At 42.4% G+C, this 60,948-nt stretch overlaps 2 protein-coding genes across 8 annotated transcripts; both read right to left on the bottom strand.

Moving 5' to 3' along the window:
• Positions 1-2,614: 2,614 nt before the first annotated feature.
• On the bottom strand, positions 2,615-27,755 carry LOC310704921 (coiled-coil domain-containing protein 169-like). 3 transcript variants are annotated; one of them, XR_014525078.1, is made up of 9 exons: positions 27,526-27,754; positions 25,906-25,988; positions 24,619-24,729; positions 24,469-24,509; positions 12,579-12,677; positions 12,334-12,387; positions 7,833-7,909; positions 5,888-5,977; positions 2,765-2,855 (listed from the first exon to the last, which is right to left on the bottom strand). XR_014525078.1 is itself a non-coding variant. In XM_083499019.1 (9 exons), exons 1-8 carry the CDS (start codon positions 27,594-27,596, stop codon positions 5,927-5,929), a joined length of 582 nt encoding a protein of 193 aa, XP_083355145.1. In that variant the 5' UTR covers positions 27,597-27,755; the 3' UTR covers positions 2,765-2,855; positions 5,888-5,926. The 3 variants fall into 3 exon arrangements, 2 of the variants coding, with proteins under 2 accessions (XP_083355144.1, XP_083355145.1); XM_083499019.1 differs by having other exon boundaries at positions 5,888-5,972; positions 27,526-27,755; XM_083499018.1 differs by lacking the exon at positions 5,888-5,977 and having other exon boundaries at positions 2,615-2,855; positions 27,526-27,753.
• Positions 27,756-29,376: 1,621 nt separating this feature from the next.
• SPART (spartin) lies at positions 29,377-46,091 on the bottom strand. Of its 5 annotated transcripts, XM_083498911.1 has the most exons (10): positions 45,935-46,091; positions 41,564-42,402; positions 41,214-41,411; positions 39,930-40,034; positions 37,359-37,482; positions 35,477-35,671; positions 34,485-34,643; positions 34,294-34,384; positions 32,764-32,824; positions 29,377-30,611 (listed from the first exon to the last, which is right to left on the bottom strand). In XM_083498911.1, exons 2-9 carry the CDS (start codon positions 42,371-42,373, stop codon positions 32,764-32,766), a joined length of 1,743 nt encoding a protein of 580 aa, XP_083355037.1. In that variant the 5' UTR covers positions 42,374-42,402; positions 45,935-46,091; the 3' UTR covers positions 29,377-30,611. The 5 variants fall into 5 exon arrangements, with proteins under 5 accessions (XP_083355037.1, XP_083355035.1, XP_083355038.1 ...); XM_083498909.1 differs by lacking the exon at positions 32,764-32,824 and having other exon boundaries at positions 45,935-46,090; XM_083498912.1 differs by lacking the exon at positions 39,930-40,034 and having other exon boundaries at positions 45,935-46,088.
• Positions 46,092-60,948: the final 14,857 nt, after the last annotated feature.

Here is a 60,948-nt window from a genome sequence, read left to right as displayed (position 1 = left end):
AGTTGAGGAGGTTTAAATGCCTGGTCTTCAATCTTTCAGAGGCTGCTAAAGTTTAACATTAAATAATATTAGTGTTGGTAAAGAAAAATACATGCCTGAGAATACACAAGCCAAAACAAATCCTTCATAGATCTGCTTTGCAAAGGTGATTCATGAGCCTCTTGCTAGGACTTGCTGACATGCACAATGGACAGCCATACCTGTGTTCAAAGTAACAGGGGTGCGGGTGGTGCTGTGGTCTAAACCACTGAGCCTCTTGTCGGCGGTTCGAATCCGCACAACAGGGTTGCTCTGTCCCAAGCTCTGCTCCAGCTTCTAGCAACCTAGCAGTCCGAAAGCATACCAATGCAAGTAGATAAATAGGTACCGCCAGGGCTTTTTTTCTAGAAAAAGAAGTGCTGGAACTTGTTGAACTGCCACATTGCGCCACCATCCGCCTCTGCCACACTGCCCCAATAGCTAGGTTGCCCCCCCCCACCTCTGCCACGCAGGCGTACCACCCTCAGCCTTTGTCGTGCAGCCCTGAGCACTGTGCCCGGGAAGAGTGCATTTTTTGTGGGGGTATCGTGCTACATCCATCTATAGGGCACAACATACTATTTTCCTGCAGTACTTCAAGTGTGTTACTGAGAGCAGAACTGCTGCAACTTTAGTAAGCAGTGAACTTGGAATTCCATCCATAACATCACTGAACATGATTATTCAAGGAGATAGGGACCATGGTTTAACACAGCCTTCACCAATGTAGGGGCTCCAGGTGTTGCTGGACTAAAACCGCCATCATCCCTTGGCCGTGTTGGCTAAGGATGTTGAGGAATGTATTCTTGAGGTGGCTGGTTTGCCATGTACTGGTGCCATCATCTTGGCAATGGGGCCACTGCCACAAACTCCTCCCATTGCACTCCAGCCTGCTTGAATCCACAGTAGCTGTTGCACTGCTCATCAGCTGTGTATTGGGCTGGAAAAAAGGCTGCTGTACATTCTGGGTCTTCAAGGTGCTTGCACTTCCTAGGACAGTGCTGTGCAGGGTTGAAACTCTGGACAATACTGCGGACATCAAAGTTATCTCTCTCAGCAGTTTCATACATTTATTAAGCATCATCAGTGAAAACACTGAGCTTTGCAGAACATCAAAGCCCAATACTAACAAGGAAGGCCTCACTTCCCCGGGGGCTACTCTTCAAGTGAGAATGGAGAAAAGGAAAAAGAACTACAAGAAAGTAAGTCTTACCTGATGTTCTAAATAGTTCGGGGAAAAGATGTGTCCCATAGTATCAAAAATCACTAAGTTATCCAACAAGGTAAGCAGGGAAGACTGTACTCTGTCCATCCCCTGAATCAGATTATTCATCATGGCTGCATTTCTTTCTAAAACATGTCCCCAAAAGCAAATTTAAAAGTGTGAAACATGCTTCCTCCAAGAACCTCTGGGGTTGCTCTACTACCCAGTCCACCAACTTTCTCAAAAAAGGAAAGTTGTGCTACTGCCTACAACAGGTTAGTTCCTCCTCGTTCAAATATGCCTTCTTTCATTTTTTTAAGAAGGGGACAAGTTCATTTCTTTTTAAACAGGCAGGTTTCATCTTTTTCCAATGAGGCATTATAAGAAGCTCCTCTTGATTGGGCTTCACAGCCACGGTGGACAAGGATCTAAAGCACATGAATTTATCTTCACACCATCTATCAGCTGTATGCAGAAAGTTGCAGGTTCAATTCCTGGTATCTTGAGTTAAGGCTGGAAAACAGCCTTGCCTGAAATTCTGGTGAGAGTCACTGCTAGAATAGAAAATGCCGAGCTAGATGGACCAATGGGTCTGACGAGGCTGAGGAAAGAATAGAGCAAAATTGTCACTGCACAGAACAGATGAGTCACCATTCTTATTAGTCTCTGAACCAGCTGGGAAACCTCAGCAGGATGCTATTCAGAAGAAAGATGATCTTCACTGCCGTCATCCGTTACACTTGAGCAGTGGCAGCAAAACAATGCTAGAGGCCATTCTGTAATGCTTGTTCCAAATTGCGGGAAAGTTATCAGTATTTTAATCATAGGCTATATTTTAGGTGCATGCTGTTGTGAGCAAATCATCCTTCTCCTCTGTTTTCCTGGTTAAAGCTTTGTCCTGTTCTGATCCCAAGGAGGAACCCATGTGAGAAAGAAAGGTTGGTTGTTGCAGCACCAAGGAGAATTTGTTGGGAGCAGTTTGCTCCTGTGAGGGCTGGAGGTAAACTGAGGCCTTTAAACTTCTGCCTGCAGTCAACCTGTTCTGTGCTTTGCCCCTTCACTGCACATGCTATAGAATCATAGACTTGTACTAGAGCAGGGGTGGGACCTTCTGGCCTGCCAAGCCTCCCCATTTGGCCACTGAGGTCATTTTGTGGAAACCATGCTCACCCACCTGATATGATACATTGCTTATTCACCTTGAAGTGGAAGAGCAACAATTAAGTGCTGCTAAATTACACATATCTGGAACCACCCCTGGAAGTGAAGGACAATGAGGAAGAGATCCCACAACAAGCTGCAGACTTCACCAGGTTTTTCATTAATATGGCATGCACCAAACAGGTGGTGCAGACATTTCCTTATATGCAAATCTACTAGAGTCAATCAGGCTTGCTTGCTCCTAAACGTGATTAGGAAGAGGAGGGTTACTTTTAATATAATCTGTATCAAAATAATACTTTGCACTTCACTACAATTCCTATTGGGGGAAAGAAAGAACAAGTGACTAAAAGACCCAGGAATAAGAAATCAGAGTTTCAGTTTTGGAAGATGCTTGACTCCTGCAGTCTTTTTAATTGGTCCTTTCTTTGGGTCCAATATTCGTTGATTTCTTGGAATATTGCACTTTCCTCTGAAACATAAAGAAGGACAAATAGAATTCAGAAAGCACAATTAAACTTGCTCAGGTAGCTGCAGAAACTGAAATTGTTTGGCAATCCTTACTACTAGTAGTAGACACTGCTGTCACTGCTATTATAAAAAATATGGTTGCCTAGATTTTGAAGAGTAAGTAGGCTGCCAAGCTTAAAAAATAGGGTTAATAAATACGTATACCAAATCGGATGTTCTTGGAGACTAATAAGAACACTTTAACAATAATTATTCCCAGTCCATGGTTTCGGAATGATACAATTTATATGATAATCAATAGGATGTTGAACATTTGAACAAAACCCAGAAATGATTCAAGCTGGGAATAACTGGTATCAATTATTTCTTTGTAAGAGACGGAAATTGTTTTCTGTGTGTCCAATTAAAAGTTCTCTGCAGGAACCATCCTCCCTAGAATCAGTGTTCAGTTCTGTGCCCTTACATATACAATCAAGGAAGCTGGCTAGACATATTCTATTATCTTCCCAGGGAATATGCAGCCAACATAAACATAAAGATGGACCCATCAGCATTCTGCATTACTTTCCATTGAAAAGCACTACTCTGAAGTTGTGAGTTCAGTTTACATTGTAGAGAAAGGCACCCACCTGACAGAATCTGGGTCAGATTTGTAGGGAGAAAGAGAAATGATTGACCTTACATTTAATTCTGTCATTCAGCACAGCACAAGAGACCCAGAGTTCTTCATACATTTCAGATAACTTGGGAAGGGTCGCCATTCCAAAAGCAAAAGACTGACCCCACCCCATGCCCTCTGTCATACAACAGAGAAGTCACAGTCTTCTCAGTCTAGCTTTGCTTCACAAAAAAACCCATAAGGTAAGATGAGGGGTCATGTATGCTACTCTAAGCTCCTTGGGGAAAGACACAAGTTAATAATAAAATTAATTCAGACAGTAGTGGGGATCTCATTCTTACCTCCATGCCATACTTTGGAGGAAAACAGAAGGAGCAAGAGAAAGAAAGACTCTTGCTGTCTGTCTTTCTCTAAAGTTGGTAGAAAGTTGGTAGAAAGGCAATGAATACATGTTATCTCAGGGGTCCTCAACTTTTCAGGGTCAGTGGGCGCTGGTGACAAACTAGTTGCTGTGGGGGTGTGGTGTAACACAAAATGGCTGCTGCAAGAAAGAGGCTGAGTCAGTGCAAACAAAGTGAAGCAGGAAGAGCAAAGTCTCTCATGCACTGTAGATTTTTGAGCAGATATTTAACTGACACATTTCGTGGGTGCCACAGGAAATACAGGCAGACTGCAGTGGTAACTCCTAGGTTCTCATGATAAAAAATGGCCGCAAGAGTTATGCCCTTGACATTTTGACTAATAGTTTTCAGTGTAATGAGTGAAAATCACTTGTGGATTTTCCATCACATGGTATGCTTTTTAAATCGATGAACTAGTACAGTTTGATTCCTGTTTTAGTTGATATATCAGATTAAACTAAAAGCCATCTTACATGGGAATTTTAAACTCTTTTCCTAAAGCTGACTCACTTTTGGCTGACACTGGCACAATAGAAAAATGTGGTTTTAGTAGATTGGAGATAAAAGTTTGGTGTCGGGGTAGTTAAAGAACAATGTAAAGATGGATTCCCCCCCCCCCCATCCCCTTTTCATTATTGGGATTCTAATCTGTGTTAGCGACCGCAAATAGAAAAGCAAGAGGTGGCATTTATTCCGAATGAACTGTGTGGGAGACAGATTGTATAAGCTCCTCTTTAAAAGTGAATCATTCAGGAAATCTTCCTCCTACAGTCAGGAAGCTGACGCTGATTGGCCTGTGCATGGTGCTCATAAGCACCATCAAGGTCTATATGTTATATGGAACTTTCCTTCACTTAAAATACCCCTTACTGTTCTAACAGCAGATACAGAAGTTTGTCTGAAGAGCGCTATCACTTCCTAAAACACTTCAAATAACTGTCTTCCACATCCTGAAGAAGTTTTCAGGTCAGTCCCTGGGGTGCAGATATTAAAATATATGTATATATGTTCACATGTACTATACGACACATGCCTGGTGCCCCACCACCATGTGTTGTCTCAAAAAAGAGAGATTCTACATGGATCTAATTATGTGAATTTGTCCATGAAAGCAAAGGACTGGAAAACTAATAGAATTATGGCAGCTGCCATTAAATTCACAGAAAGAGAAATTAAACATGCTTATGTGAGATTGTTACCCAGTTATTTAATTATTGCAGAGCTAAAAACAAACAAAAAACCATTGATAAACGTGAATGATTAATAGAGTTGTAAGGTGGGTCAGAATTTAAAGAACCATGCAATGAGTCCAGCTAGCCTAAATGAGCTTTTGACTAAATGAGCTTGTGACTTGTTTTTTGAACAGTGGGACTATGGCCACTTCCTCTAGAACAGGCATGTCCAACTGGCTGATCGTGATCTACCGGTCAATCACTCAACATCTTTGGGTCTTCCTCCCCCCAAAAAGCTCAACAACTTTGGTCAATTCAATGGGTAGATCACTGCCCAGATTTTTTTTAGTGGGGGTATGGGAGTAGATTGCAGTCTCTTGGGAGTTGTATATGCCTGTTCTAGAACCAATAAAAATTTCACAAGGAATATATGGTCTGGACTGCTGATTTCCTGTTTCAAGAAAAAAGCCCCAATTCTGTATTAAGTATTATTAATTTCATTTCTACACTGCTTTATATTTTTCTAGAAAAAATCTGTTTACATTATATTAAAACATCAAACAAAACTATCCAGAATAAAAAATTACCGAAGAAAGGCAAATATAAATTATACATTCAAAGCAACATAATTACCAGAAAACTAAAATATTATCTTAAAGATTTCAAAATAAAACATTAAAAAGGAGGCAAACTACAGAACATTTAACACAGCAAAGTTAAACGAAACAAAATTGCCTTCAACGTGTCAAAAGAAAATGTTACTAAAGGCAGTCAAATATAAAACATACCTTTACAACAACACAATTAACAAGAAAATAAAATATTATCATAAGCACAGAACCTAGCTGCTGCTGTTGGTGCCAATCCTACCACTGGTGGTTCATGGCAGGCGGCAGCTATGGAAGCTCAGGCTCAATGACCTGGGTCTGCACTAAGAGACAGCACTAAGTAACTCTTGGGACACTGGCAACAGATATAACTCAGAGCATTTCCTTGTATGAAGGTGCCCAGCATTGAGATTATTGTTAGTTGTACTCAGCAGTGCCATATATAGGAGGGGAGTGGCAACAGCACCAGTGAAGCTGCTGCTACCAAGCCAAAGCTCTCTTGACTTTGCCCGCCTTGCCCCACACCATCCCTGTCTTGGTGAGTGGCAGTACAGTTGTGGGGAGTGCACGATGGCTGCCCCACCCTGCTCACACACCGCTGCTGCTTGTACTCCTAGGATCAGAGACCATATTCAAGATGGTTTTCCAGACAATGAATTGTTCATCAAAGCCCGGGGGTGGCCATGTAGGGTCTGGCTGATGTTTTGGACTCCCATCAGCCCCAGTGTGCATGGCCAATGGCCAGGGATGCTGGAAGCAGTAGTCTACAAGATCTGAAAGCCACCATGTTGGCCACCACTGATCTAAGTTATTAAGGGATGAAATATTGATTTTCACTGAATAATCAGAAGATGTCACCTGCACTAATCCCTTCATATTATTGTTTTATTAAACTGATATATTTAATTAAAAAGACAAAGCAGTTAATAAGCCCTTAATCTGTGGACTGCCAAACTACAAAGATTATAAAAATGAGACAGCAGGATCTGGTTTTCATAATGGGATACTTTATTCTAGGTTCTATAGTCAATTGTTACTGCAACAATTATTTGTTCTAAATTCAGACTTGGCACACAAGCCCCACACAGCAGAACAGTTTTATATCCTCAGTCCCCTCAAAATGGCTTGGCTCTCTCTGTTCATTATGAACATTTAATAACATGGAAAGCTTTTTGCAGCACCTGTATAATTAAAAGACTGAGTTTGACTTTTACAAATCTACCTGAAGCAATTAGGCTATGGCATAATGCCATGTTAAAATTATCACTGTTATTATATAAACGAGAACTGCACCATCTATAAAATATTAAAGATCAAGTAGAAATTGTTGCTCAGATTTTTCAGTTGGGTGAAACTGGACAGGAAGAGGTTGGGATAAGTAGGATAACTGACCGTTTCCCTTAATATTTAAAATAAAAATATGTGCTAGAATCCAAAGAGTTGTACAACAAGCCCAAGAGACTTCTGGCTTTTGTTTTCACTTACATTTCATAAACAAGGTGTGTTGAACACTCAACCCTACAGGTATTGCTGAACATCATCCATCATCCCTGGTCATGCTAGCTAGAGGTGATGAGAGTTGTAGTTCAGCACTCAAGTCATAAACATTAAGGGCTCATCCACACTTCTGCTTGTTCCATGCCTAGAAAACAGGCATCCAAGCGGATTTCCCGTTGCCCTGCTCCTTTCCCAGGAAAAAACTGCACTTCAGTGCTAAATCAGGGCAAACGTCAGTCCAGAGAAAACCCAAAATACCATTTGCTCCGACTGAGCACTAAAGAGCAGTTTTTCCCAGGGAAAAGCAGTGGAAGAAGATGAAGTGTGGATAAGCCCTAAGCGATGTGTTACATTTTTTACATTGGAATAAGCCAGCCATCACCAACCTGGCTTTACCACAAAGAAGAGCTTTACCACAAGCCCTGGTTCAGAGGACATACTAAACCTTGGCTTAGTTCAGTGTGGCATATGAATAAATAAAAAAGACTGAGGAAGAGCAAAGTGGCTGCAAGCTCGACTCCAGGAGCCAGCACGTTCACACAGTTTTGGTAAACTACAATTTGACTTACCACATGAAACAAACCAGGACAATGTTGTGTTAATAAAATGGTAAATCACAACATAGGCTGTCCCAAGTTCCTGAAAACCACAGGCGGGGTTAAATATATATATATTATTTACCGCATAAGCTGGTCTTCCCTCTTCATTTCTACTGCATCCATTTTCTGCCTCTCTGAGGGTTTCAGTGATCCTGAAATCTGCAGAAGTAAATATGTGTTCATTCCTGCTTTTACATGCAAGCTGGAAATGTTACAGACATATTTGGCAGAGATCTGTTAACACAAAGTTACATGCATGTTGCATGTTATGTTGTTTTTATGACCCCTGGTTAAGACAAAATGCCATCATTATTTGGTACTGTAAAAATGAGTACTTAAGGACATAACCACATCTCCCTAGAAACCATAATTTCAATCCTGGTTTGCAGGGCAAGCACAAGCCTTTTTTGTCAGTTCTGGTAACACAGTAAACTACTGCTTGCTTCAAACCAGAAAAGGAGTGAGGGAATTGCCAGTATGGTGTAGTGGTTAGAGTGTCAGACTGTGGTCTGGAGACAAGACTTTTGTAGAATGGTTGAGGGAGTTGGGAATGTTTAGCCTGGAAAAGAGGAGATTGAGAGGAGATAGGATAGTCATCTTCAAATATCTAAAGGCCTGTGACATGGAAGATGGAGTAAGCTTGTCTTCTCCTGCTCTGCAGACATCTTTGTAACACAGAGTTGGTTTGCCAATGACCTAATGCTGGAAGCCAGCTCTCCATATAGCAAGTCCATGCGATCCTGCCATCTTCCATTCTGTGGCCATGACCAACCAAGTCCACAGAATGGAAGATGGCAAGATCCTATGGACGTCATTGAGAAAGGAGTGCAAACATGCCTGGAATATGGGCTTGGGAGAGCACATCTGTTTGAGACTCTGTCTATGATGTGATACCCAAAATCTTCCTGACATAGTGCATGTGGAGGCGTTGAGGTGTTGCTCTTGGTGGCTGCAGTTGCCCATGACTCACTTCCATAAAGCAACCGTGCCCAACGTTGGTGTTGGTACTGGACGTTAGCACCACATACTCCCATACCCTTTTGGAGAGGTTAGCCATTGTCATAGCTGCCTTGTCAATATGCTTGTCCAGCTCAGCATCAATGTGATAAATAGAATATATAAGGTAAAGAAGGAGCATGCAAGTCCAGGGCTCCTCAGTTGGAAAGGCCATTCTCAATGCTGGGTATTATGTCTGAAGTAGCCCTGAGACAGCGCATGCAGAAAACTTAAGAAAGTGCTATATAAATACTATTATTTATCAACCAATGAATGAAATCAGCTGCTTGAAACTTTAGTCTTATGCATATGCTTATAATGCCAATAACAACTGACCGCTCCTGCTAGTGGACTGCTGGCCAATGGAACAGGATTGTTTCATTGACAAATCTATTACAATCTGAATCTTAAGAGAACTTGTGCACAAGGGTGCTTTTATTGGTGATCCCAAATAAAGACTACTATTCAGTGGCGTAGCGTGGGGGGTGCAGGGGGTGCCGGCCGCACCGGCCGCAACATCTGGGGGTTAGGGTTAGGGGGCGCAAATCCACGGGTTAGGGGGCGCAAATTACTTGCCTTGCCCCGGGTGCTGACAACCCACCCTACGCCACTGCTACTATTTAAAATCATAACATGATTTTGGACATCATGGTGTTGGAAAGGGAAGGATATGCTTGTGTTGTTTTAAAACATCTGCTTTCTAGTTTACATGCTTTTTTAGTAATCGTATTGTATAATTTCCAAACTGTCCTTTAGCAATGAAATCTACAAACTCTTTGTGAAGAGGAATGAGGAGGAAAAATCTATTTGGATCTCAGAGGCTACAACAAATACTACTAGAGCTGTATACGTTGCTCCTTCCACCTAAAACACAGAAAAATTCAAAGGGAAAACTTACTGACTTTCAAAAGGACATAGGGGATGCCTGACTTTTTTTGGATTGCACCAATAGTTTCCAAAGATGGTTAACCTACGTCTTGCTAAATAGGGAGCTAGGTGCCCATGAGTGAACACATACCTCCTATTTGTTCCCTTCCTTTCTTCCTCTCTATTCTCCTTAAACGGTGTATGTGTTATAAAACAGAAATGCATCATTATTAGCTAGCCAAACAAGCCAAAGTTGTTCTTCAGCAATGGCACCTCATTCCAGAAGACACAGATAATTATAGAGAGTGAACCATTTGCCTGCTGCTTAAATACATGGAAACATGGCTAATTGCAGCCTTCCCTTTTCTCTGCACTGATACACAATGAACTGAGCGACAGTTGTTTGTTTGTAGTAGAGGCAAAGCATCATGCCAAGCTACTACTCTGAATACTATTTAAGGAATAATTTTCTTCAAACAATGTAAGGAGACTCTTTTCCAAACTATATATACATCAGCAGCAGCAGCAGCCTTGCTGACTTGACTTCATGCCAGGGAATATTGCTAAGGTACTTCCCAAGCTACAGTAACTTCCAAAAATTTATGATTTATCCATTGCTCCTGAAAGACAAGGAACTCTGGGTGCACCTCCAAAATGCTTGCAGTAATTCAAGGCTACTAAGAGAGCTGGAATTTGTCATACATAATCCAAGTCACTCTTGATTACTAAAGGAGTCTAAAAAATGTGATACTTTGCACCTAAAAGTCAAAATGTAGCACATCAATCCACGTGCTGAACCAAATATTGGGTTATGGGGCTACCAAATCCTCTTCAAATGGGTTGGGGAAAGATGACACTTCCAATAGCAGTCGCAATATGAATCTAGGATTGCAGAATACAAGCTTCATTTTTGTGTGTGCACACTATGAATGTATATATGTAATATGTGCCATATGTGAGAGAAACAAGAATATGCTCCATTCTGAGTCACTCAGCTGGGTGTCCACAGGCATGTTCACATATAATTAGAAGGATTTAGTTTAAAAAGCAGTCTATATATAATAATTTAAATAAATAGATAAATGCTAAATCTATTTAGCAGCCTGAACCAGGGAAGACACACCAACAGGGCTAGCCAAGGGAAATCTATTTGAAGGCAGCTTGATGCCGAAGCAGGGTGCTCACGTAAATGCTTGAACTACAATAGCTTCCTTCTGAAAAGTTCATTAAAATAATACTGAAACTCATCAGGTTGCCTGTGATGTCCATTTCCAGCCCCAATTCAAAGTGCTGTTTTTGACCCTGAATGAGCCACATTATATAAAGGACCATCTTCTCCAATATGAATTTGCCTGCCAATTAAAATCATCTTCGATTGGGGAAGGGCTCTGTAGAGCATCTGCTTTGCATGCAGAAGGCCCCAGGTCTAATCCAAAGCATCTGCAGGTAGGACTGCCTGAAGTTCTGGATAGCCACTGCCAGATGGAATAATGGTCTGACTTGGTACAGTATATGACAGCTTCCCACTTTTCATGTCTCCACAGATCCTTTTCCTACTTGTGGTTTTGGTAGCTAACATAATGGCAAGAGAGCCTTTTCTGGTAGTGCCCAAACTATGAAACTCCTTCACTAGACATGCTCACTTGGTACCTCCATAGCTATATTTGAGGTATCAAGAGAAGACCATCCTGTCCTCCTGGGTTCTTGTGGTATTTCAGATATATTGCTGCTTTCAAGTGCTGTTCTTATAATGCTGACTTTTGCAGTTTTATGTTTTGCAGTTTTATTATGCCACTGAGTCTGAATCCAACCTATAATACGATGGCTGAACTTGAAACCAATTGAAAGGAATGGGACAAATCAGGCTGCAATCTGAACTCCACTCACCTGAGACTAAGCCCCAATGAATACAACAGGACTGACCTGTGAGTAGACATAGTTAGGATTGTTAGTCTGCTATGTTTTTGTATGGATTTGTTTTGTAAGCTACTTTGAGGAAAATTAAGGCAGCATAACAGACATATTATTTTAACAGAGTAACATATTCAGTAACTTTTTTTTAGACAGGAGACTGACAGGCCCCCAGGTAATTTTAGTTATCAGGCTTAGCAGACAGGGAAAAATGTATTTTAAAATGGGATACTTCATCATCTTTCCTCCTTCCAAACAGTCAAGTCTTCGGAATATTTTGTAAAGGACTGGAGGTCTTTGCATTTCAAAGTTTAATTAAACTCAAGTAATGAGCCAACAAAAGCCACTGGTTACTCAAAGGCAAAGATCTAGTCAGGACTGATGTAGAAAACGAAAATATGTAACTGAAAATCTTCCACCTTATGATGATATCAAAGTGGTACAAAGGCTTATTTTTAATAGAATTGCAGCTGGGGGAGAAAGAAGTAATATGTAGAGAACCTGTCTGCCAGCAGTAAAACTTAATGCAGTATAGAAATGAGGCTGCTGCTGGTGGAACAAAGTAGTCAATTGGCTGTCAAGGGTGGAAGCACAGATTCCACCATTTAATTCGACATGGGCAAAAAGATGGCAAGAGTGATTAACATCCCTTTCTAGCATTACAGCTGAGTCAGACTTAGCTTTGCAGAGTTTTCTGGCTTGGAGGCAAATCAGCTTAAAATAGAGAAGAAAAGTCCAGCGGGAAAAGAGTAATGATCAGCTTAGGATAAAATGTTTTCTCATCAGGCTACAGAGATTTTTGGACTTACTTGTGAAATCACGGCTAAGTATGCACGACGTTCATCATTAGCTTTATGGTAAGCCTAAATTCCAAAACAACAGATAAGTAGTTACAACAGAAGAACAGACAAAAGATTAAAGAAAAGCATAGCTCAGGATTTATTTATATATTCATTCTCGTATTCTTTTCATCAGTGTTGTAAACAACAACATATTGGACAACAAATAAAAACTTCTAAAGTATTTGTGGTGCTGGTTATGGCAAAATACAAACCTTTGCTTCTTGTTCCAATCGAAGCTCGTAATCTTTCAGTTGGTTCTGCAGACTTTTCTTCTCTTCTCCCAGTTGTTTAAGAAATTGATTTAAAGAATCCTGCCATTAGGTACAAAATAAAATAGAATAAAATCAACAGATTTATACATAGTTTCTTGTTATTTCACTAACTGAAAAATGGAGATGACAATTTCTACTATCCTGAATTTATGGATGTGCACTTTTAATGCTTAGCAATTGCGGTCACTGTTCTTCCTGCTGTTTATTAGTCTCCCGCTGACTTGCCCAAAAAGATGAAGACAAGAAAAAACAGGCCATATGTTGCTATCAGTTCTGCACTGTAAAGTTTCAATGTCTTAATGAGATGCTTGCAGCTCACTTTGATTCTTGTCCTCCCCCAACTGAGCAAATTGTGTTTTCTGTAACTCCAGTTTAGGTAAATGCCGTGGGTAGGAAAGATCATGGTTCAGTTGCACAGACCTACTTTGCTTTACAAGCTTCTTGCTGATTTGGCAGCATTGTTTTCAGTACCATTTACATAATTCTGTGTCAGTTCTCCCCCTCCTTCAAAAGTCTTAGGCACTGGTCCAATTCAGACACTATGGAAAACTATGGCTTCCTGCTACTTGAACAAGTTATAGGAAGCCTTCAGCTTATGCATTTCCTCTTCCTCTCTTGTCCACCAGAGGAGGGGAGTGGAAACCTCCACTTGGTTTAAAACAACCACGGTTCCCCGCAATGTCCAACCTGATGAAATTACAGTTAGTTTAAACTATATTTTGAGAACAAGGCAGGCTCCAAAACTTGCAAGTTCAGACATCATCAGAACCTTACTGGGCTTAAAACTGGAAGAAAAAAACTTTTGAGCTCCACCTTGCAGTCATGAAAGAGGAAAGTGTGTGTGAACCAGAAGCTTGCCCCAGCTCATTCACACTGTAGAAAACCATGGACTGCCATTACATGTCCAGGTAGGGTTGGGAAAGACCGCTTTCTAAAACCCTGGAGAGCTCCTGCCACTCAGTGGCCAACCAAAGTGGTGAATCTCTGGCCCATGGTTCTAATTAGGCCCATCAGCCTTCTCCATTTCACCTGCAAACCATTTCAGTCAAGCCTATGCAAAGGCAGCTTGTGCCTGAAAAATCTTATGCAAAGCACTATGAAAGATACTGCTCTGAAAGTTCTTCACAAGAAAGCCTCCTGTGTAACCTCCAATCTCAACATTTTAAAATGAAGAGGAATATGTGTCATAAAGGTCCAGATTATAAAGCAATATGGCCACTCCATTATCACCGTGGAAACAGGTACGAATCAGCTTATGCAAAATGTATCCTGACAATGCTCTCCTATACAGATCTCTTAGAAGGAAGCTCCACTGCATTCAGTGGGACTTACTTTATGTAAATGTGTTTAGGACTGCACTCTTACTAGCCAAAGAGTAAGGCCCATTGTACAAAGTGGGACTTACTTCTGAGTAAGCACGCATCAGATTGCACTGAAAATTTTTCACTGTGATGGGACTACTACAAGAAGCTCATTGCAGAAATTCTTTCAAGTTCTAGGGAGTCAGGTACTGTACAGGTTATATGGGGGGGGGGAGAAGGTAAACAGCATATAGAAAAAGAGTTATTTGGATTTGATCATTAAAAAATATATCACACTAGTTCCACAATAGAGCTGTCCATTTTTTAGCTTGCTGAAAGAAGTATTCTTTTTATATATAAAAAAACCCCCAGAGAGCACAATTTACAGAGAAGTGAACAAAAGTGGCATGTTATTTAAAAAATGCTGACATATTACAATAAATCCCCTGCTGGTTTTGAAGTCAAAAACTGACACCAGAGCCACAGACTGCAAGACGAATTCTCCCATAGCTGGGTAGCTGACTGTTAACTTTAATCTTCTCTAGAGGAAGTAACACACAGTATGGAAAGATGAAAAACTACTTTTTCTTCTTGAATAAACACCAAAGTCTAGCATGCATCTTTCATTTATGGAAGATTCTCTCTCGAATGAAGAACCTCCACCATTGATATACTAGAGCCTAGAAAACCAGTAGATCTGATTGGCAGTGGATTTAAGTCAAACTAATTGGATCTATGCAGTAAAAGGATAACTAACATTTAGGAACTCCTGTTATCATATCAACTTGCCTATCTGCTTTGGTCATCTGATGACCCTCCACATGGGGTCCCCATCAGTAGTCCAGGGAAAGGAAGGGCCTTTTATGCTGTGACACCCTGCTTGTACAACCTTCTTCCCCTCCAAGCTCGTTTGGCTCCTACTTTGGTAACTTCAGGCACCAGGCAAAGTCTATCTTCTGTTCCCAGGCCTTTCACTCAGTAGTTTTGAGTATTGTAATAGATTTTGTGAAGTTGCTTGTTGTTATTTTAGGTTTTTAAAAAAATGTTTCTTTTTTGTAATATAAACCAACAGTTGACCACTGTCATGGAGAGAATGTTGGTCAATTCATATGTGTGTTTGTTCCATGTCAGTTTTGCATGTGTTCAATCATTGGTTTGTTGTCTCATTTCCTGTGGATTTTTTAAATGCATGAAATCTTTCTTTTAAATCATGCATATTTTTGTTCGTACTCTCCCCTAAAGTATGCAAAAATGTATGTTTTTCTATACATTTCCCCTTAATATATGTAATTTATGCATTTCTGTACACATTTCCATGTAAAATATGCATTTTAGCACCAAAACTGTATCACTAAATACACAGAAGTGTATTGTCAACAAAATCTGATTGTCAACCTATGCTCCACACAGCATATAAATCTGGGAACTGTGAAATAGGTTGCAGTTTAAAATGTAGGCTGAATGAAATTTCCTTCTATTCTTGATTCAAAGTGGGGGGGGGGGAATCCCTAAAACAAATGTGTTTTCTCCCCAAAGCAAATGGGAAAAAGAAATCTTTGTAGCGCAGACAGAATGACAACATGTCAGGAGCTATAAGCCTCATCTGTCATACAACTCTCCTGGGTTCCGAGAAGGCGAACTATGAACTAAACAAATATTTACCAGTGAGTATCCCAATTTTGCTTCAGAGACAAGAAACAATCACTAAAAGAGCTGATGAGTAAACCAAAGAATAATATTATTTTGTTATCCAAAATGTTGCCAATGTAACTGCCATTTGAAGTAGCCTACTCCTTTGTTGAGGAATTGGTGAAGATATGAAAGAACATCACATTCTGCAATGAGATACTCTTTTTGCATTGAAGATGCACCAGTAAAATGGAGCCTTTTTACTTAATGTATTTAACAGTTTCCTCCTATTGCAAATATCAGGCATGGATGGGGAGGTGATTCTGATTGGGAGGTGGGCAGGATTAAAGCCTCTTTTTTCATCTCCTCAAACATCATAGTCGTGGTTTGAGTTTGGCTTCCCTGCACCCAACTATTTATTCTGTAATAATCAGCTACCCAAGTGCAAACTACTATGTGACAGACATCATGGCTAATTTGCTCCTGAGAGAAAGAAAGAGCTATAGGAGCTTTAAGCTAAACCTTTCTAGGGGTACAAAGCTGCCTTCTTTGCCCAGCAGATGTAGGACTGTTGAATTTGCTGCTGGTAAATGAGTTAGGCTGTGTGCCTCCACCTTTGATCACCTTGTATATTTATAAATAAACTCAAATTATTACAGAAATGCCTTAAGTCTCCACTGAGCTTTTTCTCCAAAGGAAACCAAACTGGAGTAATGGCTGTCCTTGGAATGCCTTGGTACTCAGGGAATACGTAACTGTACAATCACATGTATGCTGACTTCCAAGTGAGTCCCACTATGTTCAATAGAGCTTACTCCCAGATAGGGACAGAGCAGGACGGAGGAGAGAGAAATGTGCAAGCCTACCTAATTCGCACTTCCCAAAACAATTTGCAAACCAAAATGCAGCAAGCTATCCTTCAAAATTTGTACTTCTCCAAATTTTGCAATGCTGTTCTCCAACAAAAAAAATACATAGGGAAAAGTGTATAAAGGAGAAAGTATACACAAAAATGCATATATTCATGAAAACAATGCACAGAAGTGCTTCAGATGAGGGGAAATTGCTCACAAAATGTGTATATTAGGCAAAACTGCATTTAAAATATGCATATTACACGGCATGTGTACAAAATTTCATGCAAGTTTTTTTTAAAAAAATCAGAGAGTGATATGGAAAGGGTGAACTGAAGTTAAGATTTGGAAAAAGGAACACAGAGAGAAACTGAAATTGAAAGATTATCAATTCATCCTAGGTAAGTGTGCAAACGATTACAACCTAAAAGGCTGTGGAGCATCATAATTTGGTGGGCTGCTCCCTTGATTTCATATCTTATTTTTGGCATTTAGCAAAGTCTCAGGTTTCAGGAGAGAATTGCCTCATCAGATCCTTGTTTCTCCACTTCTGCAGTATTGCTGGTTTAACCATTATTCAACTGTTTTATGTGGCTGCAGGCAGCCTCTGGTTTTTTAAAGCCACTAACATACACAGTAATCACATTCTGGATAATATAGCATATTGCACAATTAGCAATGCAAGTAGCGTTTCTAATTAATTAGTCCCTAGTATTCAAAATGCATTTTAAGCCCCTTCTCAAAGGACTGCAAATTTGTTTCCCCCAAAATTTGGCATATCAACTGCTGAGCTAGTGACATTTATTTTAATCTCAATTCCCTTTTACTTTCTCCATCGGGTAGAGGCCCAGATGTGATGTATTTGTTTGACACACTGTGGAAATGACAACCACTGTGAAGCCCCTGTAAGCTAGTCAACCTGCCGTTTGAAACTGAATGCAAATATCCCATCTGAAAGAGAAAAACATTCCCTCCTTGAAAAGCCAATAGGTGGTCTCTATCAGCTGGCTTAATGACATATTTTAACATTATAAGCCACAACTGTGAAGCTCATGGATGCCAGCACTTAGATTTGCAACCAATTAGTGAAAATAAATTAAGACTAGAGAGGCTGCATTTTAATTAATTTATTTATTTTGCTACTGTAACAAAAGTCCCATTGCACCTATATGGAATTATTTATACTGTACGCATGATGGTGCTTGGGGTAAAACTGACAACATGGCTACTCTTCAATTAAACATAAACCACACAAATACAATGGACACAACACAGCCAATGCTAGAGCAATTTTAAGCCTCCTGTAATCACTGAAACCAATGGGACTGCAAGGTGGCTATCATTACCTGAATTGTGATCAATATGTAAAATATCTCACTAACTTATGTCAGGAGCTAAAAGACTCTGAAACTAGGGACCTAAAAGCCTGGAGCATATTTAAATATGAAGTGCCCCCTGGTGGCTAATTTTAAATTTTACAATCAGGTTTATTGAATAAACCTATACAGTGGAACCTCATGTTACGTGCCAACCCGAATGCTGTGGGTTATGAGCACCGCTAACCCGGAAGTAGATGCCCCTTGTTGTGAACTTTGCCCTGGGATGCGAGCGGAAGTCAAGCACCGGCAGTGCGGCAGCAGTGGGAGGCGCCATTAGTGAAAGTGCGTCTCATGTTATGAGCAGTTTTGGGTTACAAACAGACCTCTGGAACGGATTAAGTTCGTAACCGGAAGTACCACTGTATTACTTCAGCCATTCTTAACTAGTTGTTTTTCCTAGGATATACCCCAGAACACACTAGGAAGGCCTGCTTCACTCTGCAACTGATGCAATTGCCAGTGGGAGCATCATGCCCTTAATTAAGACTTCAATTCAGATAGATAGATAGATAGATAGATAGATTCTTTATTGTCATTACACTAGTGCAACATTGCACCAGTGCAACGAAATTGGATGCCATCCCTTAAAAACAAAAGCAAAACAACAGCAACAACCAAACAAACCACCTTCCAACCACACCCACACCCATCAAACTCCCAGGTCTCACTATCGAGTTACAGCATTCAACAAGGCCACAGCTCTTGGATAGAAACTATTTTTCAGTCTATTTGTCCTTGACTTGATGTTTCTATACCTCCTGCCAGAAGGCAGTAGTGCAAACAGACTGTATCCCGGGTGAGATGGATCCTGCAGGATGTTGTTTGCTTTCCTAAGGCAACGGGAACCGTACAGTTCTTCCAAAGGTGGAAGAGGGTGCCCAATAATCCTTTGGGCTGTGGTTATGACCTTCTGGAGCACCTTCCTCTCCCTAGCTGTACAACTGGAGAACCAAGCACAAATACAGTATGTAAGTATGCTCTCTATGGAGCCTCGGTAGAAGGACACCAGCAGTCTCTCACTCAGATTGTTCTTTTTTAAAAGTCTGAGGAAATAAATTCTCTGCTGGGCCTTCTTCACCAGAGCAGTGGTATTTGCGCTCCAAGTCATGCCCTGATCCATAATCACTCCCAAAAACCTGAATTCCGCCACCCTCTCCACCCGTTCCCCGTTGATATACAAGGGCTGAATGTCCGCCTTTTTTTTCCTGTAATCCACCACCAATTCCTTGGTCTTAGCCGTATTAAGAACCAGATTGTTCTCTCCACACCAAACACAGAGCCGCTCCACCTCGTCCCGATAGGCGGACTCATCCCCTCCTGAAATGAGCCCCACCACCGTAGTATCATCAGCAAACTTGATGATTTTGTTGCTGGAATAGATGGCTGAACAGTCATACGTATAGAGAGCATAGAGCAGGGGACTCAACACGCAACCCTGTGGTGAGCCGGTGTTAAGGCTAAGGGCTGTGGACACATGTGACCCTACTCTAACCCTCTGAGAACGTTCTGACAAAAAATCCAAAACCCAGAGACAGGTGGAGTTGGGGAGTCCAATCGTCTCTAGCTTGGACACCAGTCTATGGGGGAGGATAGTGTTAAAAGCAGAGCTAAAATCCACAAACAGCAGCCTCACATAATTCCCCGGCTGCTCCAGATGGGACAGAGCAGCATGGAGAGTGGTGGTGATAGCGTCTTCTGTGGATCTATTTGCCCTGTATGCAAACTGGTAGTTGTCAAAAGTTGATGGAAGACAGGAAATAATATGACGACGCACCAGTTTCTCAAAACACTTCATGATGATTGGAGTCAGTGCAACTGGTCTGTAGTCATTCAAACTACTGATTGTGGATTTTTTAGGCAGAGGGACAATAGTTGACGACTTCAGGCAGGGTGGGACAATAGACTGGTGTAAGGACTTGTTGAAGATCTTAGTAAAGACCCTCGCCAGCTGATCCGCACAGCCCTTCAACACCTTTCCGGTGATGCCATCAGGTCCAGCCGCCTTCCTCGGATTCACCATCCTCAATACTTGTCTCACCTCATGCTCCTCTACAGTGAATGAGGGGCCCCTATGGGCTGGTGGCTGTAATACCGGCGTCTCAGGTGGCTCCTTCTCGAAGCGAGCAAAGAAGAGGTTAAGCTCCTCCGCCAGCAAAGGGTCACCGTCGACAGCGCCAAGGTTAGGTTTGTAGTTGGTAATATGCTGAATCCCCTGCCACATCTGTCTTATGTTGTTGCTCCTTAAATTATCCTCAATCCTCTGCCTATAATCCAGTTTTGCCCGTCGAATACCCCTCTTCAAGTTTGCTCTTGCCACACTGTAAAGCTGCACCTCGCCCGACCTGAAAGCCCTGTTCCTTTCCCGCAGCAGGCACTGGACCTCTCCATTCATCCAAGGTTTTTGATTAGGATAAAACCGGATGGATTTATTTACTGTGACAGTGTCTGTGCAGTGATTGATATAGCACAGAACTGCCGCCGTGTACTCCTCCAGGTCCGAACGATCGAAAATATCCCAATTGGTTCTCTCAAAACAGTCCTGCAGCTGGTGAATAGCACCTTCAGGCCAGATTTTAACAGATTTTACTATTGTAGGAGCCCGTTTCCTGAGTGGGATATATGCTGGCACCAGGAACAGAGACATATGGTCGGACTGGCCCAAGTGTGGCAGCTGTAAAGCCCTATAGCCGTGATTTACATTCGAATAAACTTTATCCAGTGTCTTATCCCCTCTTGTGGGGCATTTCACATGCTGATAGAGCGTTGGAAGCACTGTTTTAAGTTCAACATGGTTGAAGTCTCCCGCAATGATGTGCACAGCTTCAGGGTACTTGTCTTGCTGACTGCTGATAAGGCTCTGCAGGCATCCCAAAGCCAAGTTGGCATTGGCATCTGGTGGCACGTACACGCCAGTTAGCATAACAGCTGTGAACTCCCTAGGGAGATAGGCTGGTCTACATTTAACAGCCACATATTCCAAATCCGGTGAACAGTGACTGCCCACAATCTTAGAATTATTGGACCAGCATTTGTTCACATATACACACAGCCCCCCTCCTTTGGTTTTTCCGAAGTCCATTCCTCGGTCCTGACGATGTACTGCACAGCCTTCCAACTGAATAGCTGTGTCTGGTATGGACGGTTGAAGCCATGTCTCAATGACAAATAAAACGCAGCAATCTTTTACAAGGCTATTCTTTGCTGCCTGCAGCCTCAATTCATCCATCTTGTTGGCAAGAGATCTCACATTGGCAAGAAATATGCTAGGGAGTGGTGGCTTAGATGGACTCCTCTGTAATCTTACCAGGACACCAGCCCGACAACCCCGCCTTTGCCTCCTGTCTCTACGCCGCCTTCGCCTCCTCCCTGGAGGCATAGTAATCCATGGAGAGCCCGGCGGCCTGGCTACTCCCACAGGAACGTTATCTGGGCGAAAATAATCAGCTCTTACAGCTTGTTCACACTGCAACCCGACCTTCAAAAGTTCTTGCCTGCTGTAAATCTGCCTGCTGTTAATCTTTCTTGCCCGGCCAGACATACTCAGACCAAATAAAATTATAAAAACAAAGCAAAACGCTAAGGGAGAGCACTAAGCCGCAGCGTCTATGCGCGCCGCCATCTTAACAGTCACAGAGTTTTATCATGGGAAAATCAGTGCCAAGTTGAGGGGGCACAAAATTGAGAAATTCCATAATTGAGAAGATCCATTTGTGGGCGCCAAATCTTGGCCTTGCACAGAGCCCCATAGTACAAAAGATTGCCAAAGTCCACCCTTGGTCTCACCAAGTAAAAAGACATTCCCCAAATGTCATGTGATCTCTGCTGTGATGAAATTATTCTCAATTTCAAAATAAGTTGTAGTGCCAATATTCGCATGAATCTGAAAAGAAGGATGCTTTTCCTGGCAAGTGGGAGAGTTTCCCTGTAAGTCAACTTGCTCATAAAAAATGGCAACCGTATCATTAAACTGGAATATTTCCTTACAAGTAAATTGGCATGCTCTTGTGATCTCTTATTTGCTGTTTTCTGCACAAATATGCCCACATCTACTCAGGTGCAAGTCCTGCTGAATTCAGTGGAGCCTACTCCCAGTTAAGTTAGGAGTGCAGTCTTAGTGCCCCTCTACTACTCTCTGCATATACATATGACACACATGCAAGGACTAGAAATACCACAGCCCTATGCTTCCACTTGCTGGCGTCATTATCCACAGCCATCCTCCTTCATCTTGAGAATATAAGATCCCTGTTGAATGAGGCCAGTGGCCCATTTAGTCCAGCATTCTGATCTCACAGAGACCAACCAGGTGCCTGGAGGAAACTTCCTAACAAGACCCGAGCGCAAACACAGAAACACAGAAACCCAAGTTCTGTAGCTTCCCATAGGAAAACTGGTATGGATGCAGGGTTACAGAATTAATGATATCCACTATAAGTTACATCATGTATCCCAGCTTCCTCAATTGTTCCCAACAGAAATGTTGCTAAGACGGTATCACAACTACATGTATCATACTTATGGAAGTCCTGCAATTTTCACCAGTGTATTTGCCTATCAGGATCTGTCTACAACCTTGCTGTCGTGCAGGTATTGTCACCATGGCAGAAAAAGAGGAAGGCCACCTCTGCTAAAAAAAATTCTGAAGAAAAATTTTGTTCATTCCCTGAAATCTCTTTTGATGAAAGGATGCTGGCTTCCTAATTTTGCAGAAAGCAAAATTCACAGTTCATGATGCTTCTAGTGAATTGCATTTTGATTGCTTCATAATTGTTGCCAGTATAAAATCAAGCACATATGGTACTAAAGAATGTGCCAATGAAACAGAGCAGACAGCAGGGATGCCGCTGAGCTGCCACTTGATTTTAGGGAGCAGTTTCAATATCTACCTTGAAATGTAAAGACACAGATTCTCCTTGTACGTTACACCTTTCAGTTCTATCCTGCTGCATCTAATCATGTTCACTGGTTCTACTCCACCACCACTTTGGGGAAGAAACCAAGCTCAAAAGATATACTTAGAAACACCATAATACATAGATAACAGTTGACTGTAAAAGGCACAGAGAAAAAAACAACTCTCAAAAAGGTGTCTCTTTGACAGAGCAAAGAGAGTGACCTTTAGCAGCAATTGCACACGGAAAATCCAATTTGCTCCTGCATTTGTCATCCAACTATTTTCATTACCATTAAAAATTCTACTTTGATTTCAGTATGCCTGTCCCCATGATACCTAAAAACCTATTTTTTATTATTATTACCTTATTACTTTAACTCAAGCATATTAACCTTTGCAGGCTAAACAAAGCTGTAGGGGAAAGCCAAGTTCTGGTAGAATAGCCTATTCTAATTTGGTTCTCCTGTTATAAATGATGGTCACTGGCTTCAGTTTGATTAGGAAAGGGGTCAACTAATAATAAGTTATCTTAGAGAAATCTCAGGAAAAATTGCTTCTCCCTTAAGAGTTCTAAATTAACTAATAACGTTGTCATACTATCTTAAATTGGCTTAAAATGTCATCTGTTCTAAGTCCAAGATCTGCAGCTGACAAGGAGCAAAGCAATCACTGACCAAAAGATTTGGCAGTGGGATATTTAAGGCTCCAGGGACCAAACCCTGTGATACTCCCAAGCCTATGAAGTAGTACAGTCCCAGAGTTTATCTAACCAAGATCTGAACATGCTTTCTAACCTTGCCCAAGTCAAAAGCAGAGGATTTTCTAAATGGTTCTGCTAGCTCTCCATTTAGCCTATGTTAACCTTGGACTTCAGTGAAAGCATTTGAAACAAAAGCAAGCAAGCAAACAAAAGACAATACTTCATCCCACACCCCCAGTATTAAATGCAAATATTGTAACCTCTGAGAGAAACATTTTTTCTCATATTATTTTAAAGTATTACAAAAATACAAACAGGCAAATGTGTCTTCCAAAGCAGGTCATTTGAGTCTTTTCTAATCTCTAATTTAGGGTTAGGGGTGAGAAGTTCCTGACTGCATATGTGTCAGGAGTCCAAGTTTAATGCATGTTCATAGCATTTTGCAGTCATTGTATCACTGAAGTTTATTCGAGATTGTCATGGGTTAGGAAGTTAGGGAGACTCCTTCTTTGATTTTGTTAAAGTAATGTTTATTCCAGATATTGGCTGGAAATTAGGCCATTTGTCCAGTGCTGGTTTTAGTTGTCAAATTTTATTGATAAGGGTATTGGGAATTTGTGAAACAATTGTTCTAAAAACAGTATAGAAGTCTCTTAAACAAACAGGCCAGCAGGATATCACCACCACCCAGAAATGCATGAAGACGGCCTAAGAAACAGGGTTTATTCTCAGCATTTGCCAATGCATTATAAAGCCAATTTGTACACAGATCAGTGATCACATATGACTGTCTCACCATATGCTGGGTGCTGACCCATGCAGGCTTTTCCTACAGCCATCATGGGAACAGTCCAAAAGACTGTGCTTAAAAAGCACAACAATTCAATGGTAAAAGCCAGCAATTATTTAAGCCAAACCACTCCTCGATGAAATGCTACAACGCAGAACGAGAGGGGAGTAGATGTGTCTCAAGATTACCAATCTATCTGCAATATAAAACATACATTTCCTTATATGGTAGAATATAGTAGAACTACTAGACATTTGTTCAGTTAAAATGCCACCATACTTACCACATGCATTTGATCAAAGGAGCGAACAGATGCCAATCTGTCTACAAATAAGAAAAAAATGCCATGAGCCTTCTGATCAACAATATGCAAGCACAGACAATGTTTGTGAGTAATAGCTGTCAATGCCATACAAAAAATCTTGAGCCATACCTGTTGGGCTTTCATGAACTTGCTCCATTTTTCCCTGGAGAAGGCCAATTTGCCTTTCTAACTGTCTGTTCAATTCTATTTGGGTTTCATATCTGGTTTTCCATTCATTGTCTTAAAGCAAAAATAAATTGCAATTCAGCATGATTCATTTAAGGTTAACAATGGTCTGTTTTAAACTCTGAGAAATTTGCTAAAATATTCATCTGCAGCACAAACTGTCAAGGCTACCCAAATCCATAACATGCTAGAACATCTCAGAGGTTCTTGGTCCACAGGGCAGCAAAATGCAGAAGGAATGAAGCACCTGATAAGGGGGAAAGATTTCCTTCCCTGCTAAAAACTGGGCAGGTTGACTGTTCATTGGCAAAGGAGCCCCACTCACCTCACAGAGTGTTTGTTGTGGGGGAGGAAGGGAAAGGAGAATGTTAGCCGCTTTGAGACTCCTTAAAGGGAGTGAAAGGCGGGATATCAAATCCAAACTCTTCTTCTTCTTCTTCTTCTTAATGGTTTTGGTACCAGAGCAAGTGAGCTGTTGTCCCCACACATTGGAAACCTGAATCCAATTTCATTATTACAGATGGCTGGCAGATTCCATTTGCTGGGAAGATGGGCCAGCTGATGTCTCTTTCTGGTAGCTAATTGTTAAGACAGGGGTTGGCAACATGGTGCCTCCAGATGTTGCTTGACTACAACTCCCATCAGCTCTGACCATGGACCATTTAAGATATTTCCTAATAGAGATCTCTTGAGTGTTTGGAATGGGAAAATCATCAGAGCTTGTGTGTGTGTGTGTGTGTGTGTGAGAGAGAGAGAGAGAGAGAGAGAACAGCACCACTTGTGAGATTCTTTGGAACATGCAGGTAAGATGCAGAATTAGGGAGTATATGTGTGAACATGTGCTAAGTATTGAGCCTGAAGCACCTTGTCATGCAGGGGCTTTCTAGAGAACTGATGTGTATTAGTGTATCTGCTGTCTTGGAACTACTGTCTCTGTCCCCACTTTTGCTGAATATTCATAAAAGAAATATTACAAAAATGCTGCAAGTCTCCTGTGCTTTTTCCTCCAAAAGAATCCCAAACCCACTTACTGCTGTTCCTGCAGCTTCTTGCTACTCATGGAAGTGAGAAAAATGCAACAGTATGCTTTGATCAGCATGCACAGCTGGCATTTAAAAGGCAATTTAATATCAATGCCTGAAGACTCTTGCTGTGTTTACTTTGTAATTAGATGTACAACATCATGGGCTTTTTATTACATTCGCAGAAGGCTAGAATTTAGTTTCTTACCTTCATCCTCAACACTGTTAAGTCTTTTCTCCAGTTCTGCTACTGTGTTTTTCATTTCGAATACTGAGAGTTCTAGAACTTCTCTGTAATGTGGAAATAACAAATAGTTACATAATTTAGAACCTTTTAATAGACAAGGGGAAGGGAATAATTTTCAGCTCAAGGGATGCACACAATGGTGGGTGGGCACAGAAGCAAAAGTGGATGGACAACAGGTGTGACTGTTATCTTTGTATAAAAGGCTACAATCCAGCCACAAGAACCAGAGGTTTCTACATCACTCACCCACACATTCACTCCCAATCCAGGCAAGGAAGTGTCATTATCATGGTTCTAGGACACATTCCAGCCAGGCAGCAGCACTAAAGGAGGGTGTAGAGCAGACCTCATAAGGGTTGCGGCTTGGTGAAAGGGGTCATGGCTTGGGGAGAGTCCAAAGTCCAGATAGAGAGGGTTGCATTTGGCTGACAGGCCAGAGGTGTACAGAAGGCAACATATATGATAACTGGGGGATTTTTCACTGAGGAACACATCCTCATAAGGTACCATTCAAAACTCCTGTGACTGCGTTTTGAACTAGTTGCAGTTTCCCGACCATATTCAAGGTCAGCCGAGTCTAGTGTGTGTTGCGGTATTCTAGATGCATGATTCTGGAGGGGTGGTATTATATTTCTGCACGCACATGGAGCTGCTTCTCTCATATCCTTTCCTTCATAAAAATCCCACTCCCAGTGTCTCCACACCTTGGAACCCTAAACCAGAATGCAGCATGTATTTAACCTTTATAACCCACCCTTCCATAACAATGCTTAGCATGGGTTATAACATATCAAAAATAACCCAAAAGGCACCTGAGTGTTGTGATGTACAGTGTACTTTGGTTTCACAGAAGACATAGGATAACAATGGCATCTGGCATACTGAATTCACCCAAAAACGGTTAGTGATAGCTACATGAAAAAACTGAGCTTCAGTCACAAATAAGCTGACGGCCAAGTTCATATGGATGACACTGTGCTCTAACCTCCACATGATTTCAGGCGGTGTGGCCTCTTGCGTAGGCAGAAGCCAAAGACACCACCCATCGATGTTCTAACATGGAACATTTAATTTAAAAATCTGCAACGGATGTCAACGCTGAGATTTGAGCTGTATAATTGGCCAAGCATGCTACGCAATCCGTTTGGAAGTGTTGGATTCAAGACTCTCCTCTTTAGTAAACCCAGCAGGTCCTTCAGGGAGGCAGAAGCCATTATTCCTCTCCCTCTCCCTCTTGTCTCACGATAGAGGCATTCCTACTGTTCTACCTTGAAGGGCTGTTGTTGGTAAGGCGATGAATACAAACGAAGCCCTTCGACGCTCCAGCTAAAATATCATTATTAATACAGGGCGCAGAACGGAACACCGTGTGTGAGAGCACATGTAGAAAAGTAGTTCCTTCAAGCAGTCAAACAATTATTTATTATTATTATTATTATTATTATTATTATTATTATTATTATTATTATTATTATGAGGGCGGACTCTGGCGCTCCTGCCAGTCAGAAACGAGGCTCGGCGTAATAATGCGCCCCTTTTGCGCGGGGCTCTGCGCAGCGCTGCTGGGCGGAGGAGACTCACTTCATCTGCTTCTCCTGCCCCAGATCCAGCACGAGCCCCTCGAAGTCCGGCAGCTCGCCGCCTTCTCCCATGTCGCCTCCCTCCCTTCCCTCAGCCGCACTGCGTCTCAGTCGCCTTGGAGCGAGAAAACAGCGGGTGGGGGGGAGGCGGGGGCGGAGAAAGGAACGCTGGGGCGAACACGTGACAGCAACGGTCGCCCGCGTGCCTTATTGTCCACCTCGTGGCGCCCGTCCAAAGGAGGCGTGTCGGCGCTCGCTCTCTCTCTCTCTCTCGGGTTTACGTCAGCGTGCGGCCGATCGGCAGAGGGCGCCGTTGCCGCTCAGGGGAAGGTGCGCATGCGCTCGGCTGCAGAGGCGCGGTTTGCTGACGGGGGCGTTTCAACCGGGATCCTCGACTCTTAATTGTTGATAAAGCTTTGGCAGCAGCAGCAGCAGCTGTTTGCTTGTGCTGGAGTTTTAGAAGGAGCTCGTCGGAGCCCTTCAGGTGCCTAGTTTGAGAAAGGAGGCTTTAGAGTTCACTGCAGCTCTGGCCATTCTGCTGCTGCCCTCCAGGGGTTGTTAAAACTACAAAGTGGGAGGTGGCAGCGAATTAAACTTCGGAACTCACCCCCAGGAGGCAGCGATGGCGAGCAGCGTGGGTGGCTTTAAAAGGATGGTTAAAAGAGGCGGCTATCAGTAGCATCCATTCTTAAGGAAAAAAGCCCTGAGTGCTCACTAGAAGGACAGATCCTGAAGCTGAGGCTCCAATACCTCATGAGAAGACTCTCTGGAAAAGACCCTGATGTTGGGAAAGATGGAGGGCACAAGGAAAAGGGGGCGACAGAGGACGAGATGGTTGGACAGTGTTCTCGAAGCTACCAGCATGAGTTTGACCAAGCTGCAGGAGGCAGTGGAAGACAAGAGTGCCTGGCGTGCTCTGGTCCATGGGGTCACAAAGAGTCGGATACGACTAAACGACTAAACAACAAAATTAGTGGCTACTAGGCAGGCATCATGGCTATGCCCTGCCGCTACATGCAAAATCAACTAGGGGTATTTTAAGATTGATAGCTTGCACTCATTTTGAGGCAGTGCATTTTAAAAACAGCTGGAATGCAACCGCCAGCTTGCTTTATTGCAGGTGTTTTCTACATGTTCCTGACACCCCAGTGTGTTAGCAGTGGCATTATTCTTAGCTGCTCTAGGATTCTTCCCCAATGCTACATTAGTTACTGTTCACAACAGTAAGGCAAACCCCACCACCACCATAGATTCATGGTATAAAAAGCTAAGGCTTTCCAAGTAGGAAGTTACAAGATACTAAGAACATAAGAGCCCTGCTGGATCAAGCCAGTTAATTATTCTCCTCCATGAATCTGTCTCGTCCTTGACTTAAGTCCTCCAAGTTGGTTGCCACCACTGCTTCCTGTGGTAGCTCCATAGTTCATGTGCTGTGTGAATAGTATATTGGAACTGAAGCAATGCAACAACTCCAAAACCTTTGCAGGTGCAAACAGTATTAAAAGCTGCATTACATGTGACCACCCTCTCTAGGCATCATGAACACAAGTCAACAGGAATGTACAATAAAAAGATTTCTGGAAGGATATTCTAGGCTACTCCAGGGAATGTAGCACACTCTACCCACATATGCAACTTTTACTGAGATGGTAAAAAATCAGGAGGGGCAACTTCCCCTATCTTCTGCCTATGTAGAAGGGGGGAAATGCAAATGTTGGATTGTGAAAGACGTGTGTAAGTGAAATGCAATTCTTCCTAGTCCACCTATACAAAACGCAATAACCGTCTACTGCTTCTGAATCAATTCTCCCTGTAACTTTCATTCAAATAAAAAATACACTTAACCAAAACATGCATGTTAAAGTTTATTTATAGTTTTCAATCCATACAACATTTCAAGTAGTTAGCTTCTTAACCAGTGGATGTGTCCCTCCAAAGTGCCATCATTTCTCTGTTGCAGACTACAGCACTACAATTTTTAATATCTGTAAAACTTCACATAAATTGAAGTCAAAAATCGGAAGCAAGCATAGTAAGGGACTCACAATTCCCACATAAATAGCAGATGAATCCCTAGGTAATAATGAGGAGTGAAGTTGAATATCTTAAAATGAAATGCATTGCATTCCATCACAAGGCAACAATAATCATTTCTAAATACAGGCTTTCCAATAAGATAAGTTACAGTGCAGCAATTCTATATAACAAATACAGAGGGTAACCATTAAAGCTTTTACAGAGCCCAACCTTTTCTTTAGCGATCTCAGAGCAAACATTGTTCCCACACACTGGCTGGATAACACAAAGTATAATGAATCCAAGTCCTTGCTACTGGAGTAGGCAAAAAATGCCATGTATTTCAATGAAACCTAGGATTACACCAAAGTTTGGTTGACTCTGATACCCTAATTCAGGAAATAGCAGTATTCCAGTCTTTGGTTTGTCTTAAGAGTTTGGATTTTCCTAGTTTTTAGGAGGAATTACTCAAGCCTAGTCAGTTTATTTAAAGCTAAAAAGAGTGGATACTATTTGATCAGACAAGTTCAGTTTCAGCCACTATTCAAATCATTAGCTTTCTGAAAATATTTTGTCTAGAAATAGTTACAAAAATAGTCCCTCTATACATGAAGCTAGAATCTAATTTCCACATTTGAAAAAAGGCATTTAAGCCCTCCTCGTGGAAGTTTAATGCAAATCCATTTCCATCATCTAGCTCTAACAATAATACTGGAGTTAGAGATTCCAAAAACTCATTTTAAAAGACTTCCCAGGTATGATATATTTAAGTCCAGCAATATTAGGAGTTAGAAATACAACACTTGTTAATCAGTTCAACTCTTTTTAAATAAATTATGTAATAAATTAAGGCTTTGGGTAATTTATTCACACAGTCTTCAATATCCATCTTCTTTTTTCTCGTTCTTTTCTATGATTTTATATTCATCCAACACAGCATGGCCTGTCTCCTTTGCAGTTTTCTTCACTATAGCTTTGATTCCAATATTGTCGATATTGAAAGCTGCCACACCAACATTGATAGCAGAACTCACTGCGTTGTCAGTAGCATGGCCCGCATCATCCCCGTACCTTAATGAAAATAAGGAGCATGTCAATGGAGTTTCCTCATTTGTACATAAATGCTACGGTTGTTGTTTAATCTTTGCATGCATGCCCTCATTCCCAAGTAGATGCTTAAATTTAATTTGGAAAACCTGAAATCAGCATACAGACTGGCTTGATTCACTTTTGAAATCTTCCCAAAGCACAGAAGAAGATTAGCAAAAACAATCTTAATGTTTTAGGGCTGCTAGTCTGTCCTAGTTTTTGTCTCTTGCTTCAGTTTTTACTTGGCCTTCAACACAAATTCCAAAGTTGTGCTTACACTTGGTAGATAAAGCTTTCATCTCCCCAGAATTACCACATAAAACAATTTTTTTTTGCTGAAGCTGCTAACTAAACCATGTTATAAAATGTGTTCTGTGATAAAGAGAAATTTAAAAGCTCCAGGTTCAATAGGTTATCCCTACAATAGTTAAAGTACTGCTGTTAAAATGTTAGGAATTTTTAAAATAAGTTAATACATTTTATTGTAAAAGTAAGTCTGAAAATCTACATTTTTGCCCTGAAAAAAATTAAGAATCTCCCAACCCAACCAGAAATTACAAAACAGTTGAGAGTGGCCCCGTACAACGCTCAAAGTTCACTTTAAGTTCTTAGTATATGCGTAAATGATGACTGCACAAAGCTATTTCCCTTGTTATTTAGTTACTCAATTTCCACAATTATACGAGGATAAACTGGTTGAGAAGAACTAAGCAGGTATTTCAACCCCTTTCCAGTGATGTATTAGAGAAAGCATTTTATCAGCTGGGATTGATGATGAAGGAATCCTGCCGAGCTTAAGTCAAGTTTATTCACATGCCACTCTGGGATAAACTATGCAAAGGGGACTTCTGATACATATGAAAAAATGCAAACAATTCTAAAAAAGTAACCAAACAGGGCAATAATACAGCCTACTACTTAAAATGCTAAAATCCTACATGTTAACTGGCTGCAAAAGGGTAACAATACTGTACACAAAAATGCTGAAGCTATCCTTTGCTAATCTACTACAGTGGCCAACTAAATTTTAAAGCCAAAAAACTGAAGTCTCCCTTTGAAACATTGATTGCTGTTGGCATAATCAATACAGAACTTCCTGACAGTAAGAGCTGTTCGACAGTGGAATTTGCTGCCAAGGAGTGTGGTGGAGTCTCCTTCTTTGGAGGTCTTTAAGCAGAGGCTTGACAACCATATGTGAGGAGTGCTCTGATGGTGTTTCCTGCTTGGCAGGGGGTTGGACTCGATGGCCCTTGTGGTCTATTCCAAATCTTTGATTCTATGATTCTAGGTCTTGACCAAACACAGTAGTAATCTGCCTATTTCAGAACACACATTAAGACTGAATGGAAAAGAATCTCTAATACTATATTTCTTACAATGTGACAGCATAGCAGCCTTGGAATTATTTGCCGAACACGACAAATCTGATAAAATTAATTGGACAGCAAAAGATTTTCATTTTTGTTAGTTTCCCCATGACATTAGCCATAAACACCCATATTAGAAGAAAGCAAAACTGACTCAAGCTGTGCCAAAAGGAACAAAAGTATTCACACCATCTCACGACTATGCAGAAGCAACAGTGGGCAGGAGTTTACATGATAAAAATATTTATTGAATGCAGGTGGATATAAAAAGTGCCAAGAACTTAAAATATTTTGCGGCAATGCAGATATACATTTGGAGCTTGTTTCTCATATTCTAGCGCAGCTATTTATTGTTGGTGAACGATTAGCTTTGCAAGATTTCTGGACCCTTTTAAATGCCCAGAGGGTTGGGTTCTTCCAGATTGAAGATCATTTTGCTAGGTATGCATTATGGTGACCTAAAATTGCCAATCTTCTTCACACAAGTGTACACACACTTAAAAAAAAAAGCTGCCTATTATGAGAAACACAGTAAAAATAATATATATGAGGTGCATCTGCCATGCTAATAAAAATACTACATTGCACACATCTTAAAGTACCGGTAAACCACAATCGCCTTGTATGCAACAGATTTTTGATGTGGCCTTTTGTCTTGGAAGAAAAAGTCTACTTATTTCATTAGGATGTGTTTTCTATTATACTCTTACATAAACAGGAGATGGGGTGAATACTTGAATCGTTAGTTGGAGATAACTGCAAGTTACTTATTGCTTTTCACTCTTAGTTGCAACTGAAGACTCATCTCCTTTTCCCCTACTTTTAAATCTAAAATAAGAACAAAAGATTAACACAAACAGTAGTGTACAAACAGAACACGCTTCTTCAAACTTGCCAAGGAGAAATATTTCATGGAGGTATACCATTATTTTGGCAGAAAGCAATGTAGTACAGACTAGGTGAGGTTCAGACCAAGAGAATTACAGAGTAAGTACCAAGTAAATCCTTGGATCCTTATAGGTAAAATAAAACAGAAATCTTCAGAAGTCTAATTGGCAGTCTGACATTTCCCTACTGCTCCAATGTTGACTGCAAACATTTATTTTTTTTGCTGAACTAATGGGCTAGTCCATATGTTTCCTTTTTCTTTAGCCCAGAAAAAAGACTCAAACTTCAGAAAGCAACCCAAAATTAGACTCTATGCAGTTAGAGATAATTACATAAAATTGGGCAAAACTTAAAAAAAAGCTCAGATTTTCACTTTTTGAAATATGGCAACCCTAATTTATATAGACAGAGGCTTCCCTTTACAATTTCAGCACCACTCATATTCCAAGAACTGAAATACATTCAGCTGAGTATTCAGATGGCATCGGACTGGCAACAATTCCTCTCTTTATAAGGTAAAACCTAAAATGAACAGAAAATCCAATTTAGGGATGCAGCTGCCCCTTAACTAGAAGTGACCTGCACTTGATTGACCTTTACACAGCAGCTGCAAGTGTGTGTTTAGAAGACGAAGTGTTCCAATTACAAAGGGGAAGGGAAGCAGGAGGTCCAATTTTAACAGCAAGAAGAGGATGCAGGGCAAATTTCCCCTTTGCCTACCACTTATTTCCTTGCAGCCCCATTCTTGAAGTGCTTCTCTCTCAGTCCAGGTCACTTCTGACACTGCAGGAGCAGACTACATGTGATGTTACTCGTGTAATTTTGCCTTGAGCACAAGCTTTTTCATTCATAAAATGCCAGAGCGGGGAGCCAGATCAGTACTGGGCTTCTGGAGTGGAATTTAGATGGGTGTTGCCCCCCGCTGTGGCCCAGATCAGATTCCCACATGGCTACAATTCCCATCAGAAAAAGAGCTCCCACTGAAGTGAATCCGGATCAGGACTGCAGCAGCAGGCATCTTCAGGCCTCTTTGCAGGTTAAAATCGTCCATTGTTTTTTCCCAAAATATAGTTGGGCCCCCACAAGGTCTGAGGGACAGTGGACCGGCCCCCTGCTGAAAAAGTTTGCTGACTCCTGTTCCTTGAGGATAGGATCTGCAGATAAAGCAAGCGTAGGTGGTTCCTTCACTTACACTGTACACTCCTCCTTGTTTGCTCCTCCCTGTCTATGTAACTGGGAAAGTTCCACCTTTAGATACATGCAACTGTGATCATCGTGACTAGTTTGGTTCCAACAATAGCAAAGCATTTTTACTTTTTAGCAAGTTTTGTTTAACGCATGTAGTGTAGGTTCCCTAGTATTCATGCATCACCAAAATTTATTGCAGAGTAGAGGAAACGTTAACTTACTTGTACTTGACAGTCTGAACCGTCTCTTTAGACACATTTTTAGCAATACACTTTGCAGCGCTTTCCAAACCGTGCCATATTGTTGAAAACCCTGCAAGGAGAGTTAGCGTATTGGAACCGGAAGGTAGCAAACAAACGACATTCAATAAAAACTTGCACCACACATTGTGGAAGCGTTATTTTCATGCTACCTTGAACACCACTTGCCGCAACAACCAGAGCACCATCGAAAGTAGATTTTCCATCTTTGTCTTTCTTAAGGGATTCTGGAACCAGTTTGCTTCCATGCTTCTTGACATGGGGGGCTAACTCTCTTCCCACAGAACTTGCTATAGAGCACACGCCTTCCACTAAAACAGAAAGCATTAAGATAATTTATAGGTTACAGAATGTTCTGGTCAGATAGATTAAGCCACTGAATTAAATGAATTGTTGAGGATCATGAAGCCAATTTTGTGTTAATGGCTCCTTTTCCCACAACAATTATATTTGGAGGAAAGTGCAGATGCAAGTAGTGCATTTGCTGGTAGTGGCACCTGCCCTGTGGAACGCCCTCCCACCAGATGTCCAAGAGAAGAACAACTACCAGACTTTTAGAAGACATCTGAAGGCAGCCCTGTTTAGGGAAGCTTTTAATGTTTAACAGACCACTGTATTTTAATACTTTGTTGGAAGCCTCCCAGGGTGGCTGGGGAGACTCAGACAGATGGGCAGGGTATAAATAATAAATTGTTGTTGTTGTTGTTGTTGTTGTTGTTGTTGTTGTTGTTGTTGTTGTTGTTGTTGTTGTTGTTTCTACTGTCTATATTGGCTCTTAATGAAGCTGGGGCAATGAAGACTTCTCAAGGGTGATTAATTTAAAGAATTTGTATACCACCCTTCATCCAATACGATTCCAAGACCGTGAACATATAAATATGATGACATAACGAACCATTCGAAAATGTAAAAAAAAACCCATATCAACAACATGAGTCAATAACTAAAAACATACAGCGAGCTAAGGCATTATTTTTTTAAAAAGAGCCTAAACCTGATGAAGTCTGTTTCTCTCCCAAAGAGGACTTAATGAAAAATAAAATCAACATTATTCCCTGTCCATTAAAAAAAAAAGATTGAAGAAACAAAGCATTATCAATTCCTGTCACTACTTTTTCAAGGAAATTGGTTGCTCACATCTCACCTAAGAACTGGCTGACTTTCACAGCTCCTCCTGTAGCCTGCTTGGCTACATGCAGCCCTTTAGCTACGGTTGGGTTGACTTCCATTGGCTTTTCCTCTGGCTGCATGTGCTCTCTTAGTTTGGAAGCTCCCTTGTGGATTGCTTTCCCGGTATATTCTGCTCCTTTGACCAGGCCCCAGCTGACCCAGGATGCTCCTTTAAGGAAACAAGAACAGATTTATCGGATGCAGCAACATTATCATGTTATAGGACAGCATTTCCTACCCACTTAAGTTCAGGCTAGTAAGCTGAAAAAAATACAGCCTGAGCTCACACACTGGTGAGTCTCCCATATCCTCTTAATTAGCTACAATTCCATCTTCAGCAATGGTGAAAATAGGAAAGCTGGCCACATGACCCGGAAGCTGTACGCCAGCTCCCTCAGCCAGTAAAGCAAGATGAGCGCCGCAACCCCAGAGTCGTCCTAACTGGACCTAACGGTTACCTTTTTACCTTTACCATATCAGACCAATTGCACTGGGTGCCTCATATTTTTGAATGTACACTCTTTCTTTCTCTCCATAAGAAGCTTCATGCATGTGGCGAACAAGAGGAGTGGGTTTACGCCAAGCAGGTCAACATGGCAGAGAATTAAATAAAATATTTTAGACCAGTAGTCTAATGTGGTGCAGTCTAGAATTCTACCACTTTGAGTTGCATCAGATGTAAACAGGATTTAAGTTAGCTTGCGAGTCAGCCCCCAGTTTATTCATCCACCAGCATAATTCAGATGAAAATCTCCAAACATACACTAAGCTGGCAAAACAAAGAACAAGTTGTTGTTTTTAGCAACCGTTACATAATTACTGAATAACTCTAGCTCCTGGAGATTGGACAAACTAACATCTTCTAGAGCTTATCTCAAGAGCTTTATTTTGAGTTGCCATTTGGTTTTTGGGAATCTACCTGGCAGGGAATTAACTTACTATTTATCTTTAAGAGAATTTAGTATTTTTATCAAGAGGCAAAGTTTAAACAAACAATTGCATGTAATTAATAGCCTGAAAAAGTCACATTAATAATAATAATAATAATAATAATAATAATAATAATAATAATAATACATTCTTTTACTCTCTACTTCTGAGCCATGCAGACCTGAAAGTAATGCAGACATACTAACAGGATGTAATTAAAGGACTGTACCCTATCAAGTAGTAAAATATTTCTATCAACAAGATGGAACCTTTCAACTGCAGAACTTGACCGCAGGTCAATCCATGCACTTGATATAATGTGTGGTAGAACCATTTAGTTTTCTGCTTCCTGAGTGCTGAATAAAACTAATATATCAGGAAACACAGACAACGAAACTATTTCTTACAGAATATATTCTCATGCAAAGTTATATTATGGAAGTGGCTGAAATTAATAGTTTAGCTTATGATTTCAGATTGGAAGACAATCTCACTATGCTGCCAGAATGAAGAGAAGCTTTAGCCCAATTCAGGTGAGACAGGTGGGTTGGAAGCTGTGACAGTTTTCCTGTTATCTGCAGAGTTCCGAAGCCTGCTTGCTAAGCCATCGCCATCTTGGATCCGCTGCGACAGCTGCATCTGCACAAAGCCTGCCCCTACAATCCTTGCACGCACCAGCTCCACTTCCAACCTCTGCATGCTGAGTGTGGAAAACAGAGAAGATTTGCATGGGGACACTGGGGTTGGAGCCAACAGTGTCCTTCAGATGTTGTTGGGCTGCAACACCTACCCCTTGAACATGCTGACCAGCTTGTGGGAATCCAACAACATTTAATGGCACCATGTCGGTTAGTACAGCTTTAAGCCCAAACACCAGAACAGGGTTTCTACCAAGGATCAATCTAGAGAATCAATCCTAAGGGTACCTGTTAAGATTCCATGGGCCATTTTCTCACTCCAGTCAGGTAACTCTCTTTCCCTCTCTTCAGGCGCTGGCTCAATACGTACAGTCTCGGCCAGGTTAATCGCATCACTAGAAGCTTCTGCAGGCTGCAAGATCGAAGCACATATATATACACAGCAAGATCAAAAACTAAGATAAAGCAATTAAATGTCAAATTGGCCACCGTGATATTCAACAAAGAAATGCACACTGTGACCCTAAATTATCTTCTCGCAGATAATTATAGGTTTTACAACAACAACCAAAATGCATCATTTTCTTTATTCATCTGCAAGAAAATGGCATTTCTGGACACCTAATTCCAGTCTATTTTACATTACTGTTGCTCCTGCCTTATTGGCATTTGGAGATCAGACCCACATGTACCTCTTTGGGGAGATAATTAGGGTTTCTTCACCCCTGATTCTTTTCACTTCAGTTAATATATAATTAGCATGGTTTTGTATTATAGTTAATGCTCTATTCGCCTTTAAGAACATTTTGCACAACAGACAGGCAGTGTATGCATATGTTCATATTTATTTGATCAGGAAGGAAAGTTGCCCAAGTCTACCGCTCCCTTTCATTTTAAGGGGAAACACAGTTCTCCTTATTCTGTATTGTTATGTGTCTTTACATTGCTTCTCTTTGTTCAGGAAGGCAAGACTGAAAGAATGAAGCTTTTCGGGAGCTGGGCTGGATATACTCCTCCTCCTCCCCATACAGATTTACAAACAACGAAAGTGCATTCATTCTGTTTTTTCTCGGTTTTACACATTGTTACTGCCAAAACAAGACAAAGTTGAGCATGTGATAGGTCCTTTCTTAGAGAAGACACCCAGCTAACAGGCAAAATATCTGGGATTCGGAACCAGACACCACCCCATGAATTAAAAGACTGCAACAACAAAGATGGAAACAACTACATTAAACATAACTTGTTTTCACATTAGATTACTATGAAGGATTACTCTATGTGATCAAATGAAGGTATTATCACAGGCATGTTATCGTCACAGCTCCAGACTTTCTATATCACTTTGGAATTAGTAAGGTTCCCAATTCTCCGCACAGAAATTTCACACAAGCAAGTACACAAGGATCTTGCATTAGAATGCAAAACTGACATGGATTTTGCATTTTCTGTGTAGCATCTTTTATGCATTTATGAAACAATATGACATCGTAAAATCAGTCCCTAAGTATAAGCAGGATGGCTACTACTGCATTAAAGTGAACCAAGGCAATCCAGAGACATCCGCTCCAGGTTCTAGCTTGACATCCTATTTCGTCTGCATTGCCTAACACTTGAGAGTTAAAATAGCCTACACTCATGTGAACAGCAGGAACCAAATATAAGCGACTGGTGTGTATTTCTGATTGATCCCCTCTAAGCTACTAAAGTGAGTCACAGGCCAAAGCTCAATCCGTTTTGTTAAGTCATGCCATTTTGTACAGGTGCTATGAATATACTCCGAGTTCTTAAGAAGTTCTGCATTAGGTTAGCTAGAACTCACAAAGCCAGCCGTAATATTGTTCCCGTTTTCTCATCTACTCCTAAACATTACATTATGTTGAACTGGGTGGTACTGTACTGTACTTTAAAATTCGAGCCATTTGAACATTCTTGACACTGTTAAAAGATATCGTAACCCACAATGTCACAATCTTTATTTTTTAAAAAGGGAATAAATAAGTTAAGATCTAAATAACCATAGCTGTTCTAGAACTCCCTCATGGTTCTTGCAAATATTAATTCCTCAACAATTAAAAACTCTTAAAAATGTCATGTCCGGGTTTATAAGCAATTAAAAGCAGTTTACTGCTTGGGCCATCATGGGAAAAGAGATTTAACAAATGACTGCATCTTCTTTGAAGCTATTAGCATGAGGAGGGAGCACAGAGATCAACAGAGATAGGTAGCCTTTTGTCAGCCTCTGTAAAATATGGGGTGTCCTTTGGAGACAGGGAAGTGGAGAAGGGGTTGTGTCCCACCACAGCACTAAGGCCAGAGCCAGTTAAGCCCAACCTCTGTCACACACTTATTCCAGAAATCGGCAACAGAATTAATTAGCTTTCAGTTCACACCTGCTCTCCCTGAAAATAATAGAAGTTTTCTCTAGCCTTGGGTCCATTTCTCATAACCTGTGTCCTTCATTTGTTTTGGTTCATCGCTGGTAACTTCTGATACCTCAACTGTATTCTATTAGTTGAGACCTACAACAGTACCCATTGGACCTTGCGGGGGGAGGGGTCGTCCACTAAAATTTTTTGTGCTTCTGTAAACCTCAGGGACCCTCCACACTGCAGATACTCTCATGTGTGGGTGGGCCTTGTTCTGGCTGCATAAGGACTGTCACTTGGGGAACCAAGATTGCTACTAGTATACATGATTAATATCTTCAACATTTCCATTATTTGTTCTCTCTCCAAGAGCCACTGTTGGCGGCAGATACATTTTCCAATAAATACCACAAAACAAAGTATTTTCCATTTCTTAAAGTTTAAAATGTGTTGGCTTAGTAAAAAGTTTGCCACCACCTCTGAAGTTTACCTTGGCTCTGAGATCAGATCTTTGTTTAAACAGATCCTCAAAAAGCTCTTTGTAAGATCTTGAGCGTTGGGACGGTAACCCTAGTCCCTCATGGGATCCTGGAACCTGTGATACCATATCAAGGACATTAATAGATTCACAAGTTCAAAGGCTCAACAAGGAATCTGTTAGGCACTGTTGTACACCATCAGACAATAATATCACACAGCGGAAAGAATTATCCTTCTCATGAACCACATGCAGGTGAATTCATGCATTAGTAAACATCCCCACAGGTGAATAAGTAATTGCAAGATCAGGTTGTTCCATCACCATATGGCCAGTTCTCCAAGAGATTAGAAAGCATTTTAACATGTCAAGACAAATGGCAAATGTTCTCACTTCTTTTGGTAATTAGCTTTAACCCCCATCATTCTTCCCAGACACTGAGGTCCAGCACCGAGGGCCTTCTGACTGTTCCCTCACTGCGAGAAGCCAAGCTACAAGGAACCAGGCAGAGGGCCTTCTCGGTGGTGGCACCCGCCTTGTGGAACGCCCTCCCACCAGTTGTCAAAGAGAACAACAACTACCAGACTTTTAGAAGACATCTGAAGGCAGCCCTGTTTAGGGAAGCTTTTAATGTTTGATGGGTTACTGTATTTTAATATTTTTTTGGAAGCCGCCCAGAGTGGATGGGAAAGTCCAGCCAGATGGGTGGGGTATAAATAAATTATTATTATTGTTGTTGTTGTTGTTGCTAAAAATGTGCCTTTATAATTACAGGTATGCCTCCCTCTAACACCTGCCATTTAGATTTCCCACCTTCTTAATACTGACCTTGTTTACTAGACTGATAATCTCTCGGATAACCTTTCCCTGCACTTCACGAATGAACTGTGATCTACCAGATTCTTAATTATCTTAGAGGGACTTCCTATATATGTGGCATTTTAAGATTTTGCTTAGTCATTGTTGCACTCTGAGCAAGTGAACTGGATGTGATACTTCTGACACACTGCAAGCTGCAGTAATGCCTCTCTACGTCTGCTCAATTGATCCTGCAGGAAAATCATTATCAGCCTACTTGCCCTGCCCTTCACAGCACCACACGGTAAATTTATTTTCAGATGTTGCCCAGCCTCACCATAAAGCATGCTCTATACTGCCAAAGGTAAATCCTTGCAGAGGCAATCCTGAAATTCATTTATAGTGCTCTATGAAGCGGACAGTTTAACAGCTCATCAGTGTCACCCGGTGATACTTGTGCATTGAAATTATTCTGGATGGTGGCATAACACTGTTTACCTGCACTCTAAGGTCAGACATCTGTTTTAGCAGATCTTCAAACAGTTCTCTGTCAGCAGCTGGAAGTTCTGAAGATAACACTACTCCCACATAGGATCCTGGCACCTGTGACATCAAGTCAGGGAACATGTAGACTCCTGTGCTACAGGAGAGGACAGGAGACTGGTTGCACATAAGAGGATACAGCCAGTCACAAACCTGGAAAAGAGAAGACCAAAATAACATTTTGCACAGAACACTGTGGATTCAAATGAATGATACATTAGCACTCATGTCATAGAACCGTTAGCACTCATTTCACGGCTTGTGAACGGCTGTGGCCAGCAACCCAAACAAAATGTGAAAGTTACCTGAAGGAAAGCAGGGGGGCGATTCTGGGCTGCTGCAGCATCCGTGTCCAATAACTTCACAATGCGAAGGTATCCGGGATACGAGGGAGCGCTCACTTGTCCATCAGGACTCACAAAGAATATCTGCACCCCGTGGGGAATGAGGATCAGTTCATCAGCATCTACCCCTAACGACTGAACAGGTGGAGGCTGTGTGCATTTCGTGTAGAAATCATCTCCGACCGAGGAGAACTCCCCAGAGTCTGTCCCGTACGACACAGTGTAGTGCCCACCCGTGGCCTCAGGTGTATAAGCTGGGGGTTCCTCAGTGGGCATTGCAGACGAAGGACTCATCACAGCAGCTTGCCCTTGGCTTGTACAGCCAGCATTTCCACCTGCTGCAGCCAGGTGTGATGGAGTCATCAGTGAATTCGGTACAGGAGGCCTCTCTGGTTTTTCTTTGGCTGGAATTGTTGGGTATATCCTGGGCGCTTCCATAGGAGGACACATGGCAATGGGCTTAGGCTGTGCATTTTCATCTAGAATGCTTAGGCGTGCAGTAACGTTTTGTAGCGTCTCTCTCATTTTTTGCTGCATTTGCCTGGCAGACTCCCATCGGTCCCCGGTGCATTCATGACCTTGGGATGGGACGCTAGTTCCCCTGAGCAAGTGGTCAATACCCTGCCTGTAATAATTCCTTGCTTCTTCCTTCTGTCCAAGCTCATCTGCATTCAGGGCTTTATTAACAAACACAAATGCCTCCTTGTACTCTTCTTCAATCGTCTTCAAATTTGCACCCTCTTGCGCAGCTGAATCCCGTTCTTGATACATTACGGAAAACTGGATCACAGCAGGAGTAACTGGAGACAAAGCGGAAGAGAACACTTCCATTAAAGGAAACCAACTATACTATACGGCTGTCAATATGAGAGAGAGAAAACACCCTGGAGCTGCCATGTCATGTATAGTGAGCAGTAACAGCTTGAATTAAGGGATATATAGTGATCCTAACTTTCCGTAAAACAGCTTGCCTTGCCTTGAAAAGGGCTTAGGGTGGTATTCAACTAAGTTTTACCTAACTTAGCCACGATCATTAATTTCAGCAGGTCTACTTTGAACAAGACTATGGATACATAATCTTGATCTGCAAAGCACTTTTACAGCATTATATAGCTGCTGTGCTTCTATATTTAACCTTTAATTTACACAAACAATTGAATTATTATTATTAGTACTATTATTTATTAACTTTATACACCTCCCTTCTTCCAAAGATCTCAGTGCGGTTCACAAGATATACAGGATAAAAACACAAAATAAATAATTAAAAACACCAAACACACACACACTTAAAAGGCCATAGAATATTAATCAGCCAAAGGCCTGGCTGAAGAGGAACATTTTTGCCTGTCGCCTAAAGGAGCATAATGAAGGCACGAGCTGTACCCTCCTGGGGAGAGCATTCCACAAACAGGGACCCACCCTCTGCACCTCTTGTGGAGGAAGCACACAAGGGCCTCTGGTAACGATCACAGAGTCCTGGTCATTTTATATGGGGTTCTAACAATCCCCTCCCCAAGTCACTTAGCACACTAGTGTTAAGAGTAGCCTTTCAATGACTGAAAAACTCTTGAAAGTTATTTATATTGCATCGTATTTCAGTATTTGTTTTGACAGGCTGATATGCTGCTATAAAGCTCAAGTTCCCCACCGTCTGCAAACTTACGGCAAGTTTACATAACCAGTGACATCAAGGGATAAAAGCTGAATACAGTGGTACCTCTGGTTACGAACTTAATTCGCTCCGGAGGTCCGTTCTTAACCTGAAACTGTTCTTAACATGAGGTACCACTTTAGCTGATGGGGCTTCCTGCAGCCGCCGCCACGCGATTTCTGTTCTCATCCTGAGGTAAAGTTCTTAGGGGTACTATTTCTGGGTTAGCGGAGTCTGTAACCTGAAGTGTTTGTAATCCGAGGTACTACTGTACAGCTAACATCTCCATGTTTATGTTAGCCCCCACACAGGGTGCTGCCGCCACCATCATTCTACCCACAGTAAGTTAAGAAATGGGGTCATGGGGCGATGGAGGGGCTGAGCCAGCCTGAGATGCATCAGATCCTGAGCTGTAATAGCTCCACAGTGGTATACGTTAGAAAAAGCATTTCCTGTCTCCCCCCCACCCATGCCTCCTGTTGCTCCTTTGGGACTGCTCTGCTGGTTATTAAAAAACTGTTTCAGTAAAAACATGGGAAGCGACAAACTTTTTAAAAAATTGTCATTCAGAATTGTTCAAGGGTAGGATGGTTTGGAAGTATGAAACATCCACCACAAATACAATTGTGAACTCGTGATGTTTCGGGAACAGTGCTCTTTTGATTTGCTCCAATTAGCAATAAGCATGCAACAGAGCTAGCTGCTAAACAGCAACCATCAGCAAGGCACATGAAAGAGGAAGGAACATGGTCATAGGCTTATGGTGGATTGTGGCCAGCTTTAGCCTTCTGAGCCTCAAAGTTTGGCCTCAACTTCACTTGACTAGACACAGGCAGTTAATAAGCTGCCCCATAAACTGATCACTGCATAGTCTGAGAGAGCATGATACAGTTAGCTTGCTAATACTAAGTGGTCTGGATCTGGTCCGTATGTGTCTGTTGCCAAACTTTTTCAGGCCTCCGACCCCTTTGTTCCATGAACTCATACCCAGTGCCCCCTACCCCATAAAAAACAATATTTGCATAAACCACTAAGGAAGTTGGTAACACAATAAAATTCAAAACAGTAACAATTAAGTGCACATATATTCAAAATCTAATTAAAACTATTTGGTCTAATTCCATAAAATTGATTAACTTGATCCAGTGCCAACCTCCTTAGGGGGCAAGCACTGCCCATTTTGGGAACCACTTATCTAGAATCCCATGTACTGTACAACACCTCGAGTTTCATGGGATGCACATGTGGAACAAGTACACAGCTTGTGGGAACTTCTGGATCCATTGCTGTCGCTTGAGGCTCAGGCGGCGTTGGTGGTGCAGAGTGCCTTACATCAGCTTTGGCTGGTGACTCAGCTGCACCCCTATTTGGACCAGGATACACTAACTTCTGTTGTCTACATTCTGTTAGCATCTAGGTTATATTACTGCAATGAGCTATACATGGGGCTGCCTATGAAGGTGGTTTGGAAATTTCAGCTGGTGCAGAACTGAGCAGCCAGGTTGCTCACCGGGGCAAGACGGATTGATATTGATAATGTGCTAAATAAAAAATGCTCCCTTCAAAATATAGTACAGTGGTACCTCAGGTTAAGTACTTAATTCGTTCCGGAGGTCCGTACTTAACCTGAAACTGTTCTTAACCTGAAGCACCACTTTAGCTAATGGGGCCTCCTGCTGCTGCCGCGCTGCTGGAGCCCAATTTCTGTCCTTATTCTGAAGCAAAGTTCTTAACCTGAAGCACTATTTCTGGGTTAGCGGAGTCTGTAACCTGAAGCGTATGTAACCCGAGGTACCACTGTATTTATAGATGAAATAAGCAATGACAAAGGTAGCCAAATATTTCACTATTTAGAAAAGGAAAAAAGGTGCAAGGAAGCTTTTTCTAAAGCAAACATACACACAAACTCCAAATAAATGTGTCTGAAGCCCTGTGTGCATTTCTGTGGGGGAAGAAAGTCCTGCTGAACTTGCTTCAGAGTAAACAAACAGAACACAGGCAGCCCTCCTTACAGCCCGACAGACTTAACTGGGAATTAAACCTCATTGAACCCAGTGGCCTTAATTCTGGCGAAACAGTCGCGGCACCAGGCTGCAAGGAAAATGCAGGCACCCATGAGGCCAGCAGCAACCTCCTCCCAGAGTTAAGACGGTATGACTGATAGGAAGAAAGTCCACTAGGAAGTTACTACGTACCAGCCAAGGAACCGGCTGCTACTTCCAAAGATCTCTCCTCTCTCTTACACACACACCTGGCAACAACCTCCTGAGACAGGAGTGGCGGAGCCTCTACTTTGCAAGCGGAAGGTCCCCGGTTCCATCCCTCCAAGTGCGATGGGGAGAGCCTCCTCCTGCCCCAAATCCTGGACAGCCGTTGCCAGTCAGTGTAAGCAAAACTGACCTAGACGGACCGACTGCCTGGTTTTACCAGCACTCAGTGCCCAGATCCTTCCCCGCCCCCACACAAAAACAAGGCCTCTGAGCATACGCAGAGTGCATTTACAGCAGCAGAGCGGCAATGATCTGCTCCACGCGCGCAGGGAATCAAGGAGGGGAAGACGGAAGGCGGTTGGAAACAGGAGGCAAGAAAATGTTATCTGTTAAGGAATTGATCTCCCTAATTACAAGGAACTCCCCCCCCCCGCCCTTCCTCGTTCTGGCTTTCCCTTTCACTCACGCGGGAAGCGAGCAGCAGCGACCTCCCAGGCTCCAGCGAGACGCCCACCCGGCCACGCGCCGCAAACGACCCCTCCTGCCTATATCTGCTCCGCTCCAGCTGTTGCAACTTCGGCCCACGCAGCGTCACGTGACCCGCTGCCGTCAGTGGCCTGTTGTCCTTTGCCGCCTTCCCGCCCACTAAGAAGCTTCTGGGCTCTGTTGCAGACGCTTCGGCCGGCAGGGGGCGCTCTGCGGCGCGCGCGCTCGCACACAAAAAGTTCTGCTGAGTTCGCTGTTCGCTTTACAGTACTGTATATGCAATTGTGTTTGATGTAAAAGCGATAGCGACGCCTGGTTTTTGTTTTGCTTCGTTATGGATTATTGTGAGCCGCTTTGAGCCCGATGATTGTGGTTGGGAAAAAGCGATGCAAATATTAATTCCATTCCCATCACCCTGATCAGAGGTTCCCAAACTTACTTGGCTTACTACCGCCCACTTTTCAGGGCGGGGGGATTATTTAGCGCCCCCCTAGAAATCTACCTTCTTTAAGCGAACAAACAAAGATGCAGTGACAAATTTGCGTTCTTTTATGTTTCTATATTTCTACCTAAGTCCTACAACACAATAAAGAAAGATGTCCAGTGCCCGATTTACATATAAGCTAATTAAGCTACAGCTTAGGGCGCCACTCTCTTAGGACCCCCAAAAAAATTTAAAGGGAGAAAAACTGGATGTACATTTCCAAAATATAAGCTAAAAAACAAATAAAATAAAACCTACATACAGCAACACTGTTTTGTATGTAAGTAATGGGCCCCGCCTGCTCCCTAAAATATCACTGGTTTGCTCATTTCTATATATAGGGTGCCTACATTCTGCATATGCAAGTGGCTTTAGATACCTCCTATCAGGTCAATAAATTACTATATAGCATATATTCAACACAAAAAACAGTGACAATTTGTTGTTGACAAAGGACAGCTGGACATATAAAGGGCCCCATTACCTTCAGTAGCTTAGGGCCTCATCAAACCTAAATCCAGCCCTGAATAGGACACATTGAAGGGAGGGCATTGTCACCGTCCTGCAACTGTACTCGACTTGGCAGTAAACGTCATTACACAACAGATGAAACATGTATGAACAGTTTTTCAACATTTTCTTCTCTTCTTTACACTTCCACTGCCCTCTTATTTTTACAGTGGTGCCCTGCAAGACGAATGCCTCGCAAGACAAAAAACTCGCTAGACGAAAGGGTTTTGCAGTTTTTGAGCTGCTTCGCAAGACAAATTTCCCTATGGGCTTGCTTCGCAAGACGAAAACGTCTTGCGTTTTTTGCAAGTTTGTTTCCTTTTTCTTAACACAGTTAATACAGTTGCGACTTGACTTCGAGGAGCAACTCATAGAACATGGTGTGGTAGCCTTTTTTGAGGTTTTTGGTGATTTTTGAAGCTTTTCCAAAACTTTTCCGACACTGTGCTTTGCAAGACGAAAAATTCGCTAGACGAAAAAACTCGCAGAACGAATTAATTTCATCTTGCGAGGCACCACTGTATTCAGTGGCCCCCAATTGCACACAAGGCTGCTACATGGCCCCTGGATTGTTCCAGCACCACCCCCAGAGGGAAATATCACTCACTTTGGGAAACACTGACCCTGATGGGAGCTTGAGAAGATCAGTAATAATAACCGCAGCAACAAAATCCATGCGGCAAAACAAAAATGAATTTGTTCCATCTGCAATTGGATAAAGGCTGCCGCTACACCCCAGAACTCTGGGAATTGTAGTTTTGGGGGAAGTGGTGGATTAAAACCCTCTCACAAATGTAGTTTGCAAGCAAGGGATAGCATCTGATGGTGGGAAGGAAAGGAGCCAGCCTGGCTTCCTCCTGTTGCTTTAACAAAGGTCTTCCCTGCTAAGTAATCAGCATGGCATGGTGCTATGCCTTCTCTCCCCAGCTGCAGTGGCGTAATGTGGGTTGCTGGTGCCTGGAGCGAAGCAAGTGTTGTGGCCTTTAGCCAGTGCAGAGGGTTAACGGAGCCCTCCTCTAACAGGCTCCTTGCCCGCTGCTTCCATCCACCTGCCCACTAAACCAACCCGCCTGCCACCACACCTCAGCTTCCAGGGCTCTGTGTCTTCGTGGGGGGCACCTGATTGTGCCCCCTAAAAAATGTGCACCTGAGGCCATGTCCCCCCCTGTCTCTCCACACTACCCCTCTGCACAGCTGTCGTAGGGGGCCAGGTTCAAAAGATGGGAAACTCTGTTTCAAGAGGGGCTATAGGAACCATTTCAGCACCATTTATCCTGTCACGAGACTCTTAAAGCCACAACAATCTTCTCAAGATCTGAAGTCTAGCTGCTATTTTCTCTGGAACCTAGCTTGAGCATGAACAGATCCTAGAATTCCTGGCGAAATGCTGGATGAGTTTCTGTTGAATTTCCACCCTTCTAATTTCTGTCTGTTGTGCAGTTCTTAAAGGGACGGAAAACCTTTCAGAACAATAGTGGCAATGGAGGGTTGATAAGTGCCTTAGGGATAGAAGACCACAGATTTGTGATGCATTGTGTGATGAAAGGTTTCAAACACGAGAATGGGGAAATCTTGTAAGAAGCCTTTTCTCTTTTCACCTGGGAACAGCAATTCTGTTCATTCGTGGCTTTGGCAGTCCAATCGCATACCATGACACCTATAAGTGTTAGGGTTTAGAAGGCCAGAGACCTGGCAGTTCTTCGTTACTGGAGAAGCTAAATTCAGCTGCACCTCTGAAACACCTGTTCTGTTTTCATCTCGAAGCTGCATCCTGAAACAGACTGCCCTCACCTGGCTGCAGGGTGACAGTGGCCTTGAGAGTTTATTTTACTTTGCTTTTCCTTCCAAAACTGGGCCTCCAGAGTTATAATAAATGTAGTAAATACAATAAAGTAAACACAACACCACAACAAATAAAGAATACAGCAGCATGCATTTTTAACATTTCAATACCCTTTTGTCACTAGATGGCAGTCTTTTCATTGCTTCCAAGTTAAGAAGAGCATGACTAGTCAGATTCTTAGCCCAGTTTCGGAAATGCAGTCTGATGTAATCTGAAGTCACATTTTGCCCTCCCAAACCTGTCATTTTCAGACAATGTAAGTGGTCGTCATCAAATTTAGCCGAGAAAATGTTACATACAAGTTTGACTGGTGACCTGTATTTACTTTGTCCAGTTTGCAGTATTCAACAGCATCAAAATCCTGCAACAGCCTGTGTTGGAACATGAAAAATTATATTGTGCCCCATTCAGGCTGTTTGCTAAGAATACATAAACTGCACACCCAAGTGCTAGTCCAGCCTTCCACATCTTAAAATCTGCAGGTCTTAAGGCTCCTTTTGTTGCAGTATGTAGGGTTGCAATACGTCCTCTATTTCCAGGATACGTCTTCTATTTCGTTGGTATGTAAAATGAGAATCGTCACAGTGATCCATAGTTAAAAGGAGAAGTCAGCAAATGTGTCCTCTTTTTTGCTCTTCAAAATATGGCAACCCTAAAAGTAACTTAGAAGCTGAACAGAGGTGCAAATGGAATAACCACAATGATGGGTTTTCTGTCTGGTTTTGGTCAAGGGAGGGGTGCATGTTCAAATCTTCACTCAGCCTTGAAGCTCACTAGGCAACCTTAAGTCAGTTGCTCTCTCTCTCAGCCTAAACTACCTCACAGGGAAGTTGTGAAGCTAATATGGTTAGGGTGGTTTAGCATGTTTGCTTCCTGGAGCACCTTGGGGAAAAGGTTGGAGACAAATGCAACTTATACAATAGCCAAATTTAGGTCACCCCCCGAATGTTATTCCAAATTTTCTAACAGCTTTGCTGAAATCTGTGATGCTTTCATGTTTATTGCAGAAGCTAGGGGTGCAAGTAGACAGGATGAGATCTGGGATCAGATATCCCGTGTTTATTTGAAGTTAAAAGTAGCTGAGGGATGCCGATGGTGCTGTGGTGTAAACCACTGAGCCTTGGGCTTGCCGATCGGAAGGTCGGTGGTTCGAATCCCCGCGGTGGGGTAAGCTCCCATTGCTCTGTCCCAGCTCCTGCCAACCTAGCAGTTCGAAAACACATCAAGTGCAAGTAGATAAAAAGGTACCACTCCGGTGGGAAGGTAAACGGCGTTTCCGTGTGCTGCAGCTTAGTCATGCTGGCCACATGACCTGGAAAAACTGTCTGTGGATGAACGCCGCCTCCCTAGGCCAGTAAAGCGAGATGAGCGTCGCAACCCCAGAGTTGTTCACAACTGGACTTAACTGTCAGGGGTCCTTTACCTTTACCTTTAAAAGTAGCCGAGGGATTGGGGATTGTATCAGGTTGCAGCTGTGGTAACAAAGGAGGGGGGTTTAGCTCCATCCCTACATCATTTCACTGATTTCCATCCTTTCTGATTGCAGAATCTGCCTATGGCAGAAATACCCAGGTACCTATTCCACACCTTTTTCAGGGGGAAGTGTTAAAGCAGGAAGACCCTGCTCTCCCATAGAACCTTAGTCTTCTGAAGCTGCTAAAAATGCCCCATGGAGAATCTAATCACAGATCTCCTGCCCTCTCATATGGTTTGATCCTAATCAGGCTCGGTTCATAGGTGAGAGGGATAGTCAGTGTATGGATTGAAGCAATAAAGAGTTTACTGTGGGTCACAAAGATCAGATGTGCATTCAGTTCCTCCTATGGCTCATGGCGACTGCAGCTAAGTATCATTCAACGCTTGTCAGGTAGATCTCATCTGATGTACTTAGCAGAATGAATCCTCGAAAAGGACCATTTGAGGGGAGTTTGTTTTTGTTCAATGGCTGGCTTCCTAGGAATCACAGCTGAGCTCCTTCCTAGGTATTCTCGTGTGTGCAAATGTTTGGATCAAATGAATACTTATCCAATAAATTAAAACATCCACAACATATCTGGTCTGTTGTACAAATAATTCAGTTTTTAAAATATGTACCTAAACATTTTTTTAAAGGATTTCTCTAATAAAACAATGAAAAGTTCAGCGGCACCTTAAAGGAGACTAACAAATATAATGTTGTTTAGATGTCAGGTGGTGGATGTCGGAAATCAAGCCCATATCAGGAGAAACTGGCAACTCTCCCAAGCACCCGGCTTGGTCTCCTGTTGAACTCCCTGTCTGCTTTCCCGGCAAGATCCAGGCAGAGGTCGCGATAGGTGAGTGAGAAGAACACCCCCCCCCTTTCCAGCTCCCCCTGGCAGGGGAAAGAGATAGACAGAAACGTATTTACATGCCTTTATTTCTGTCTTTGCAGCATTACAAAAATCATGACTGCTCTCTTCAAACTCCAGCAGTCGAGAGAGAACAAACACTTCCTGTACAGCTCATATTACACTCTGAGCTAATTCCGGTGCCCTCTGCACTGTGAATTGACTGTCCCTCTGTTTCACACGGAACAGTCCCAACATTCCATCATGTGATGTTTTCAAGCTGGCAGCATCTCGCAGCTGCATTGCTTCAATATCGTAACAGTGATGTGGTTTTTGGACCTGGAAAGCAAAGAGGGAGATGCATTCCTTATTCCTAAAGGAACCAAAGCGTTCTATGAAAGTCTATTGAGAGGGTGTGTGTTTTTCTTACATCAGACTCTCGTGGCTTGAATTTGTAATGAACTTGTAATGAAACGTTAGTTGAAAATTACCCTGACATAGCAATTAAAACAAACATCAACACATGTTTTAAAGCAACATATCTTTAGTGGTGTGATTCCACAAGTGGAGAAATTGTTCCTAACTTGTTTTTAAAGAGAAAAAAGAAGCATAAAACCATCCTTTCTCTGCTTGAACACATTACAAAAGAGCCAGCTTATTCATGGATGCAGTTTCCCACATTTTATTTAAACAAATTAGATTGTAGCCAATGCTAGTCCTACCCAGAGTAGACCAGTTGAAATTAAGAGCCCAAGTTAATCATTCATATATATATATATATATATATATATATATATATATGTTTTCGTAGATTTTCACGGGTACAGGAATGCAGGTTTTGGTGTCCTCGGGTGTCTTCCCGTGTAAAAGTTGGGGTGTCTAGGCGACGTTTCGACGAGGTCTCACTCGTCATCTTCAGGCTGGTGCTTTCGGCTTCTTGTTACTGGAACAGAGCGGGATCTCAGTGTTTGAGTTCCTATAAATACTGTAGAGGGGTGTGGTGTATTGCCTCAAAAGTTCTGGGCAGAGGGGAAGTTCCCAGGCTAGTGTTCTTTTCTTCTTTTGTTCCTTAATTACTTGAGGGATATCTTGAGTGATTTCTTGAGTGATATTCTGAGTACCACTTAGGTGGGTCATTAGGTGTGGATTAGTTGCTAAAGCCTTCGTGTCTTGACCTCTTGAATTTGTGAAGAGTTTTTCTGGGAAGATGGCTGTACTGCACTTAGTTGTGCTTTGGCTTGGCTTCGTGTATAGGGGCGAGCTGTGGTTTTGTGCCCTGTGCCAGCCAGATCTGTGTAGGGATTGCAGGGGGGTGCAGCATCCGGAGGTGCCACTATGGTTTGGTTACTGGATGGTGTCTGTAATTTATCTGTGGAGAGGGTCTGGGTTTGGGTCTGGTGTGGTTGATTGGTGGTGGCGTTTTGTGTGCCTCTGGATCTGGTGTCGGTTTTTGTGGGGAGGGCTAATTTCCAGATGTCTGGCAGGCGGGACGTGTCGTCACGCTTGTTCATGTTGTGAGGGTGTTTCTCTATCTCGATGGCTTCCATGATTATTCTCTTGTGGTGATGTTCCATGTTAAAGAGCAATTTGGAATCTGCAAAATTAATTTCGTGTCCTGTTTCTTTCATGTGTTGGAAAAGAGAGGAAGATTTTTCTTCTTTTTTGACGGCATTCTTGTGTTCTGCGATACGTGCATTTATTCGTCTGTTTGTTTGTCCAATGTACGTGGCTGGGCAGACTTTGCAGGGTATTTCATAGACCCCTTGGTTTTCCAACTGGATTTTATCTTTGGGGTTTCTGAGGATATTGGCTATTTTTTGGTTGGTGCAAAAGGCTGTTTTGATATTGTGTTTATGGAGGATTTTGCTAATTTTATCTGTAGTGCCCTTGATATAAGGAAGGAGGGCCATGCCATTGTTTTCTTCCGTGTCTTGGTTTTTGGGGGGTGTTTCTTTTTGGATTAGCTTCTTAACCCTGTTTTGCTGGTATCCATTGGCGATTAACACATTTGAGAGATTCTGTAACTCAGTTGTCAAGTGGTCTTTGTCAGCCAGGCGTTTGGTTCTGGAGATGAGGGTCTTGGCTACGGAGTTTATTTGTGCAGGGTGGTGGTGTGATTGAGCATGTAAGTAGCGGTTGGTGTGTGTTTTTTTCCGGTAGATAGTGTGTCCTAGGGAGCCATCAGGTTTTTTGTAGATTAGGACGTCAAGGAAGGGAAGCTGGTTGTTGGCTTCTATTTCCATAGTGAATTGTATTTTGGGGTGTAGGCTGTTGAGATGTGTGAGGAAGCTATCTAGTTTTTCTTTCCCGTGTGGCCAAATTACAAAGGTGTCGTCAACATATCTGAGCCAAAGTTTGGGTTTGTGTTCTGACTTGTCTAAAGCATTGGTTTCAAAGTGTTCCATGTACAGATTTGCGATGACCGGTGAGAGGGGTGATCCCATAGGTGCTCCTTCTATCTGTTTGTATCTTTGTCCATTGTGGATGAAGTACGTGTTGGTTAGGCAGTGGTTGGTCAGGTCCAGGATGTATTCGGGGGGATTGTATTTGTTTTGAATGGCTGTCAAGGCTTCATTAATGGGCACTTGTGTGAAGAGAGATACAACATCGAAGCTCACAAGTAGGTCATCGGGATGTAGGTTTTGCTTCTTTATTGTTTCTATGAACTGGAAGGAGTTTGTAACGTGTGAAGAGATGGATTCTGCATAGGGCTGAAGTTGCTTAGCGAGAAATTTAGCGAGATTTTGTAGAGGTGAGCCTATGGAGCTGACTATTGGTCTGAGTGGTGTTCCTTCTTTGTGTATCTTGGGGAGGCCGTAGAGTTTGGGGCATCTGGATGATTTTTCTCTGGGGATGATTCTTAGCTGGATTTCTTCACTGATAGGAGAGGCTTTTATTTTGGATTTGGTGGTTTTTTCCAGATAGGTGGTGGGATCTGTTTTTATAGGTTGGTAGGTAGGGTCTTGGAGTAGATTTGATAGTTTTGCTTGGTAGTCCGATGTGTTCATCACAACAGTGGCATTACCTTTGTCTGCTGGGAGAATGATTATGTTGTTGTCTTTCCTCAGGTTGGTGAGTGCTTTCTGTTCTTCTTTGTGTAAATTGCTTCTGGGTGGTTTGCTGGAGCAGAGGATGTTGGTGACTTCAAGTCTGATTTTATTGGCTTCATCTGGGTTGATTTTGGTTAGGCTAGCTTCGACTCCGCATATGATGTTTTCCGTGGGGATGCGTCTCGGGGTAACTGCAAAGTTGAAACCTTTGGAGAGTACTTTGGTTTCAGTTGAGGTGAGGATCCTGTCTGATATGTTATGTACTGTTTGTTTCATGGGTTGTTGTGGAGGGTGGCTGGGCTTCTGGCGTCTCTCTAGTTTGTGGAGTTTGTTGGTGTGTGTGTCTGTCTTATGTGAGGTCTCAGTTTCAGCTCTCCAGACGGCTAGTTGTTTGCATTTGTCCCAGAGTGCAGGGTGGATTTTGTTACAGAGTTTGAGGTGAAGAGTGAGCAGATCTTTGTTGGTTTGGTTTAGTAGGTATCTTTTCTTATGTAGTTCGTTTCTGATTAGGGATAGTTCAGTTCGTTTCAGGATCCTTTCGGTAGCTGGGGTTTTAGAGTGGAATTTAAGTTGGAAGCATGTGGGAATTAAGTTGTTGTCTCGGCAGTTGCGTAGGAACAAGAGATCACATAAGATGGTGGCTCTTCGGATTTCTAGTTTCTCGTAGGTTCTTGTCAGCTGGAAGGTTTCCTCCCCGTAGAGGTGAGATATTTGTTTTCGTAGATTTTCACGGGTACAGGAATGCAGGTTTTGGTGTCCTCGGGTGTCTTCCCGTGTAAAAGTTGGGGTGTCTAGGCGACGTTTCGACGAGGTCTCACTCGTCATCTTCAGGCTGGTGCTTTCGGCTTCTTGTTACTGGAACAGAGCGGGATCTCAGTGTTTGAGTTCCTATAAATACTGTAGAGGGGTGTGGTGTATTGCCTCAAAAGTTCTGGGCAGAGGGGAAGTTCCCAGGCTAGTGTTCTTTTCTTCTTTTGTTCCTTAATTACTTGAGGGATATCTTGAGTGATTTCTTGAGTGATATTCTGAGTACCACTTAGGTGGGTCATTAGGTGTGGATTAGTTGCTAAAGCCTTCGTGTCTTGACCTCTTGAATTTGTGAAGAGTTTTTCTGGGAAGATGGCTGTACTGCACTTAGTTGTGCTTTGGCTTGGCTTCGTGTATAGGGGCGAGCTGTGGTTTTGTGCCCTGTGCCAGCCAGATCTGTGTAGGGATTGCAGGGGGGTGCAGCATCCGGAGGTGCCACTATGGTTTGGTTACTGGATGGTGTCTGTAATTTATCTGTGGAGAGGGTCTGGGTTTGGGTCTGGTGTGGTTGATTGGTGGTGGCGTTTTGTGTGCCTCTGGATCTGGTGTCGGTTTTTGTGGGGAGGGCTAATTTCCAGATGTCTGGCAGGCGGGACGTGTCGTCACGCTTGTTCATGTTGTGAGGGTGTTTCTCTATCTCGATGGCTTCCATGATTATTCTCTTGTGGTGATGTTCCATGTTAAAGAGCAATTTGGAATCTGCAAAATTAATTTCGTGTCCTGTTTCTTTCATGTGTTGGAAAAGAGAGGAAGATTTTTCTTCTTTTTTGACGGCATTCTTGTGTTCTGCGATACGTGCATTTATTCGTCTGTTTGTTTGTCCAATGTACGTGGCTGGGCAGACTTTGCAGGGTATTTCATAGACCCCTTGGTTTTCCAACTGGATTTTATCTTTGGGGTTTCTGAGGATATTGGCTATTTTTTGGTTGGTGCAAAAGGCTGTTTTGATATTGTGTTTATGGAGGATTTTGCTAATTTTATCTGTAGTGCCCTTGATATAAGGAAGGAGGGCCATGCCATTGTTTTCTTCCGTGTCTTGGTTTTTGGGGGGTGTTTCTTTTTGGATTAGCTTCTTAACCCTGTTTTGCTGGTATCCATTGGCGATTAACACATTTGAGAGATTCTGTAACTCAGTTGTCAAGTGGTCTTTGTCAGCCAGGCGTTTGGTTCTGGAGATGAGGGTCTTGGCTACGGAGTTTATTTGTGCAGGGTGGTGGTGTGATTGAGCATGTAAGTAGCGGTTGGTGTGTGTTTTTTTCCGGTAGATAGTGTGTCCTAGGGAGCCATCAGGTTTTTTGTAGATTAGGACGTCAAGGAAGGGAAGCTGGTTGTTGGCTTCTATTTCCATAGTGAATTGTATTTTGGGGTGTAGGCTGTTGAGATGTGTGAGGAAGCTATCTAGTTTTTCTTTCCCGTGTGGCCAAATTACAAAGGTGTCGTCAACATATCTGAGCCAAAGTTTGGGTTTGTGTTCTGACTTGTCTAAAGCATTGGTTTCAAAGTGTTCCATGTACAGATTTGCGATGACCGGTGAGAGGGGTGATCCCATAGGTGCTCCTTCTATCTGTTTGTATCTTTGTCCATTGTGGATGAAGTACGTGTTGGTTAGGCAGTGGTTGGTCAGGTCCAGGATGTATTCGGGGGGATTGTATTTGTTTTGAATGGCTGTCAAGGCTTCATTAATGGGCACTTGTGTGAAGAGAGATACAACATCGAAGCTCACAAGTAGGTCATCGGGATGTAGGTTTTGCTTCTTTATTGTTTCTATGAACTGGAAGGAGTTTGTAACGTGTGAAGAGATGGATTCTGCATAGGGCTGAAGTTGCTTAGCGAGAAATTTAGCGAGATTTTGTAGAGGTGAGCCTATGGAGCTGACTATTGGTCTGAGTGGTGTTCCTTCTTTGTGTATCTTGGGGAGGCCGTAGAGTTTGGGGCATCTGGATGATTTTTCTCTGGGGATGATTCTTAGCTGGATTTCTTCACTGATAGGAGAGGCTTTTATTTTGGATTTGGTGGTTTTTTCCAGATAGGTGGTGGGATCTGTTTTTATAGGTTGGTAGGTAGGGTCTTGGAGTAGATTTGATAGTTTTGCTTGGTAGTCCGATGTGTTCATCACAACAGTGGCATTACCTTTGTCTGCTGGGAGAATGATTATGTTGTTGTCTTTCCTCAGGTTGGTGAGTGCTTTCTGTTCTTCTTTGTGTAAATTGCTTCTGGGTGGTTTGCTGGAGCAGAGGATGTTGGTGACTTCAAGTCTGATTTTATTGGCTTCATCTGGGTTGATTTTGGTTAGGCTAGCTTCGACTCCGCATATGATGTTTTCCGTGGGGATGCGTCTCGGGGTAACTGCAAAGTTGAAACCTTTGGAGAGTACTTTGGTTTCAGTTGAGGTGAGGATCCTGTCTGATATGTTATGTACTGTTTGTTTCATGGGTTGTTGTGGAGGGTGGCTGGGCTTCTGGCGTCTCTCTAGTTTGTGGAGTTTGTTGGTGTGTGTGTCTGTCTTATGTGAGGTCTCAGTTTCAGCTCTCCAGACGGCTAGTTGTTTGCATTTGTCCCAGAGTGCAGGGTGGATTTTGTTACAGAGTTTGAGGTGAAGAGTGAGCAGATCTTTGTTGGTTTGGTTTAGTAGGTATCTTTTCTTATGTAGTTCGTTTCTGATTAGGGATAGTTCAGTTCGTTTCAGGATCCTTTCGGTAGCTGGGGTTTTAGAGTGGAATTTAAGTTGGAAGCATGTGGGAATTAAGTTGTTGTCTCGGCAGTTGCGTAGGAACAAGAGATCACATAAGATGGTGGCTCTTCGGATTTCTAGTTTCTCGTAGGTTCTTGTCAGCTGGAAGGTTTCCTCCCCGTAGAGGTGAGATATTTGTTTTCGTAGATTTTCACGGGTACAGGAATGCAGGTTTTGGTGTCCTCGGGTGTCTTCCCGTGTAAAAGTTGGGGTGTCTAGGCGACGTTTCGACGAGGTCTCACTCGTCATCTTCAGGCTGGTGCTTTCGGCTTCTTGTTACTGGAACAGAGCGGGATCTCAGTGTTTGAGTTCCTATAAATACTGTAGAGGGGTGTGGTGTATTGCCTCAAAAGTTCTGGGCAGAGGGGAAGTTCCCAGGCTAGTGTTCTTTTCTTCTTTTGTTCCTTAATTACTTGAGGGATATCTTGAGTGATTTCTTGAGTGATATTCTGAGTACCACTTAGGTGGGTCATTAGGTGTGGATTAGTTGCTAAAGCCTTCGTGTCTTGACCTCTTGAATTTGTGAAGAGTTTTTCTGGGAAGATGGCTGTACTGCACTTAGTTGTGCTTTGGCTTGGCTTCGTGTATAGGGGCGAGCTGTGGTTTTGTGCCCTGTGCCAGCCAGATCTGTGTAGGGATTGCAGGGGGGTGCAGCATCCGGAGGTGCCACTATGGTTTGGTTACTGGATGGTGTCTGTAATTTATCTGTGGAGAGGGTCTGGGTTTGGGTCTGGTGTGGTTGATTGGTGGTGGCGTTTTGTGTGCCTCTGGATCTGGTGTCGGTTTTTGTGGGGAGGGCTAATTTCCAGATGTCTGGCAGGCGGGACGTGTCGTCACGCTTGTTCATGTTGTGAGGGTGTTTCTCTATCTCGATGGCTTCCATGATTATTCTCTTGTGGTGATGTTCCATGTTAAAGAGCAATTTGGAATCTGCAAAATTAATTTCGTGTCCTGTTTCTTTCATGTGTTGGAAAAGAGAGGAAGATTTTTCTTCTTTTTTGACGGCATTCTTGTGTTCTGCGATACGTGCATTTATTCGTCTGTTTGTTTGTCCAATGTACGTGGCTGGGCAGACTTTGCAGGGTATTTCATAGACCCCTTGGTTTTCCAACTGGATTTTATCTTTGGGGTTTCTGAGGATATTGGCTATTTTTTGGTTGGTGCAAAAGGCTGTTTTGATATTGTGTTTATGGAGGATTTTGCTAATTTTATCTGTAGTGCCCTTGATATAAGGAAGGAGGGCCATGCCATTGTTTTCTTCCGTGTCTTGGTTTTTGGGGGGTGTTTCTTTTTGGATTAGCTTCTTAACCCTGTTTTGCTGGTATCCATTGGCGATTAACACATTTGAGAGATTCTGTAACTCAGTTGTCAAGTGGTCTTTGTCAGCCAGGCGTTTGGTTCTGGAGATGAGGGTCTTGGCTACGGAGTTTATTTGTGCAGGGTGGTGGTGTGATTGAGCATGTAAGTAGCGGTTGGTGTGTGTTTTTTTCCGGTAGATAGTGTGTCCTAGGGAGCCATCAGGTTTTTTGTAGATTAGGACGTCAAGGAAGGGAAGCTGGTTGTTGGCTTCTATTTCCATAGTGAATTGTATTTTGGGGTGTAGGCTGTTGAGATGTGTGAGGAAGCTATCTAGTTTTTCTTTCCCGTGTGGCCAAATTACAAAGGTGTCGTCAACATATCTGAGCCAAAGTTTGGGTTTGTGTTCTGACTTGTCTAAAGCATTGGTTTCAAAGTGTTCCATGTACAGATTTGCGATGACCGGTGAGAGGGGTGATCCCATAGGTGCTCCTTCTATCTGTTTGTATCTTTGTCCATTGTGGATGAAGTACGTGTTGGTTAGGCAGTGGTTGGTCAGGTCCAGGATGTATTCGGGGGGATTGTATTTGTTTTGAATGGCTGTCAAGGCTTCATTAATGGGCACTTGTGTGAAGAGAGATACAACATCGAAGCTCACAAGTAGGTCATCGGGATGTAGGTTTTGCTTCTTTATTGTTTCTATGAACTGGAAGGAGTTTGTAACGTGTGAAGAGATGGATTCTGCATAGGGCTGAAGTTGCTTAGCGAGAAATTTAGCGAGATTTTGTAGAGGTGAGCCTATGGAGCTGACTATTGGTCTGAGTGGTGTTCCTTCTTTGTGTATCTTGGGGAGGCCGTAGAGTTTGGGGCATCTGGATGATTTTTCTCTGGGGATGATTCTTAGCTGGATTTCTTCACTGATAGGAGAGGCTTTTATTTTGGATTTGGTGGTTTTTTCCAGATAGGTGGTGGGATCTGTTTTTATAGGTTGGTAGGTAGGGTCTTGGAGTAGATTTGATAGTTTTGCTTGGTAGTCCGATGTGTTCATCACAACAGTGGCATTACCTTTGTCTGCTGGGAGAATGATTATGTTGTTGTCTTTCCTCAGGTTGGTGAGTGCTTTCTGTTCTTCTTTGTGTAAATTGCTTCTGGGTGGTTTGCTGGAGCAGAGGATGTTGGTGACTTCAAGTCTGATTTTATTGGCTTCATCTGGGTTGATTTTGGTTAGGCTAGCTTCGACTCCGCATATGATGTTTTCCGTGGGGATGCGTCTCGGGGTAACTGCAAAGTTGAAACCTTTGGAGAGTACTTTGGTTTCAGTTGAGGTGAGGATCCTGTCTGATATGTTATGTACTGTTTGTTTCATGGGTTGTTGTGGAGGGTGGCTGGGCTTCTGGCGTCTCTCTAGTTTGTGGAGTTTGTTGGTGTGTGTGTCTGTCTTATGTGAGGTCTCAGTTTCAGCTCTCCAGACGGCTAGTTGTTTGCATTTGTCCCAGAGTGCAGGGTGGATTTTGTTACAGAGTTTGAGGTGAAGAGTGAGCAGATCTTTGTTGGTTTGGTTTAGTAGGTATCTTTTCTTATGTAGTTCGTTTCTGATTAGGGATAGTTCAGTTCGTTTCAGGATCCTTTCGGTAGCTGGGGTTTTAGAGTGGAATTTAAGTTGGAAGCATGTGGGAATTAAGTTGTTGTCTCGGCAGTTGCGTAGGAACAAGAGATCACATAAGATGGTGGCTCTTCGGATTTCTAGTTTCTCGTAGGTTCTTGTCAGCTGGAAGGTTTCCTCCCCGTAGAGGTGAGATATTTGTTTTCGTAGATTTTCACGGGTACAGGAATGCAGGTTTTGGTGTCCTCGGGTGTCTTCCCGTGTAAAAGTTGGGGTGTCTAGGCGACGTTTCGACGAGGTCTCACTCGTCATCTTCAGGCTGGTGCTTTCGGCTTCTTGTTACTGGAACAGAGCGGGATCTCA

This window comes from Podarcis liolepis (assembly GCF_965112155.1).
Source record: "Podarcis liolepis genome assembly, chromosome: 4".
NCBI lineage: Eukaryota > Metazoa > Chordata > Lepidosauria > Squamata > Lacertidae > Podarcis > Podarcis liolepis.
This window is presented reverse-complemented; position numbering and strand designations above follow the sequence as displayed.

What these genes read in the sequence shown, in the direction of transcription:
- SPART (XM_083498909.1), bottom strand. Translation starts at nt 42,373, where the DNA reads ATGTATCAAGAACGGGATTCAGCTGCGCAAGAGGGTGCAAATTTGAAG. An exon ending in GGCCCATGGAATCTTAACAG is followed by an intron (nt 35,672 to 37,358) that starts GTACCCTTAGGA and finishes GTTTCCTTAAAG; the next exon opens with GAGCATCCTGGGTCAGCTGG. An exon ending in GTTCAGACTGTCAAGTACAA is followed by an intron (nt 30,612 to 34,293) that starts GTAAGTTAACGT and finishes ATTTTCATTAAG; the next exon opens with GTACGGGGATGATGCGGGCC.
- LOC310704921 (XM_083499018.1), bottom strand. Translation starts at nt 27,596, where the DNA reads ATGGGAGAAGGCGGCGAGCTGCCGGACTTCGAGGGGCTCGTGCTGGAT. An exon ending in TAACAGTGTTGAGGATGAAG is followed by an intron (nt 24,730 to 25,905) that starts GTAAGAAACTAA and finishes TTTTGCTTTAAG; the next exon opens with ACAATGAATGGAAAACCAGA. An exon ending in AGGGAAGACCAGCTTATGCG is followed by an intron (nt 2,856 to 7,832) that starts GTAAATAATATA and finishes TTTATGTTTCAG; the next exon opens with AGGAAAGTGCAATATTCCAA.